Source organism: Frieseomelitta varia, unplaced genomic scaffold (assembly GCF_011392965.1).
Source record: "Frieseomelitta varia isolate USP_RPSP 00005682 unplaced genomic scaffold, Fvar_1.2 scaffold_258, whole genome shotgun sequence".
In the NCBI taxonomy this organism is placed as follows: domain Eukaryota; kingdom Metazoa; phylum Arthropoda; class Insecta; order Hymenoptera; family Apidae; genus Frieseomelitta; species Frieseomelitta varia.
Window position 1 is genome coordinate 286,237 of NW_025109988.1, and position 66,488 is coordinate 352,724.

A 66,488-nucleotide genomic window follows, 5' to 3' on the forward strand; every position below is an offset into this window, starting at 1 on the left:
CGTACGAAGAAATGGATGTGTTTCACGCATTTCTTTCTTTCTTTTCTTTTTTTTTTTTTTTTACAGCCGTTCCCCCGCTAATCTCGTTTATTAAGAAGAGTAGTTGGATTTTGAAACTTCGCGTGACGCGTTTACAAGAAAAGGGACAAATCGCCACCCACCGAGCCCCGATTAATTGAGAACCGGAGCTTGATTAAGTCCGGCGACGACGACGCGTTTCTGTTCCTATCCCCCATAATAGTAACGATCCGCGGTAAAATTCATTTCGTCAGAGTCGAACCACGCTGGACACGCGTTTTTCAGCTGGAAAGGAGAGACCAGAGATCGTGTGTCAATTTTTGTCGGTCTCGCGACTCTCTTTGAATCCAACGCTGATAAAATCGTACGATTGATCGACTTCTGCGAGAATTATACGGATAGAGGCTAGGGTGTATATCCCCGAATATGTTTTAACCCTTTGTACTACATCGAGAATCTTCTGTCCCAAAATTGCAATACTTTCGCAGTTTTAAGTATATTTTATAACGCAGGCAAAGTATAACGCAGGCAAAGTAAATAATAAATTTGTTACTTCTCAATCATTTCTATCCAGTGATATCATGTAATACCGACGAGTTCAAAAAGAAAGCGACGAATTATTGTACACGGTTTGGTCACTCGTTATGATCCGCAATCAGTTGCCAGCGCAAGTGATTAACTTCGTTAATTCCTCGACGGAGATACTCGCAATTAGACTGTGAATTTTAACTTAATAATGTTAAAATTCGATCATTCATCACAGTATTATTAGTAATATTGACGATATGATCAAACAAAATTATCACAATTATATAATATCGTACGTTGCATACCAACCATGTGTAATGTCACACAGATATTGAAATTACTTCAAGTTTCTTAAAATTATAAAATCTAGGTGAAGGATGATTAAACGAATCCTTCGAAAAATCAAATATGAAGAACTGCAAGTGAAATATTACCTTCAACATCCGTCATTAATAGGTTAATAAAAATATCATAGTTGAGGAAAACCTTGATAAAAAATTAAAAAGTCCCACACTTCTGAGAACATTTTATACAATTTCCGGTGTTAGGTTTTTATCCAGTGCAAACTTGCACTTTTCAACTTTTCGTAAATGCATGAAAGCAATCTGCTTTTAATCAACCATTTCCGCAAGTTTCGAGAAACGTTTCAACGTTTCAACATTGACCAGGGAATATCGTAGAAGAATTTTAAATTAATGAAACGTAAATTGCAGCGAATCGTCAAACCACGGATACTCAATTTTGCAATTAAATTACAATGTAAATACTTGATTAAAGTAATTAATAAAGTTAAAATCCTACATTGTAAATAATTGGTAAAGTAAAGTCTTCAATTTTTGCAACAAAAAGGAAGACGAAATGAAGAAGTTTATTACTGAGAAAATTAATTAACCCTCCATGGATATTAGCATATTATCACCCTGTCCATATAGATGCTAAGTTGTTCACACTCACGCCTAACTGTTTTAATATTCTACCCTGCCAAAAAATTTGAATAAAATTTTTTTACCATTTAATGAAGTCTCTGCTATATTATACACACAGTTATCAAGTGAAACCATCGAATGGTTATTTGGAAAAATGAAAATTTTAAACGACTCAAGTTGCCTAGGTTGTAATATCTGCTTCAGGTTAAAATAGCAATTTCAAGTTAATCTTTGTTGATCTGATCGACTTATAAATCGATTTTGATACACACAGCTCTCAAGTCTTAAATCTGGTTATTTTCCTAAGAGATGAAAATTTGAAACGACTCAGATTGCGTATCCATTTCAGGTTAAATTGGTTCTGATGGACTTCAAATTAATCATCGTTGATCCGATCAACTTGTAAATCAATTTTCATAACGTTCTCCAACACTTTGAAACGAAAGAAGACCTAAAACATCCCCTAAAAACATCTCCAAAACAATTTCCACAAAACCCCGAGATTTCCGTGGAAAATCGCTCTTCGAATCTCGTGTGTCACAAACGCTTTAATATCCTCGATTGTGGCAAAAAAAAAAAAAAAAACGCTGTGTTTTGCAAAAGAACGTTTCTTCATACTCCCGCGCAGGGAGGCGAACGAAGCGCAAACGAAAGCAGCTAAAAAAACGCGGCGAAAGTAATTTTTGTCAGCGAGATTCATGCCGCAGTCGTAACTCTGTCTTATCCAGATCCCTTCGAGAATATTCTCGCTGCTTATTACGACATTTTTCAAATCTCTGTGTGTTATATGAAATTTTTCTCGGCGAGGAAACTAGACGCCTTATTTCTCACGGCGATGTGCACTGTAAATAACCTTGCGAAAAAAACAAAGAGAAACGGAGAACGTGTGTAACCAGTGCGACTTGAACTTTTTCTCCGAGATGTAATTTAATGGAAGATACAGATAATAGGCTCGTTTTCGAGGAGCTTCTTCCGTCGCCTGTCACAACGTTTGTGCACTTCGTTTCCACCTGTTGAGCTACGTTGTTACCCGCGCGTACGAAGGCAAGAATGTCGTGCAAATCGAATGGAAAATGACAAATGGACACCTCTTGCATAATAATTCATCCGACGGTATTCGCGAAGCGACGAGATTATTACAAGATGTATCTTAGATTTATAGAGATTGATTACAAGATATATCTTAGATTTAGAAGATTGATTACAAGATGGATCTTATTCATTTGCTATCGAAATAAATTATTACTTCGAATGCGATTTATTGTCAAATATAATTGTCACGTATTTTGGCTTCGTAATATGTAACGATATTGATTATGCAAGAAGGCGTTGAAAATAAAAATACTCCAAAGACAATCAACTAAATATAGAAACCGGCTGAATAACATATCCACCATTATCATTATATTTATATCATTCATCCCCATCGATTGATTTTGTAATTTATTTTCCAATTCCTATAACTGGAGTTTCGTCTATTAAACTGGAGGATTTCTTTAAATTTCATAGTAACAATTTTCATCAAGTCGATCGACTGACGTCTCGTTCGAAAAGAGCTAAAAGGGAAAAGTCGAGGAAATGAGAAGAAACTCGGAAGAAAATATCGAACGAAAGTCTCTGCTGAAAATATCGAGGGGGATCGAAGTTCGATGAAGAGCAGACGAGCACGGCGAGGGGGGGAAATCGCAGGAAAGTTGAATTGAAAGTTCGCGTGAATGAATTGAAATTTGCGAAATTGATGTAAAAAAAAAATCAATGGATCCTCGTTCGGACTGTTTCGCTCACTATCGCGAGATAAAAGGAAGAAGAAGAGAACGCATCCTCGTTAAGTCCTGGTGAAAATTTCGCCTGATTGCAAGCACCATTCGAACGCGCAAAAGCGGAAAATTCCCCGCGTAACTGCGCTAAACGACGAAACGAAAGAAAAAAAAAAAAAAAAAAAAAAAAAAAGTGGAAAAAAAAATAAAAAAAAAAAAAAAAAAANTCCATGGAGATTTTATATATTTTTAAATGCTCGATTTTTTAATAAAAGCTTGTGTCCTTTACTGTAACTATTAACTTTTTCATGTACCTTCCATTTTAATTTTTTTTACTACGAATATTATACTTTAGTTGTCGAAACTAAAACTACCAAAATGGTCAATATGACTAGTTTATAATTTCCCATGAAGATTTTATATATTTTTAGATGCTCGATTTTTTAATAAAATATATCGATAGAAGCTTGTGCCCTTTAACTTTTTCATGTACCTTCCATTTTAATTTTTTTTACTACAAATATTATACTTTAGTCGTCGAAACTAGACCTACCAAAATGGTCAAAATGACTAATTTATATTTTTCCATAGAGATTTTATATATTTTTAAATGCTCGATTTTTTAATAAAAGCTTGTGTCCTTTACTGTAACTATTAACTTTTTCATGTACCTTCCATTTTAATTTTTTTTACTACAAATATTATACTTTAGTCGTCGACACTAAAACTACCAAAATGGTCAAAATGACTAATTTATATTTTTCCATGGAGATTTTATATATTTTTAAATGCTCGATTTTTTAATAAAAGCTTGTGTCCTTTACTGTAACTATTAACTTTTTCTTGTACCTTGCACTTTAATTTTTTTTACTACGAATATTATACTTTAGTTGTCGAAAATAAAACTACCAAAATGGTCAATATGACTAGTTTATAATTTTCCATGAAGATTTTATATATTTTTAGATGCTCGATTTTTTAATAAAACATATCGACAGAAGCTCGTGTCCTTTATTGTACTATTAACTTTCTCTTGTACCTTGTACTTTCATTTTTTTTGCTACAAATATTATGCTTTAGTCGTCGACACTAGAACTACCAAAATGGTCAAAATGACTAGTTTATAACTTTCCATGAAGATTTTATATATTTTTAGATGCTCGATTTTTTTAATAAAATATATCGACAAAAACTTGTGTCCTTTAACTTTTTCTTGTACCTTGCACTTTAATTTTCTTGCTAAGAATACTTAATTCTCGCCGGTAGTTCTAGCGTTAAATTCGAGTCGCTCGATTTTTCCGTCGTTCACGCCGCGATCGACGTTAATTACGAAATAACGTGAAATTTGTATCGTCAATTATCGCTCGCGCGTGGGATTTACGTGTCGTTATGCTTTCCGCTTTCGCGAGCATAGCTACGCTTCCGCGAATTGCTTATGGGAGTACGGCCGATTTCCCCGGGCAATTCGAACGAAATGAAATTCATAATCTAATTCTCTTGAACTGATGGCAAAAAAATCGATCAATCGCCTCTTCATTTCGCACATCCTCGAAAAAGCGAAACGATACGCCCGCGAATTTCTGTTCTTATTTTTCCACGTATTGTACATCTGCAAGCACACAAGTTAGAATTGCAAAATGATCTACTGCACTGCCGCGAGACTTCCACTCCCAACGAGAGGAAATATTCGTCCAATAAATGAATTATTCAAAAATCTTTCCAACTATTTTTCTCAACTGATTCCCACAGCTGTAAATTGAAGTATACATTTTTCCTCTTCGTCGGAAAGCAATTTGAATCGGGAGATGAATATAATGTACGCGACAGATGCACTGTAAATTAAAGAGTACATTTGTAATTCGATATCCAGCGGGAGATGTTACATGTTTTAAACATTAGTTTCCTTTTCGATTAATTTGCAACGTTTAATTACGTCAGAAAGTTAAATTTCAATTAACGTCGTTTCGTCAATTCAATTTATCGCGATAAGTTTTGCATTATAATGTTGTATTTTTGTTGGTAATTTAATTAATTTTCGCAATATTCTGAACAAATATAAATACTCGAAGCATTTCTAACATCGATTTTCTCAAATAAACCCCCCCCCCCTAAAAAAAGAACATTTTACAACACTAACTTGTGTCTCTAGCAAAAGACTGTCATCGTATCTGCATTGCGCGCAATGAAAAATTGTCGTTCGATCCATTTGATCTCATTTTAAAGCGTGAAAGATTAGAGTGAAAAATTCAAGAAACTGTCGTCACGTTGTAAGTTCAATGAAATGATGAAAATATTTGTACAGCGAATTTCAAGGACTCGTTACAAAGAGAAAAATTTTAATCTTCAAGGCGACGACTTGGTGGACTTGGCCGTGAGAATAATTTTCTAACGTTTTTTTACCATTTTTTTGGAAGAAGACAATGTCCTCGCTTTCTCACCGTCTGACGAGACGTAAAGTCATCTTCGAGCGGAATAAACTCACGATCGTTAAAGTAGAAGCCTGACGCTTTAAAACGAGACCAAGCAGAATCGTTTCACCTTCGTCACTTTTTTTTACAAAGTTCTATCATTTTAAATTATCGACAATTTTTCATTGTCGTCGGCGTAGTTATGCTCTTCACTGTGCACGATCATTAAAGCAAGAAATTTTATGTCAACGCTAAATACGCGTCGTCACGAGCTTCCTCTCGATGAACAAACACGCGCGCAATGGAACATTCAAACACCAACGGGATTTTAAAAAAGTTTTAACGATTGCCTCTTCTTTGCAACGCAGTTTGCTCATTCACGTTTGGAACGCACGGTTTTCGAGGAATTAATTTACCGATGTGTTAATGCGCTTTTTTGCAGTCAACTACGAGCGATCGGCCTGCGCACGCGTGCATCAGGATCGAATCGAATTTCCGTAAAAAATTGTTCACGTTGTTTTTATGAAACCTGTAGTCTCGAGTAAACTAGAAGTATAATAAGAGCTCTCGTGGCCAAAAGTTTCTTTCCACCTACTTTTTTTTTCAATAAAACATAAAAATATAAGGAAAAAACTAATTTCGTTAATTTTAAATTAAATTTAAGTTCAAACGTTGATTTTTTCTCTATTATATTTTAAGAATTATTTATTTTAGTAATTTTAGCACATCCTATAACTTCGACAATTCTTTCCAAGAGATCTGATCCTATCGTCGCGGAACGCGATATATAAAAATCCGCGGGGAAATAAACGAGAATGCTTGTAAATTTTCGACGTTTCACCAAAAGCGAGGTTGAAAGCGAGGTTAAATTAAATTTCAATAGAAATGTATCGCTCGTGTGTCCGTGAATTTTCGAACGTCCGGCAAATTCAGGTGAAAACAACAACATACATGTATAGTACAATTATTGTTTTTAAGAAAGTTGACATTTGTCAGCTTGGAATTATCGTATTATTAATAATTCTCGTCGAACGATCCCAAACGTGGACTAAAATATTTAAAGGAAGATCTATCTGAAAAAAGATCGAAGCATTTTTACATTATTTAATACAAGTGAGATTATACTCTCGGCTTGATAACACGCCAATTTCGTTAAGAAGCAATCGCTCATCGTCAGCACTCGTTTCATCTGAATTTTCCAGACATTATTCGGTAACTCACGTATACCCGCGTGTATGAATTAAATGATCGGACAACGAAATCGAATATCGAGGACGGGAAACGTAGCTAATTCGAGTACTCTGCTCGCTGGTTCATCGACAACAACGCTCGGTGTCTCGAGGGCAGTGACACAAAACTCGTCCGTGCAAACACTTGCAAATCGAATCGTTCCCAAGCAAAGTGCCACGCGAGTCGCGCCGGTTTACTTTGGAAAATCAAACAGCTTTTATCTCAATTACCGTGTACGAAACTGTACGCAAACTGGACGCTTCACGTTGGACACCCAGTCAAGGTGGCATCGCGACGCCAGAAGAGGGACTGGAGATCGTTGTCTTTCAGGAAACGACAACTCTGGCGTTTTGTGGCACGAAATCGATCGCTGTTTCTATCCGCCACGTCACTCTAGGTTCCTACGACCCTATCTGTCGTCGAAATAAGATAGAGAAGGGTGTCTACTTTCGATTAAAGCTCTGCTACCATAAGCATCTTCGGAGAGGGTGAGCCGTGTGTACGCGTTCACTCCTCCCCTTTGTCTTAACTTTTAATTACGACTACAAAATACGCCTGTCCTCTTCATCATATAGACGAAATACAAAACTATACTTCCGCGTGCGTGTGCGTACGTACAAATATGCACACGTGTCTCACGGTTATTCTCTAACGAGTATATTAGGCGTGTTAACGTTGCGTTACAGGGGCGGGTGGTCGGATCGCTCGATTTTCATTTCCTAGGAGACCGTAGCGACGGTAGCTCGTATCACCTTGACGCGTCCCGACGCGTAAGTCAATTAAGGGGACACTAATTAGAACGAATAAATTAGAACGACCGTCGCCGATCGTGTTCCCGTGGCAAATTGATCGATCGATCGATCCCGCGGATGACTGGTTGACCGGTAATACACGGGTAGCTCGTTCCCTCCCGACAGACGTCCGGATTGAAATGTCGTTCCCTGGGAAGAGTCGCCAACGTATCGCTGCCCCTCGAGGATCTCTCCAGAGGCACGTTCAACATATATACACACAGGCACGTTCTACGTGTACCGCGGGATAGGTGGCGCCACGCTCGCGCGTGCAACAAACTCCTCAAACGCTCGAACACGATCGCGAGCTTTCCCCTCGAAATCCTCGACACCGCCCTCCGCCGATTCGAATTTGTCGCAGAACGATAACTCGTGTCGTGTCACGTCGTTTGTTCGCTCGCGCGTTCGAGGGAGATCCTGTCGTCCAGCTTGGTCGTCGTCGTCGTCGTCGATCCTCGGATCAACAGCGGTGCGCGACGAGGTGAAATCGCGCGTGAATGAAATCGGGCGTTCTCGCTCTCGGGCGTTTCTCAGGCAAATTCTCTGGTTACTTTTCACGTTTCTCAGCCTAATCCCTCGGATTGATGATACCTTGAAGCCAGCGACGACCAAACCCGAAGATACCTCCGGTCATCGTGGAGGGCACCTGATCGGACGAGTTACGCACGGCCATCAGCCCGTGACGATCTTTCCTTCGTCTTTCCCGAGACGATGGAAACCCTTTTCCCTCCTCGAGTTCCCTTGCCGAAATCACACCGAGGAGACTCTCCAGGAACCTCTCCTCCGAGGAACGCTACGCGCGAAGGACATCGGTTCACGTGCGCGAAACGCGGCGATCTCGTGAGCGACGATGTGATGATGACGACGAGAGGGGAGACAAGCTCGGCTCGGACGACGAGCAACGAGAAGTTCGGGACAGAGGGGGATGGAAGGTAAAACGAACGATCGCGAGAAACGACAAGAAACGCACGAGGTTACGGCGACACGGTGGTTTTTGGGAGCACGACGGCTCGCATCTCAACCGCGCGGCGGCTCGGAATCGACTGGCATCCCGAGGGCTTAGACGCCTCCTGCTGGTCGTTCGGTGGTCCTCTCTCGCACCACCAGGCGCAGACGCCCCAAAACAATCACCCGCCGCGATCTGTTATTCTCGTTTCACATCGCGTTTCACATCTGCTTCACCATCGCTTCCTTCCTTCCTTCCTTCCTTCCTTCCTTCCTTCCTTCCTTCCTTTCGATTTCTTCCTCTTCTCTCTCTCTCTCTCTCTCTCTCTCTTTCTGTTTCTCTCTCTCTGTCCTCCGCTCGCTTCGTCACCATCCTCCCCTCCCATCACTTTTTAATCCGATTCGCGCGCCCGCGATCGTTTCGTTTCGACTTCTTTATCACTCCTTTGGCACGAGGTTTTCTGCCTCTGTACACACACACGTATTCACTTGCGCGTATCAGTGTTCGTTTTTTTCATCTGAATTCTTATCGATCTGTGATCTTTCTTTTTTTCTTTTTTTTTTTTTTTTATGTGCATTATATATTTGATCGTGTCTTAATGACGGAATTTATAAAGTGGATAGAATGAACTGTTGAACGGTGGAATGTTGCGGTATGATAAAATTTGCTCTCAGTTGGTGTTTATGAGTATTAAATATCGTGAACTGGTTGTAAATGTACATTAGAGGAATGAGAAAATAAAAATAAACGAATTCAGGCCCCAGAAACTGTATATCGGTATACAGATGAATAATGATGAAAAATATATTAAATAAATTTTAATAATAAATGTGTGTTAATTGAAGAAAGAAAAAAATATTAAATATCGCGATTAGTTCTAAATGTATATCAGAGGAATGAGAAAATAAAAACTTATAAATTCAGGCCTCAGAAACTGTATATACAGATAAATACAGATAAATAATGATGAAAAATATAACAAATTTTAATAATAAATGTGTGTTAATTGAAGCAAGTAAACAATGCCACTAAAGATTTATCTTTTCATAGTTGTCTGAGTAAAAATTAATTATACGGTGTGGTGGATTTTCACCGAGAAAATCAAAATCTACATTAATTCAGACCTCAGAAACTGTAATATATATACAGGCGTAAATAACGAAAAATGTATTAAATAAATGACGAAAGATATATTAGACAATAGTAAATATATCTTAGTATAAATATATATTAGTAAATATATCTTAGCATAAATATATATTAGTAATATAATAATAAATATATATTAATTAAAAAAAGTATTTTGTACAACGATACTATTTTGTACAAGAAATTTTTCACGGTTGTCTGATTAAAAATTAATATAATAGTAATATAATAGTAAATATATATTAATTAAAGATAAATTTATATAATAATAATATAATAGTAATATTAATATAATAGTAAATATATATTAATTAAAGAAAGTATTTTGTACAACGATACTATTTTATACAAGAAGTTTTTCACGGTTGTCTGATTAAAAATTAATTATTCGCTTGATTTACGAGTCACCGCTCATAAATATAAATGTCAAAATATTCTGAGATAATTTAACGTAATCTCTTGTAACTACGTTAATATAAATGGAAATTGCATTATGAGTGCAGTGTTTGTTTATCAGAATAACGCGCGTTTTTGTTTTAATTTTCATAAAGGAATACTTGTTACACCAGTTGCGAGAAACGTGACTGCGACTGAATGACAAATAACGAATATAACAAATAATGAATATAACATTCTGAATGAAAAGAGAATTTTAACAATGTTGAACCTTGCTTTTCTGACACAAATTCGATAAAATTTATTAATCTGAAAATTGAGCAAAATGTAATTGTGTGAATTATACTAACAAACAATGAGAACTTAATAATTTATATGCTTTCACAAGTGTCAAACATACACAGAATCTTTTAATTACTCACGGTATTTATCGACTGAAATCGCAAGTGTTTAATCTACAGAAACAAAATTAAAATTAAAATAATCTACAAAATTAGAATATTTAAAGTATTTAAAAATATTTCTATAAACAAAGTTAAAATAAAATTATAATGTTCAAAGTATTTAAAAATATTTCTATAAAAAAAAAAGAAAGGAAATTTCATTTTCCGTTTTAAAATCTTCGTCGGTGAATTATTTTTTGTTCCAATCGATAAGTATCGCAGACTCGTGTCTTCGACACTATGCATCTCGATTGACCTTTGAAAATTCGGAATCGAACTGTCGCTCGAAACCGAATTCATTTCGTCACTTCTCACTCTCCCGCCCGTGTAACTTTTATTACCGCATCACCTATGCATGAGTTTTTGCCAGTTTCTCGAATTCCACGTTCATTCGAATCGAAGAAAATCTCGCCAAGAAAATCGCTAATCGATAGAGATAATTCTTTTTTCAAGCATTTGCAATTTATTTCAGTTGTCTAAGCAATTATTTCCACGTACGATATTTGTACAGATAAATCAATATAATAATTTGTGCAATCAATAAACATGTTGCAATCAGAAACAATGATTTCTTTTTTTTTTTATTTTTAAGCATTTGTATTTTATTTCAGTTGTCTAAGCACTTGTTTGTATGTCTAATATTTGTAAACTTTTTCGACGAGTGTGTAAAATTTCCACATTGTCCGAGTTCCCAGAGTTGTTTGAAAAAATTTCAATCCGACAATATTATCATAAATGTATTAATTAATTTAATTCAAACGAGTCAACTCGGCGGGACTTTTTTACGGGATGTCGTTAACGAATCTTTTCAGTCCTGAGAGATTAATTATACCTTCTTTCGTCATCTCTCTCAATTGCTTCATTCGCTTTTAATTCTCAATTTCCGATTCTCATTCATTTCTCATGTCGCTGAGATATCCATTTAGTATCTCGCGTTAATTCTAATAAATAAAATTACCATTTATTACACAACGATCATAAAACTCAACTTGTTCGCGTGATTATCTCCAACGACGTCGACGCGGTAAAACTGATAATGAGGCCTGTTTCTATTCATTTCGTTGCCTCCTACAGCTACTTGATATGTTCGGTGGTACGTTGACGTTTAATTTCGTCTTTGCCGGCACCAAATTAGCAGAAGTTACTTTCTCAATCGGTCTTCGCTCAAGAAACTTTCCGCATCACTTTCTAACTACGTGACCCGCCTCGCTTTCACAATTTTCTCTCTTCGACATCGTCAAATTTTCGTTACATCATTTTCTTCCTTATATACAGCTGCGGCCAAAAATTTGGAATTACTATACGTTCCGAAAATTTAAAATACGTGCAAGTTTCAATTAAAAAAAAAAAAAAGAATCGAAAAAATTCCAATCCATCCTTGAAAAATCATTGAAACAAAGTGCGAATGAACGAATTTTAACAGTGGAGCTTGACAAATCAAATTAAATTTTCAGAAAATAAATTTGTAATATTGACGAGAAGACTGTCTTTAATCAAAAATATTTAGTCATAACACGTTCTAAAAAATATTCGAGTCTTAATACAAGAAATGTGTCTGAAAAAAAATTTTTCAAAGAAATAAAACGCAACGTAACAACTTCAACGGCAGAGTTCAACAAACTTTAAATTATTTCTTTTTAATAGGAATTTTTCTCGATGATCGAGAGTCAATAAAAAAAAAAAAAAAAAATAAGTAATGAAAAGTCGGACATTGTCAAATTTAGGCAAACGACCGATCTAAAGTTCTTTCAGCAATGGCACAATATGTCGTTTCTTATTATTTTCTATATACTGAAGCAATATATGCAGCTTTTATCGGATTATTCGTCTCTGAAGGTCCGTTCATTTTCTCCTATTGTGGAAAATGTATAGAATTCTGTACGGGCACAAAGCATCTTTGAATTCTATTCAAAGCAACCGAAAAGTACGTTCTAATAATTTGATCGAACATCGCTCGTGTGTGTACTTTGTTACGTATATTTATACAAAATTTGTCCGATCGTTCGAACGTGCAGCGCATTTACGTGGGTGGAAAATAAGATTGCGAAATTAAGAGTTCAGAAATCTGGAGGAAAATCTTATTTTCACCGTGATTTTCGTAATAAATTCGTTGTAAACTTCTCATCGACATTTATATAACTCATCAGTATCGTCATTTCTCTCGTCAATTTCCAAATCTTCTTAACTACCGTTAAGAAGATTCTTTTTTGACTACCGTTGGAAAATTTGCGTTTGTGATACCGTAGGCGCTCAAAGGTGCTTTAAAAAATTGCTCTAACGGCACTGAGGCGCTTAACCTACATACTATGATCCGCTGACACGCCCTTTTTGTTAATGTTAAATTTTTCGTATGTGTGCTAACAATACGAATAAATAAATAATATTGGTTTAACGTAGTGGAATTCAGTGTTTTGATTATTTTAATATACTTTCTCAGAAATGCAGAATTCCTACCGTACGGTACGGCACAAAGTCTGCGGTAACCAAGGGATTAACACTCGTCACTCTGTTGACATTCTATCGTCAAAGCGACCTGACAATTTTTAAACATTTCAATTTCGTTTATACTGACTTGTAAATAAATCTGCTAAGTTAAACTGAACACGCAAAGAAGAAGACTTTTTTGTGGGGAAAAAAATCAGGTTTCTATCAATTTTCGTATTTTTCCTATTATTTTATTTTAACTTTAACTTCCTTTCATTTTATTTTTATCCTACTGTTTTATTTTTCAAGATATTTTCGTACGCTCGCGTTCAACGTTTACAGTTTTTGCAAAGATCTTCGAAGCTTTGAATTTTCAACGATAAAAATAATAAATCTGGGATACACATCAACACAGGAACTTTTTGTAATTACCCAGGTATTCAGTATAGTAGCACTGTTGTACATCGATGAAACAGAGGGGAAAAATTTGGTCCGCATTGTTATTGAAAAAGCCGCATGATACAACCCCAGTGATAAAAATACAAAGAAAGAAAAATTCGAACCCACTGACGAGTAAAAAGAACGAAGAGAATTAATTTTTTAAAATCCATATTCTAACACTATATGCGTCGTAATTAATAAATCTGTAACTCGATTTTTACAATCCGACTCTGAAGTCTTAATCGATGAATCTCGAAAATGCTCATCCTACGAAAACCAATTCTCGAGAGGTAGGAAAATTGATAGAGAAATCGGTACCAAACGATTACGTCACGCGATAAATTTAAATTTCAATACACGGCCAAAACTAATAAGCATGAAATTTCTCTTTCATGCGTATTCATTTTTAAAGTAACAAGGCAATGCATATTTATAGATCAACGCGTTGCCATTCATACCTCTCGCGTGCAAGTCCACGGTTAGAGTTCCTCAAAATCATTTCAGGAATACGCGTATTAACTTCCACAAAACAAAAAAGGACCAAAAAGAAAATATGATGATAATTTGTCTCTACAAAAGTATGTACGTCTCTTTGTGGTGGGTGCATGCAAAATTTTGATGAAAATTTCAGAGTGAGAGTACGCCGCTTCAGCAGATTCAAAAATATGTTTCGCGTAAATTACCTAGCTAATACATAGTACGTTAATTATAGATATATAGTCAGCAAAGGGATATTAACTCTCGCAAAAATTCGATATTCACATTTCATTCTAATTAACCTTCGAAATCGCGTATAAAATTACAAATACGCATGCAAAATTGCATTTTTAATTAACTTCGTTTCAATTCGTGCAGTAATTTGAATTATGGCCTGAGTTTTATAAAAAATTTGTCAAAAGTTTGCAAACGAACGACATCGAAAATAATAAAATTTTGACGAACAGTTCTAGTCGAGTAGAACTACTCGACCTCTGAATCTGTTTGAAGAATAAGTTATTTTTTAAATTTTATTATTCATCATGTTGCTTCCATTATAATTAACTTTGCATAACATATTAAATTGTGTAATAAATTCACGTCGTGTGTGATATGCTAGACTGCAGATTTTTATGCATTTAATTAAAAAAACAGCTTAGAATAAGCGTGATGTTAAATGTGCAAAGTACAATGTCTTTTATAATACCTGATACCTAAAATAATTTTCTACCAAAATTTTATTCTTTCTTTTTCTTTTTTTTTTAATTATATTTTTAAAAACACGAGTGTATATAAAAAATTCTTTTATATAAAGAAACTTATATGACGAAGGGAAAACTTGTTGATTTCATTTTTATCATTTTCAATATTATCTCTCGTATGTGTGAAAAAATTCAAGTGTATCAAAAGACTCAAAACGTGTATAATCTTTCAATTTCATATCTTCTAAATATCACCACTGTTATGTGCTAATGAAAACCAGGATAATTCAATTCTATATCTACGTACTGTAATAACTCATAATGAATCAGTCAGTCAGTTCAATATTTAAGATTATAATAACATTTTAAGAACATAATTCTATGCTTAACAGTTACAATCATAATTACAATAATATAATTCTATTTAGTAAATTTCATTTGTAATCTAATAATAAGTTTTATTTAGATAGTAAATAGATAGTAACAGTAAATAGAATTATATTACTATTCTTAGAATATTATTATAATTCTGTGGCAATAAGAATGGTAATTTTCTAGTTAAATATACACAGCCCCAACAAAACGTTATACTTCCCCTCCGAAATAAAAGGAATTTGAAACTTCGTTTCAAAGAAATTCACCCCCTCGTGCTCGTTAGTTCGATTAAATTGTGAACACCATGAGAAGCGTTTCTCTTCTCATAGCAACGTAATTCGTCAACAGACTGTATCGGGGGAGGTGTCATGAAGCAGCGAAATTTGCAAGCTAAAGCCATACATCTCCGAAATAAAATATGCTATACAGGGTGTTTCGTAACATGTGGGATCCAATTCTACGCCTAAAAATAATGAAAAAAAATGACCTATCTGTCTTCATTTATGAGAAATAATGAATTTTATAAACAGAGGAAACTCCAGGGCTCCCAGGGAAAAATATAACAATGTACCAATGACAATGAAAAATTGTCGATGATCGAAACTAATAAAACAGTCCACCCTTTTATAACACGGTTTATTTATTCCATCTTGTATCAAAACGGTACATAGAAATTTAGAATACAGAAACAAGTGTGATGGAAAAATTCGTGCTATGTGAGAATTGTCCAAGTTTATTGAATCGTGTTATGGAAACTGTGTCATCAGAATTTTATCGTTATTTCTAATTATTTATTAACATAAGTTGTGAAAAATGTAACAATGTGCCAGTGACAATGAAAAATTGTCGATGATCGAAACTAATAAAACAGTCAACCCTTTTATAACACGGTTTACTTATTCGATCTTGTATCAAAACGGTACTTAGAAATTTAGAATATAAAAATTCGTGCTATGTGAGAATTATTCAAGTTTATTGAATCGTGTTATGGAAACTGTGTCATCAGAATTTTATCGTTATTTCTAATTATTTATTAACATAAGCTGTGAAAAATGTAACAATGTACCAGTGACAATGAAAAATTGTCGATGATCGAAACTAATAAAACAGTAAACCCTTTTATAACACGGTTTACTTATTCGATCTTGTATCAAAACGGTACTTAGAAATTTAGAATATAAAAATTCGTGCTATGTGAGAATTATTCAAGTTTATTGAATCGTGTTATGGAAACTGTGTCATCAGAATTTTATCGTTATTTCTAATTATTTATTAACATAAGCTGTGAAAAATGTAACAATGTACCAGTGACAATGAAAAATTGTCGATGATCGAAACTAATAAAACAGTAAACCCTTTTATAACACGGTTTACTTATTCGATCTTGTATCAAAACGGTACTTAGAAATTTAGAATATAAAACTTCGTGCTATGTGAGAATTATTCAAGTTTATTGAATCGTGTTATGAAAACTGTGTTATCAGAATTTTATCATTATTTCTTAATTATTTATTAACATGCATAGTGAAAAATGTAATTACCAGTGACAATAAAAACCAATACAGTCAACTCTTCTGTAACATATTCATTTCACGTTGTATCGAAACCATGCTGAGCGAAGTGTGATGAGATTACAAATTCGCGTTACACGAGAAGGGTCCAAGTTTATTAAGGCGTGTTTTCAGAACGCCGTGCTAAAAGAGGGTTGACTGTACGCGAAGATCCCCTGTAATAATTATTCAAACAGCTCTCTCTCTCTCTCTCTCTCTCTCTCTTTCTGTCTCTCCCACGCTCGCGAAACACGCCCTCGTCGCTTTGCATTCGCGCGTGTCGAGGCTGAAAGCAGAGGAAAGCAACCATTCTCTATGCATGAATCATGACCGTGGAATTACTTTCTAAACGTTGTGGCATCTGCGTTTTGACAGCAGACAGCAGCCAGTAATTATTGCTTTCGGCCACAAAGGATAATGGACGAGTTATCACGCGGGCAGACGGAATGATTTGATGTGTAACGAACAGCGAGACAAATGACGACGTGAACAACACTGACATCTCAACCCGAAGACACGTCTGTTGATTATTGGAAAAAATGTAGATCGCGCGAGAGAGAAGGTGAAGAACTTAAGAGCCACAATGTACGTACGTGCACAGTTGAAACCTTTTCTGATCTTGCGCGAATGCATTATGCAACATATAGTGTTTCATTCACCACAACGGTGAACGCTCGTACTTTTCTGCTCGTGATACTATTAAACGGTATTGTGAATATTTTGCTCGACAATACGTACAGCAGCGAGAGATAAAAGACATCTTTTGTAATCGACTTTTTTTTTTTTTTTTTTTTATAATTGAGTCCCGGTTCTCTTTGATTTATTCATGCCTCGTTTAGTAAATTTCATAAATACGAAAGATACGAGGCAGAAGGAGATAAGAAATCGTTTATGTTGATAGGTAGATTGTGCATGAAATATTTATGAAAAACTTAGAAACAGTTCGCATTGGAGAAAACTGTACAAAGTATCGAAGATGCAGTTGCTGTTTGTGCTATTTGGACAAACATAGTCTATCGACAAACTGAAATTTTTATCATTCTATCGTTATTATTTCCATGAAAAAAAGAAAAAAAAACGCGCAAGTTCAATATCACTTTGACAAACGTGGTCTATCGATATGTTTTTTGTCGAAATAATTTTTCGTTTCAATTTTTCACGAAAACAAGGTTCTATTTAAACGAGACCTTGATACAGCGGTGGAGTATAAAAATATAAATTCTATGATTTAAAAAACAATACACGATCGTCGAATAAAATGATAAATGAAAAGAAAAACGTTGAATTATTTAAACCACGAAAAGGAAATAGATGAGGTGTTTCGCGAAACAAAAATTTGCTTTTATATCTTTTGCTTTTTCTGCAAAAACACCGTATTCTGGCCCGTGACAAAACTTTGGAATTACCTTCGAAAGTTTCCTCTAGTCTTTAGGGTATCAAAAACCCCTTTTAGTAAACTTCTATAAAAGTAAGATCGAGAAGAATGAATGATCATTTATCATTCACTCTGTTGTCCTACACATTCAAATAGATGGTTTCTACATCTCCTTGAATATAATCTACAAAGATGCTCAACATTGAAATTTCGTGTTGGAAATCATTCTAGAAAATTCTGAAAATAATTTTGTGAATTATAGATCTTTTTATAGAAAATCGTAACACCAACTAATTTTGATTTTACTTGGCTAATCAATTTTGTAGCCAGATCATCGTGTCACTTTTGTCACATTCGTGCAAGAAAATTTAAAAAAATTTAATATTTAATATTTAAAAAAGAAAACGACTTTCCTAAACACTGAGGAAAATTTCGTTCTCTATTATCGCTAAGATGAATTTCTCTTTTAAGAATAAACGTGATAGTACAATGACACGTACTCAAGTTTTGGAAAATATATTTTTTAAATGGAGAACATAGTACCAATTATAATTATAACTATTGTTAGCAAAACTAAAAAAGTAAATTTTTTAAACGACATTTCTCTCGCGCTCGAAATACTTCAATTCCGACACTTTACCTTGAATATTTATTTAATATATTATTATTACTTTCTGTTTCGTAGATTTCGTAGTTCATTTCCCAGAAACGCGTAATTACCCTATTTATTCCACGCGCTGTGAAAGGAGACTTATTTACAATTAGTTCAAATCGAAGCTCAGTTTAACCCCTTGCGCTGGCAACTGATTGCGGACCATAACGAGTGACCGAACCGTACACAACAATTCGTCGCTTTCTTTTCCTTTTGAACTCGTCGGTACGATATCGTTGGATAGAAATTATTAAGAAGCAGTAAACCAATTATAGAAATAATAAACTTACTATTATATAATAATAATAAACAACAATGTAATAATATGTTATATATAACAATAAACTACTTGTTATAGAAATAATAAACTTATCATTTGTTTTGCCTGGGTTACATTTAAATATACTTAAAACTGAGATGTTTTGTTGCAATTTCGGACAAAAAATGCGTGGCACGTCATTCGAGCGCAAGAAGTTGAAGCAACCAACAACGTTCCAAGCGGTATCAGAGCAAATTCGATCGAAACCAAAGAGCACCGGAAAGCAAAACCGAGACGAATGCACACCGACGATTTCTCCGTAAAGTTCGCTTCGAATCTGTCAAGCAAGCGTAATTGGAAATTTTCGTTCTTCGGCTGAATCGCGGCATTAAATGGCGGAAGTTCCACAACCAGCGTATTCGGCAAATTAAGTCCTGATGGAGGTAAACCGAACTTCATGTGTCACCAATAGTAACGCGTATACGAACTTCCGAATACTGTGCTGTCACTGATTTCGAAATTAAGGCACGCCGAGGGATTTCGACCGATTGACTACACGCTAAGACGTCTCCACTTAATTAGAGCGGGGGCGGACTTCGGATCAATCGAGACGAGGAGAGCTTGCGAGAATATTTCTTTTTTTTTTTTTTGTTTCTCACCTTGAGAACAATCTTAATTCCCTTTCCTTTGACGTTTGCTTCTCGAAATCGCGCGTCCACCTTATTTTTTTTCTCGCGGATTCAATTAAACGACGACGGGGGAGTTTTAACGACTGCTTTGAAGCGAAATCGTACGTACACAAAGTACGTAATATTAATGCGGCGCGGTGACTCGAGGTAACAGCAATTAAAACGGTGAACTTTAATTAAATGTTATTAAATTAAATATTAAATATCAGTTAAATTAATAGGTTGAACGTGCGCAAAAACTTGTGACTGTAATGTTAAATGTTGAACCGGCGTCGAAGGAGTGGAAACGAGAGAAGGAAGAACAGATTTTCCTTATTTTTCAATAAACGAGTCAAGAATATTGTAGAAATCATACGTACACGAGGTGGTACGTGATATTAAAGCGACGAAATCGAAGCAACTAAATTTAAAACTTTAATTCAACGCGAATTATTAAATGAACGATTAAATGTCAGTCATTAAACTAAGTTGAACTTTGCAACAAACTTGTGTGTTGAATGTCAAGTATTAAACTTGCGTCAAAGAAATCCACACGAGAGGGGGAAAACACAGATTTTCCTTAACTTAATGTATATTTTCAATAAATAAGTCGTTGCTCTGATGATTCTTTTGTTAATATTTATCGAAGTGCAAGGTGTTCCACGTCAAATAATTTCAAACGTGGATTACTTCTATTTGTTGTTTCAGTAATAACGAACATCAAATGCTTCGCCAAGTAAGGATTTCTTAATTTCCCCATTCAGTTCTTCCACTTTCAGTTCCCCCAACGAACTGAACGCCCATAAATGACATTTCTGTACGTATGAAAAATTTCCAAGCAACGGAAAGGAGCAACCAGAGCGAAGGAGTTGAACAGAATAAAATGAAGGAAGTACGAGCTAGAGATATAAAAGAGGATAAACAGAGAAGAGTCTCGTTTAGCCCATTTGTCATCCAGCGGATTCTTTGTTCCCTACAACGAGTGCAAACACACGATGGAGCAAAAAGGATCCGCCAAGGGGAAACCAGAAAGCGAGAAATGGAACTTATCTTTCCGTCTGCCTTCGACTAACTTTCACAGTTGCACAAAGCCAACAAAGAGCATGGATCTTGGTTCTCATTTCCCCAGTTATATCCGGCGGGTACAAGCTGCTTGGAGACGCGGTGCTCGACAATTCCGAACAAACTCTTACGACTGACAAGATCGGTCCTGCGCTTTCATTACCATCTCGCAAAAGCACGTTACACACTCTGCATGCGACGAAGAAACTTCTCTCTCACCGCCATTAACAAGTAAAGAGTAAATTGAACGGCACATTTTCAAATTCGACATCCATTCACGACGACAAACTCGCAACACTCGGTTGCTACTTGTTTCAAGCAGCTGTGTAAAATGAAATTTTAGTTGTGCGAAAATTTTATATTTCATATTTTCATACAATTTACACGTCATATAAAATATTCATATTGCGCAAGAAATTTAATTTTGTAGCTGTCGAGTTATAAATTGTTTGAATTTTAATGTTTAAATTTGAACTTTAATGTTTGAACTTTAGAAATTTGGATTTTATATAACTTTAAATATAGTTTTTGCAACTACAACTTTGTAAAGTGGAGCTTTATAATTTTAATGTTTGAACGTTGTAGCTTTCAATATTGATGCAACGTTTATGTAGCATTCTTTGAATTGAGCTTCAACAGAGTAGATATTTTTATAACTTAGCCCTGAGAATTCGACTATCAAATGCCTTTATCAAATTAATCAAAGTTAATGTTTGAAGTCATCACCGAGGCGAAAAATTAATTTCTGCGTCTGTTCATCGCAGTGCTAATTATTTAATTCAGTTAAATAATTAAAATTTAGAAATTACGAGCATTGACTTGTATTTATTCAAAATATTATTTTTTCACCAAAAATATCTGTAACTTTCTGACAATCGTTAAAAGATTTGAGCAAACGTTGAAGTGATCTCGCATTGAAATATAATAATCAATTAAAATCGCGATTAAAAGATATTTCACGATATATATAAGATATGAAACAATACACCATCATCTGGAACAAGTATTTTTCAAAATTATTACCTTTATGAAAGACTAAATAAATATTCCAAGAAATTGTCGTACGGATTGTTCGCTACAGTGAAAAATTTTTATACGGTTAAAAAACGAAATCATCAAGTGTATCATTCGAGAAGGGATCAAATATTCTGCAACAGGAGAATCTAAATTTACCTCACGCTGTTCGAAGGATACAGAAATCCAATATCAATTAAAATACGATTGATGGACGAAAAAGTCACGGCAGTAACTAATAAGTGTCGGTATCAATGAAATGAAATCGACAGTCGAGTATCATACGAACAAAGAATTGGAATCGATCCACAAAAAACTTCAACGCTCTTACTTCATATTCCCTCGATACTTCGATTCATTTTCCAATTTCCATTCTAGTATTTATTTCGAATGTATCACATTATTATATTTATACGCTTATATTATTTGTATATTTATATTACTGTTAAAATAGTCATGTCACAGTGTGAGTATCTATGAAATAATGTGTATAAATACGTCGCAAATGAATATATGTATTTATGATCACAAATCGGAAAATGGATGTAAAATATATTTTTACGAAATGGAATATCCTGTTTCCAGAAATATCCTGTTTTTTTTTTTTTTTTTACAGAAATTTATAATTCATTTTACTTGCTATGTTGCACTGCTGGCTTTCTGTATGCTCTAAATCTAAAAGATGAAAATATAATGAACATAATTTGAAACTGAAATCATTGTCAAATATACGAATCGCAGCAACTTTGAAATCACAATCTTGCTATCAATCTACACGAAAAATATTAAATTCATTTTATTAACCGTATTAATTAATTCGAATGAAATATACATATTGTGCGTTTTTGGATCAATCACACCATTTTAATACAATTCTTCGTCTCCGATTGTTAAATTAAAAGATAGAATCCATTAACTATAAAATTAAATAATAACATTAACACTTAATGAACACTACTATTTATAATTTTATCAACATCAGTTATTTCGTTAAAAACATTCAAACATTTTTTAGTACTCTAATTGAGACGTATCTTTAACTGTGATATGTTATCGTAGTGAGAAATTTTACACGTAGGACAATTTCATTATTATAAAAATGTTGGTCGTAAGTATTCGCGCAAGTTGGCTTCATTGAATCGCAGAATTTGCATTTATATTGAGGCTCCGTTTCAAAAACAAGATCTTGGATAAAACAACGATCTATCATTGTTCTCTGCCCCAAATGTACGTCCATATATTCTAATTTTCCTGTTAAAATTTCAGCTCAAAGTAAAAAGGCAAACGAGGACTCTGCGCGCTTTAGAATTCATGCCGTGAAATAAATCTGGATTTAATTCGAACGATGGGAAAAGTGATTGATGTGTATGTTTCGAGCAGGACAAAAATTCCTAGCGCGCGTACACGCTTTAGCTCTCGGCGAAACGAAATCGCGAGATGATCAGTGTCATCGTATCTCGCTCTTATTACTCGGGATCTTAGCGAAGTGAACATTCAAGATTTTCATAATCCCTCTCCGGGATAAGTAGGGTTCGCTACACTGAGAGCCCCACTTTCGTCAAAATAGGAGGATAAGAAACTTGGAACTAGATAGAGCGGAGAGCCATCATCGCGATACAGAAGAGGGGTGGCAACCGCTGATAACAACCTCAGCCAAGTTATATATCACACTCGAAATAGCCTGATTACTGGCCCCATCAATTGTTGTTTATCTTCTATTCTGTTTGAAATGGAAGATAAATAACAAAGGGCTGAGCGAAGTTTAAAATTGAATACGTCTGAGAGAGCGCAGAAATTAATTTTGACGCTCATCTGATAAAAAACGATCATTTTACTCTCTCGATACTTCGTCGGACAATTTTGTTTCGAAGAAGACGCGAAAAGATCTCTATTTCAAATTAATTTCAAATTACTTGAAATTATTAAATTTCAGATTATTTAAAATTATTAAATTAGTTCGAAAATTATTTGAAATCATCACAGTTTAAATTACTTGAAATTTGAATTTCAAAAATTACGACTAAACGAGGGTAGTTTACTGAATTTACTGAATAATATTTGGATTATGCTATATTTCGAAATAATCGGAGAAAAAAATATTGTAAGAATAGTGTAAGAATTTACGAACAATGTAAATTAATAATTATCAATGTTAGATTTTGAACGATACTCAAGGTTTCGTATAAAAATTTTCTAGAGCCCAAGTAGGTTGCGCCAGGTGACCGGAAGTTCATTCTCAGCGAGCTTGAAAACTACTGGTAAGGTAGGATATCAAAAGTCAGAGTTGTACCGAGTACGAGCTGGCAAAAGCTCCCTAGATATCTACCTTACCAACAGCGATAAGGCTTCTTCTTGCAAGATACCAAGAAACGAACCGGAGAACAGGAAATGGCTTTCCCTTCCAACGGTTGATAAATCACTTCCGTTTGATACAAAAAAAAAAAAAAAAAAAAACTGACACTATTCCTGCTATCGTCAAACAACAGCAAGTATTATCAGAAACGATATCACACGTGATAAATGAAATAAACGAAAGACGTACACATGTGTACGTACAATGATTGAGCATTATTTGCCGAGAGGAAAAAAAAGCACTTGGAAGAATTGCGCATTCTGATTGATCTAGGCCATAGAAACAGGCCAAAGTGATTTCACATCGGCAAACACAATAATACATACAACGCTATATAACAATGAGTGAAGCATCGCAATTTTTTAACTGTATCATGTTGAAATTCTCGTTGATCACCAAGCTTATTTAACTATCTCCGATTAAAATATTCGCTAAAGAAGGCAAGAGATAAAATGAATTAAAAATCTCACTCCTTTCTCGTCAACCTTAATTCTCCAAATCCTTCTTTTAAATAAAAATCCTCCTTCTCAGCCATCGAGCTAAAAAGTATTTTCAACATGAAGCAATTAAAACAAGAAAGAACTAGCCTTTTGAAAATTGATATATAAATCCTTCTTTGTCGCCACTTTCTAAACGATGAACGATCGCATTGTCGATCAGCGGCTCGTCTGATGAATGAGAAGCTGCATGATAATAAACAATAAGTTTCGCCGTATCATCCTTGGAAAAACCAGACTAGTTAATTAGCCTTTTCTGCCGCGACGATCGATATCCTTCCACGCTTTTTATACCGGGAGGGGGGAAGGGGATTCTTTTTTCTGGGTCGCGTGCTTCTTTGTGCCACGTGGAAACGCTGTTTGTGTTGTTTAAGAACGCGCGCATTCATCGAAGAGCAATCGACTAAATATAAGCACCCATTACGGCTGAATCGCGGCTTATCAAGCGCCACGAAGGTAACGATGTTATGGCAACAAACTGCTGAAAGGTGTCGCGCAAATAGATGTCACGCGAATTCTTCGAGCGTATTTACGTCACGGAACTTCCGTCGTGCACTTGGACTTGGCATTTACATAACACTCGTACTTTCACGTTGCGTATTTACCTTTCTGAACGTCAAGTTTACGACTGCGTTCATCGCTAAACCATCTCGTCATATTTCATTCGAAAGCTTCCCAAAATACACAATCATATTTTATGCGAGATCTTTCCCCATTGTACGCATGGACGAGTATGTATATAAAAGCAATAATTGAATATTTAATATGGAAATTTCTTACGAATACGTTAAGTTGTGTTTGTGAGACGAAATTAATAATTAAATGTTAAATAATTTTTAAAAATATCAAATATTTTTAAATATTAAATATTTTTAAACATTAAAAACTTTTTTAAATGTTAAAAAGTTCTAAATATTAAAAATTTAATAATTAAATAATTAAAACGTAACTATCGTTATTATTTATCTTACGTCTTAAATTATCTTTATCAATTTATTAAAAATTACCCGGTGATATCATTATTATAAAAATCGTGTGTCACTAATTAGTGAAAAGGTAATTTTATCCTGTGATTTCTGGCGGCATTGTTCGCATTTTGTACGAAGCGTAATCGATAAACGGGGCAGTAATAATAATTTAATTGCTACACTTCAAATGAATGAGAATTATTTTGAGAACATCAAACATCACGAAAAATGAATTTGGCTTTTATAATTGTTCAAATTATCTTCTGTAAATTCTACAAAATATATTTGCAATAAATGTCTTGTATCTTTTTTACCTCCTAAATTTGATGAACAACAACCATGATGGTTGTACAAAATTTCAAAAAATTCCGTACAACACGATATATATTCGTAAAAGATTTCTATAACTGTTCGAACATTTTCGTGAACCACCGTATGCACAAAATTCTACCATTTTCTTTGTCTTTTGTACTTCAATTTTTAAACGGGAGCGTTTCGCGAGTTTAAAAATTTCCTGGTTTTTCCATCAAAATTTAATTTAAACATCACGAAAAGGAATGGAAGGTAGTGTTTTTCGTTTAACGTTTACTGCCTGCATACTGTAGTGAAATGAAACAAGAGAGGGCCTGTTGCGTAACTAGATTCGTTTATCGATTCCCATGTAGTTAAATGTGAACGACATTATATGCTATCGCTGTTTGACATTGACAGTAACTCAACTTTGACAGAAACTACCGCGAACTCGTTTGCGCAATCTGGGATCTCGTTGAACCGTGAAAGCCGGCTTATAGTATATAATTCAGTGCCTCCCACGTATCTAGTTTACTCATTTAGGAGACCAAAATTGGTAACAAGTGGAACTATTAATGCAATTATCGAACGTATCGTTGAGTCTCTTTAAAAGTGTTTGCTAATTGGAACGTACAACAATAGCCAACAGTTGAAATCTAATTATTCAAACCGATTACGACAACTTTTTATGTTATTACTGTATTGGTTTGAAAGCTGATACAGCAGAATTTATTAAACGCTGTTGCGAGAGAGAAATAATTGAATAAGTTATATAACTGGATGAACACTGAAGATAGATAGGCAGATTTTAGAAAATTTGAAGACGCAAATATTTATACTTGATACTGCAAATTTTGCATCTTCTATTGGAGTATGTAGTTGTCACAATTAGATATTTAAATATTTATTATACACATATTTATTTAGTAACTTTCTCTTCATTTTAATATCAAATGTAATATTTAATTTAATATTCAATTAATTTTATTTTGATATTCATTTTAATATTGTTTCATATTTTAATATTTATTTTGTTTCTTTCATTTGTTAAATATTCGTAATTTCTGCGCGAGTTTCATTCCTTTGACTGAAAGTACAAAGTTTGACAAAATATGTAATTCTGCAGCTTGAAGGCAGAAGTTTATCAGAGTTAAATCGTAATGGAGATATTCCTTTTTAAATTGGAGATTTAAAAAGCTGCGCTTCAAAACGGTGGTCCCAAGGGAAATCGGTTTACACAGCTTCCATGTCATTACAGTAAAACTCGAACAACGCAAACGAAGGTTGCAGCCGCAAACACGAAAGTATCGTAATGAAACCAACATTTCGCGCGTTGATAATACAAATCCAGATAATGGGATGCATGAAGATATAATCTCACTGCCAGCGTGTAATAAAACGCGCAAGGCAATAAAAAGTTGTAAACTGATAGTTCAAATGGCATAACTTTCATCGCACGTGGCATGTAGCCCTTTACGAGATCTATTTGGTTGTCTCAGCGCGGGCTATTAAATTTGATAGTAAATTATTATATAATCTCCGGAGTTTATTACTAATTTTGTCATATAAAATTTATCTATGAATTTAATCGGTCACATTAGCATCATAATACAGACTATGTTATGATAAACGTATCAAGCTGTTAAAAACGCAATAATATAATGCAATAGCGAAATAATCGATTACGCGGGAAAAAGTTCAAATTCACTGGATGGAGTTGCCACGATAAATTGAACGTGGAATTTTGAATTTTAATTCAATGTTAATGTTGAATTTTAAATTTCGAGGTTCGATAGACAGTGAGCGTGGCAGCGTGATTAATGAAAATTAAGCTTCAATGAAAGCAGGTAATTAAAAGTGATCGACCTCCACTTAATATTTATATTAAAAATTTAACCACCCATTGGTTATGAAAGAAATAGCTTAATTTCACCTTTTACCCGGTCTCATATTATTATAATCGAAGTTTATCGACATTCGTTTTCGAGGCGGGTAATTGCTTCTCACGTTCTACTGAAACTGTATTTTTACGTGGAATTATCCAATCCACGTGATTTTAATAAATCGTCGCTGTACACATTAAAATTCAGTTACTCACTCGACAGAGAAGACAGATCCCTTGAATTGTCACTTACCTGAAACAAACAATTAAACGCAATTAACAATATTTAATCATAACAACTGTTTCTTATTATACCAAACAAACAGCAAATGTAATTTAACCGTACCGTAATTGTAAATTAAACGTAGAGAAACTTTGTATCAAATGTATGTGATAAAGGTAAAAAGAAAATGTAAAGATAAGTATAGAAATTACGTTTATGTAAATTCTTTTCGAAAATTGCGGACGTCTTAAACGTCTCAAACTTTGCTTCAGGATATTAAGGAAAATTTCATTTTAAGTTTCAAAGAAATAATAATACGATACAGGTAATCAAAACAGAAGAACAGTGTACAAGAGAAATATTTTCTCTTATCTCTTTTCTTGTCTTTTCGAGAAAGGAATTAACCTACAAAAATCTTCGGGGACAGAAACCATTATCAGTAATCTTCAGCTAACTACAAAGCATCATGCAATCGTAACTAGGTTGGATTCAAAAGAATGAAACAAATATTGACTTTAAGCGAAAAACAGACGCAGAATATTGTGAGAATTCTGGGCCAATTCCGCAAAAATGCTGCATCGACCTTTCAAAGTACTAGGAATATACGCACGAGCGTTTGTTCTATTATTATATAATGTATGAGACATTATATCAGATAAACAGAGATCTAAAATAATGCATAATCATAGATTGTATGGTTGTATTGAACAATACATACCAATAGAATTAAATTAATTAATATTTATGATAAAATGTAATTAGTAATTAGTAAATTATATTAGTACTAATATAATTAATAAAATATCTATGATATAATTAGTAAATATAATATTAGTAATAAATATAATTAATAAAATATAACATCTATGATATAATATAATTAATAAATATAATATTAGTACTAATATAATTAATGAAATATAATATTTATAATATAATATAATTAGAAAGTACAAATGCTTTAGATTAGGCCAACGTTTTATGGAAATATAATATACACAAATAACGTATACAATAAAATTAAATATTTATAATATAATTAGAAAATATAATTGTTTTAGGAAAATCCCTTAAGTTGAGAGATTTTCAACGTTTCGTGAAAATATAATATTAGCAATTGTTGTGTGTACAACTTTTATAAAAAAAAAAGTGGAAAGACAATGGCATCACCAATGTCTGACTCTGAGCCTGACCAATGCACGATCTACTCTACTTCAGCCGTAGATATCAATTCACGTTCGCTTCCACACGTTCGCCTACGAGTTCTGTTAATTTATTTACCTACGAATTTTATTCAATTTCCAAATAATATCACTGGATCGGGAAACAAATGTCGTCAAATAATAATTGTGTCAAATAATAATGGAAATTCAAGATAATTGGCTTTCACATTGCACTTTATACTCTCCGCGATAGAGATGAGCAACAAAATTCAATTAAATCAAAGGATTCTAATTCCAAATTCTTATTATTATTGCCAATGGTCCAGTCAAGAGTTAAAAGTTCCAAATTATTTGGGAATTATGAATCCACGCGTCTACATTTAAAAATCTAAAAATCTACATCCGCCAAATCTCGAAACATTTGTTTCCCGATCTCTTCACTCGTATACACCCAAACTCGTTCTGAAAATCGTCGTTCCGTCTTTCAGCGATCCTTAAACCACACATTCGCGAATTCATCAGAACGATTTAACCGCTGTCGTTTTTCTGCTCGCGTTGGTTTAGAAGAAGCAGTGTCAACACGGCTCTCGCAGATGCTTTCGCGCGGGAGCGAAATAACGCCGAGAATAATGACTGCAGTCGTTAATCGTAATAGCGGCGCATTGAAGTCCGTTGAATGGGGTATAAAAGAAAGAAAGAAAAAAAAGGAAAGAAAGAGTGGAGAATCTAGATGGAGGATTAACGTGAAAGAACCACCGGAATAGAATACGGCCATCATTTTTTCAGGCTGCGATAGTGATTATCACTGCTGACCTTGTACTCGACCAAGGTAAATGGTTATCATGCAAGAATAACAGGCTCGATCTCGTTGGATCGTCTGCAATACGTAGCTACTAATTTACATTTCGAAACCTGGAATAAGCTGAAGTATAATACTTCATACGGAAGCTGAAACATAAAATTGCGACGTACGGCCGATAAGAGCTAATAATTTTGTAAATCTGCGGCTTTGTCACGGAGAACAGGCAAATGTGTTTAAAAAGTGTTCCAAAAATTTAGTACTTTTAACTCAGCGCCTATGCAAATTCATATTTTAGTGTGTATGATTAAAAAGGATTAAATAGAATTTGTTTATCGGTGAGAGTTTATATATTTTTAATTCTTATGTGTGTGTTTGTGAGATTCCTAAAAATGTCTAATAATACAAATTTTTAACACTGGAACCACCGACGACTTAAAATATAACATTTGTGGTAAAAAAAATTAAAGTGCAGAGTACAAAAGGAAAATCAACAATACAACAAAGAACACGAGCTTCTATTAATATATTTTTATTAAAAATCACTCAAGTGTCTAAAAGTGTATTGTTGCAAATACGTAAAATTTCCATAGAAAATTGTGAATTGATCACTTTGATCACTTTGGTAGTTCTAGTGTCAAAAAGTGGAATGTATGTAGGAATTATCACTCGTTTACTATCACAACGAATGTTTTACTTTCTGAGCATTGTTGTACTTCAAATTGAAATTTTCCTGATATGTATAAACGTTCAAAATCTGCTGATTGAGGTAACTACTTTCGTAAAGCTTTAGAGCATAAATTCCAAGAGTTCTGATATAGAATATCTAAGTTCTTAAGCCCCAAAACTCTGAATTGACATTCAGATTTATAGAGTGAAGAAGCCCAATTTACATATCAAAAATCTGTTAGATCCACTGTGTGTCTCAAGCTGGTAACTCGATTTCCCATGAACAGATGTATGGCATAGATTCAAATCTAGTTATTTATGATAGTGTTCGAACATTTAGAACGGAGAAACGTGTGTATTATTCATGTGCTAAAACCACATCAGATTCATATATTGATAAAAATTTATAATTTCATAATTCGTACAGATGCATTTCTAATAGAGTTCAAACACTTTCACGAACAACCATGTCATTTTCAAAATTTTTTCCAAATTTCATCAGCGTAATCACGTTGATAACAATAAAACGTTGCTAATAATAAAATTTATAGCTAACAAATGAATAATAATAAAATTTCGAAATGATCCATATAACACTCGTATTATACAAAATTTATATTTATACAAAATTTCTGAAAGTGTTGGAATACTAGTCACAAGCACTTGCGTTACTCAAATTCAAAAATTCGAACCACTTAGTATATGAATTCTCACGATTTGAAAGTTCATTCGTACTTATTCGTGGATTCATTTCGCCGCGTTTGGTATTAGAATTTTAATTGTTTAGGTAGCTTTTTAGTTCTATTTTAATAGTTTAGAGCTTTAATTGTTAAATTGTTCAAGTGGAGAAAACGTGTCAACTCATCACTTGAAACGCTAATCCATATCATATTTAGGCTACTAACTTAAATTACTGAAATCGATCTGAGGTATTAACTTGTTCTCATTAGTTTTTAATTCCACAATTACAGGAGTTTTTAATTAAATTACGTTCCAATTAACAGAGTAAAGAAATTAGTAGGTCATGTCGGAAATTCAGACGAGAAATCTTACAAGCACACTGAATTAAAAAATGGTAACCGTAATTAAAAGGTGATTTGTATAATATTTATTGACTAAATACTCTTTCATATATCATACTGATTAATTTCCACATATGTTTACGATAGTTCTTGCGTAAAAATTTCGTATAAACGCCACGCGTGTTATATGGTTCTTAAAATTTTATTATTTGCTGATATTTAGTACTTTTTATCGTTCTCACAAATTTCTGTGCATTCACAAGTTGCTTAAAGACGTGAAATAAAGACACAAAGCTATAAGATAAAATATTCAGAATAAATGTAACCTAACGAAATTAAATGTAAGATAAAATATTGAAAAGAATAATCGTTAATAATTATCAATGCCCTAAGATGAAATAACGGAATAAATATCTCTGCTCAAGCGAGCGTAGCATTTCTTTCGTGAAAGTTGCCCAATTTGCCCAAATGGAAATTCGTAACTAGTAAATACATAATTTTTTATGACTCGAAGTGTACCTGTATCAAACAGTTTACGATACGGTACGATGCAGTATACTTCAACGACGTCCATCAAAATGGTAGTTTTAAATATGTTGGCCATTATACGTTGTCAGGGGCGCATTAAAGGACACAATGGCAAATTGGGACACTCGCGGCTTTGCATTTGTCCGGACGTCAAGCTGAACCCTCCTGTTGAATCCGCTCACTGTACAGGTGATCCGAGCGAGGCAGGGTCGCAGTGTCAAAGTAAACATGACCTTTACACGTGAATGGCTTCAGATTCCAGAAGAAATGGCTCGGCAGGCACGTATATTCAAATCGGGCGGCCTTACTTGCTCGAATTAATTTCAACTTGGCAGGTGCTTGTGACTTAACAAGTATGACACGCTCGTCGAGTCTCGTTTTAAACATACGCCAGCGTGAAACAACGGCCAAGTGTAAGTAATAAATTGGTAGTGACGAATTTTAAAAAGTTTCGCGTTACTGTGTAGAAATTCTCATTTTAGGAAACGAAGGAAACTTTGTTCAATGAATTTCAAATGTCGCGACGTAAAGTTCAATCGAGAAATTCGCTCGCGTTAACGAAAATTTGCATATTTCAAAGTTCGAAGAAACATCCGAGATATTATTCTTCAAATGCAAGCGAGCATCGAAGTATCTCTTTCGTAAATTATAATAATTCGTGTTCCTCCGTTGAGAAATTCGTGTTCCACGTTTACCTCTCGTCGATAAGTTCAAACGATTTCGTGACAAAATGCATTTTGTCGTACACGTGCAGAAAATTGTCACGAGTATACAGCTGGCGTTGCATAATTATTTCACGCAGATACATCGCCGATATATCGTTCTAACTTACTTTGACCTTTGCCAATGCATGTTGAATCGCACAGTCCACGAACGCGGACTCGAAGTCGTACATTCGACCGCAGAATTACTAAACCACGAGATACACTAATGACCAAAGATGGATTCGTCTAGCAGTGGCCAACACGTAAAACCGCGATGTCCCGTTTGAAATTTCCTTTGTAAAACAATTTGCAAACCACGATCCGCGGAAACGTATTACGAAAATCTTTTACAGTAGGATACAGAGACAGTAGCTTTCAAATATGTACAGCGTAACGCCTAGATAAGAACGGATGTTTGATTAAAAATTACACGGGTGTACACAGAGTCTAGTGTTCTAACGTGTTTCCCTGGATATTTTTCATCGACACTTCGCTGCAGCTTCCAGCAGCAAGAGAAGTCGCGTTCAAGCGTATTTATAGCGGAATTTATAATTATAACATTCCCCCGATTCGCCAGTGAATTATAATTAGCACGTGATTAAATTATATTTTATACGGCTTTCGATCAATATCGCGCGAACGTGATAGAAGATCGAAGGAGAAGGAAGTACGAAAAGTACTTCGTAAAAGGAAAGAAAGATAGAGAAAAGAGAGATAATTAGTAAATTAGTTTATACACTAATTATCTAGTAATAGGTGATTGGTAGATTAATTCAAAATTTCGATTGGACAAATTTTTTATATAATAACTCAATCTATAATTATATAATATTTTTTTATTTTCGTTCTTTAAAATTTTATATTAATACGAAGAAGAAGTATCTGAATCTTCTATAATCTCCCCTTTAATTTCAAGGATGTATTTCAATCAAACTTTTCTCTTGGCACCACTTTCTTACAATAAGTAAGTAAAGTTTGATGTAAAACTGTAGAATACAATGTGCTTGTACCTCAGTTACAAACGCCCAATGTAGTTTTCTTGCCAATAATTTCTCAAAACGTAATTTTAAAACCTCTCATCCACATCTTTCTACAAACACTCTCGGAAAGATTAATTTTAATAGACGAATCCCTGCATTGATGTTTCAACTCATTTATTTCATGGTTCAACTATCAGCTTAGATTCCTGAAATCTGTACCATAGTAAAAGATAGACCGAAAACCAAATAAACCTGTACGCCAAAATAATTATATTTATAATTATCAGGAGCATTTCAGTCATTGTATATCAAACTATTGGATTGAAAAAGTAATTGCCTTTTTTTTCTAACAGATGGACGTATATGTATATCTTAAAATAACTAACTTCAATTTCAGCCGCAAATTCATTGTATAATCTGACATCTGATTGTTCAAGCTTGTTCCAGAAAAAAAGAAATGCACGATCTCGTTAACAATTGTTTGTTGTAGTGTCCATTTCAAAATGGAAAGGGATATTTTCGTATTTTATTATACTACTCTTCCGGGGCGGGGGGGAAAAAAAAAGAAACGCTGTGCAAACTTGTAAAAAATTATCTGATGTGTAGAAACCATAATCGTCCGACTTTCAGCCAATTTTGGCGCGGACAGGAGAGAAGATCGGAGAAGAGGAAAGGCTGCAATTACGGACGTGAAACGCTCCGGAAAAGTATGTACTTCGTGAAAGAAAGAAAAAAGAGAAACGTATCGCTTTGGCAGCGATCGTTATCGACGTTACGACAGTTTGGCTGGTACAAAGAGCGTTGGACAAAGTGGACAACCAAGCCAAAAGGCTTGGGCAAAAAGGCAGAGCCGTTAATGTTTCATTCTGCGGAAATATCAAAGCGCAATTTCCAAATAGACACGCTTTTCGTGACGCATATCAACTCGAGAGATGTAAAAGTTCCGAGAGCGTGGGAGTATGTAACGTGCATGCACATACGTGCAGAAATACGGAAAGCATCGGCGACCTGAACTTCGAGTAGATTTTTGTTAAAAATCACCTTTTTAAGGGTGAGAGTAGTCGGGCGGGGACTGAGAAATAGATTGGCCTCCGGATAGAAAGGTTAGTAAAAGTTATGGCTGTCAGACGCGACAAAATTTAAAGACATGACACGTAGGATTTTTCTAGGATTCTTCAAGTTCTTCTAGGAGAATTCGAACTTGTGAAAATTTCTTCCTCGCGATTCTAGATTATTCTTAATTTATTTAACACAATTGTATAATTGTAACATAATATATAAATTATAATTGTATAATATAACGTGATATAATTTATATAACAATATAATAATAATAATGTAACATAATATAATAATTTATAAACAATTTATAACATTGTACGCTTTCTTGAAGTGGCAAAAATTTAGAAACACTGGAATTGAATGACATTTGAATTGAAAGTGTCCGATTAATATCTAAATTACAAAATCATCGCACCGTTCAATGTCGATTTAGGTTGAATGTTTTGTTTTGTGAAATTTGACGTTTTGTGAAACTTGATGTTATTTCACTCCAGAAAGAGTAAAAGTTTCTTTCAGAAACAGATATTAACTTTTATAATGCACAGTTTCAGTATATTTAATCTATACTCCAAACTTCCCTCTTGAATCTAACATTTTTACCTTACGTACGATAAAATTCTAAATAAATATCGTGTTAGTAACTTTAGAGTGCGCACAACACAGTTTATATATTGCTCGTGAGCGTTTAAGAACGTTCGCAACGTTTCATGAAAATAAATGTATATATTTACCTTCACTCGCGATGAAAGTTTAACGAATACGATGCTATATAAAGAAAAGTGGGAAACAACACGATACGCAGTATCCTTTGAATTACCTTAAAAACGATAATGATATAACGTGTTGTTTAAGAAAAATTTGAAAAAAAAAATACCTCAGAACATGTCTCTTGCGCAAGAAAATATTTTTTTATATCGTTCAATTTTTAATTAATTGTACGAGTACATTTCAATAATCGTGATACAATCAGCGCGAAGGAAATCAGGAGAAGATAGAAAGATTGAATTGAAAAATTTATTTACACCTAAACTTTGCGATTACGCTTGATCGAATATACGAGCAGATATTTATTCAGAGATTACGTACGGAGGCAAGGCAAAAATGCAGGATGAAATGTTTCTGTCTAGGAGCTCGTGTTTGCTTGATAAATCTTCCATTTTCTCAGATACTGTAGAAAGTCCACGTAATTGTAATATCCTCGTTTTTCAAAGAAATAATTCCAAAGTATATACGTCTACGATGCCTGAATAGTGACGATAAAAATGGAAATTCACGGTATGAAAGGAAATGTACACCGAGAGAGGTCCCAGGCGACTTATGACTGTACGATAAATTACGTTTAAAAACTCCGACGTTAAGGTATTCCGTCGAATCGCGGGCCTTTTTATAGCGTGCTTGGTGAAACCTTCGAAATCCCTAATTACGATTTCTCGATATTACCGGACCCGGGTCGCTATTGGTTTTCGATGCGTTGACAGTAGAACACGCTTGGCTTATCTCCACAACGTCCGCTAATAATTAAAGACCGAAGCCTAGCAAACGTGTACGATGAGATATCGACCGGCTTATTTTCGTTCGTACAATATTTAAAAAAAAAAAAAAAACATGCCTAAAGATGTCGATAAACGGAAAATCTTTTGTTCTTTATTTTTCGAGAAATGACAAGGACGATCCGCGAAACTGATTCCGCTACGAGGAAATGTTTCGAGCCTGAGTTTAATGGTATTATTGAAAATGTATCGCGTTGTTTGAAAAGTTTGCACAATTTTTATCATGTTTATCATTAGATGATGGAACGTTAAAAACATAAGAAATTTGTTAATAAAGATGTTGAACCTTACGTATGTATGTAAAATTAGAAAGCAAGACTGTTCGTTGACTGTAGAAGAGAAAGAAATTTAATAATGTGGTGACATTTGTTATTTCAATTATCTGACGATAAAAAATAATATAATTTGTAATCAACGATCGTCGTCAGTTATATGAAAACACATTCATTTCCCTGGAAACATTAGTATTTATTAACACAAGTTTTAGGTAGTAAGCAAATTTGACAGATAATTAAAATGATGCATGTTGCTACGTCGTTTCATCTTGCGGCGTAGTATGCAAATACGGAAAGTAAAATATATCTTGTTTTTTATAAAAAAAATATATAACTTTTTGAATATCAAATCTTCATTTGATCTGGAATATTTGTTTCTTTCTTATTAAACTGAATTTGTTCAGAATCAACGCGAATACACGAGAGCCAGTATGCGAGTTCGTGCAACGAAAAAGATAATAAATGGAGAGATCAATAATATCTTTTGGTGCCCGGTGATAAATAAGTTTGCCGGTTTTGCCTCAGTTTTGGAGAATGTCAGCGAAAAATACGCACGCCGGACGGGACATAAAAGAATAAAAGATAACAGAGATATTTCAATGGATCGCCCTGTGCGCAATATAAAGAAATATGGCGTCGTGTACAGATGCAGCAACCCAAATTAAGGGAAATTAGATGAGACGCGTGTTACAACACTACGCTAATGAAACGAGATAATTTTGTTGCCAAATTTCTCATTACGTTGCATTTTTCATCCTCTTTCCACTCTCTGTTTATCTTCCACATTACAATTTTCTTCTATTCCGTGCCGTAGTTTTTCGTCCGCGCGAAATTGTCAAATAAATGGCTTGTCAGGGGAAATTAAAAATTGCCAGAACGGCACGTGTAATTTAATTTCCTATTTGTGCGTATCTCCCGTGTGGAAATAATCCAGACAAAATCTGTATACTTTTGCAATAATATGTACGTTGTAATGACATTCAAGTATTTAATATAACTGCACTTTACGTTTCAGGAATTTGTTGAAGTTTCTTTTCATTTATTATACTTCGGATGGCTGGTTTTATTGCACAATGAAACATCAGAGCACCGATTAACGAAACGATTGATTATCGGTACGTCGTGAATGGAAATTTTGAAGATGGTTCTTTGTGAAAAAAAAGATAAGAGTTGCACTTCTGTTCAAAAGATTTTCTATCTGTTTAATATTGATATCTGTAGATTAGAATAGTTCGAAATAATTCTTTTGCATTAAAATAAAATGTTTAAATTTATATTTCTACGAATAGAATAGAATCCAGTTAAGTTAAGATTTATTGCTTTTGTTTTTTTTTTTTTGTTTTTGAAATAACATGTCACGTGTAATATATACAATTTTTCACAACTTTCCACGTACGTATAAAAATTTGCGATCTAGTCAACTGACTCAAACAACCAAGTGTCAACTGTATGTCATCTCATATAAATATCAGTTTAATTTCCTTTTCTTTCTTCGTCACGTCCTCGCCATCTTGATATAATGTCGTTGATTATAACGATATTGACACAACTAGGCAATTTATCTAGATACGTTGAAAGTAGGTTAAACAAGAATAGCTTATTTTACTAGAGAACAGTGAGCACAAAAGAGCATTATTCATTTACTTTTGTCTATTTTTCTTATTTCCATTTGCGTCGATATTGATTTTGTTATTAATAAATGATATTAATATTAACATAGTTGCACACACACTATGGTTACAGAGGACATTAGTAATAGTCTAGTTTATTCAAAGGAAAGTATCAAATATTTATATCAAGAAACTATATTGTAAAAGTATAGTTACTATATCTATAAAAAATATAGAAATACAGGCAGATATAGGAAAAAAGCTATGGGAAATGAAAGGTTCGTCAGTCTCTAAGTTTTCGAAACAAACAAAAGTTTCAAAAGTGCGAAATAATAGGGAAAAAGTATCAGATATTGAATTCCAAACTTTTTGTTCTATAGTGTACGTAGCGTGCCTTTCACAGAGTGAAAAAGTCGTACGTTTTCAGCAAGTTACTCGATTCCCTTTGCACAGGGGAATTTTAAATGCGAGTTTCCTTACACCATAAATCACGGTATACGTAGGATCGAGATCAGAAGAAAATTGTGTATTTGCCGCTAGCAATGTCCCTAACTTTCTAACCACTATCAAAACTGGGATTTGCTATGTAGAAAAATTTTGAGCTTAATACTGGACACGTATGCATATTAAATATAGGAAAAATCTTAAAAGACAGAGTTTTTAAAGATCTATACGGACTAAAATCTAAAGATTTAGTTTGTATTGGACAAATTTTTTTTATACATATAATAACTTAACTTATAATTATGTAATATTTTTTATTTTCGTTCTTTAAAATTTTATATTAATCAAAATACGAAAAATAAGTATCTGAATCTTCTATAATCTCCCCTTTAATTTCAAGGATGTATTTCAATCAAACTTTTCTCTTGGCACCACTTTCTTACAATAAGTAAGTAAAGTTTGATGTAAAACTGTAGAATACAATGTGCTTGTACCTCAGTTACAAACGCCCAATGTAGTTTTCTTGCCAATAATTTCTCAAAACGTAATTTTAAAACCTCTCATCCACATCTTTCTACAAACACTCTCGGAATACCAACGGTACCGTAGTAAAAGATAAACCGAAAACCAAATAAACCTGTACGCCAAAATAATTATATTTATAATTATCAGAAGCATTTCAGTCATTGTATATCAAACTATTGGATTGAAAAAGTAATTGCCTTTTTTTTCTAACAAATGGACGTATATGTTTATCTTAAAATAACTAACTTCAATTTAAAACGCAAATTCTTTGTATAATCTGACATCTGATTGTTGAAGCTTGTTCCAGAAGCTTTGTTGTAGTATCGATTTCAAAATAGAAAGAGATATTTTCGTATTTTATTATATTACTCTTCCGGAAAAAATGCTGTGCGAATTTATAAAAAATTATCTGATACGTATGGTGAAGAAATCATTCTTCAAACTATGACAGTGTCAGATAGTTCACTGAATTTCACTACTGACGAGGATAAATCGTTTTTTGTCGAAAAAAGTTAGAATTTCCTCGAACGCTTCAATCATGAAGTTCCTTGAAAAATCGCGGAAATCAAACGGAATACTACGTATTAATCAAGTCAAAAGTTTTTTGTTTCTCATGAAAAATTCGCTTTTCATTTGCACACGAAAAGAAAACGCAGTCACTTTTAGACCAATCTAATACATACATCAGAAACCTCTCTACGAATCTTCCACCTGCAAACATTCTCAGAACCAATTCCAACAAACCAGTTCAACTTATCATACTGATGTACTTTCATTCAACTTTTTCACTCACTTGCTCCATGTTTCAACTACCAACGACCTGCCTCTCATCGAGTTTGAATGAGTATCTCGACAAATCATCCCACGTACAAGTTTTATTCGTAAAGTTACTTGAGAGGTCGCAAAAAGTAATCAAACAGAATGTCAATGCATTGATCAAGTTTCTATTTCTCGTGAAAAATTCGTCTTTCATTTGCGCTCCAAAAGAAAGCGCAGTCACTTTTTGACCAACCTAACAGAGACACCAAAAATCTCTTGTAAACATTCTCAAAACCAATCCCAACAGACCAGTCCTATAGTCATTCAAATTCTCAACTCATATACTCCATGCTTCATTCACCAACGACCTATCTCTCATCAAGTTTGAAAAAGTATCTCAACAAAACGATCCACATGTGATACACCAAATATCTCTTTCAAACGTTATGAAAACCAATTCCAACAGACCAGTCCTATAGTCATTCAAATTCTCAACTCATATACTCCATGCTTCATTCACCAACGACCTATCTCTCATCAAGTTTGAAAAAGTATCTCAACAAAACGATCCACATGTGATACACCAAATATCTCTTTCAAACGTTATGAAAACCAATTCCAACAGACTAGTCCTACAGTCATTCAACTTCCCAATTCACATATTCCATGGTTCAACTACCAACGACCTACTTCTCATCAAGTTTGAAAAAGTATCTCAACAAAACGATCCACATGTGATACACCAAATATCTCTTTCAAACGTTATGAAAATCAATTCCAACAGACTAGTCCTACAGTCATTCAACTTCCCAATTCACATATTCCATGGTTCAACTACCAACGACCTACCTCTCATCAAGTTTGAAAAAGTATCTCAACAAAACGATCCACTGTGATACACCAAATATCTGTTTCAAACGTTATGAAAACCAATTCCAACAGACCAGTCCTATAGTCATTCAAATTCTCAACTCATATACTCCATGCTTCATTCACCAACGACCTATCTCTCATCAAGTTTGAAAAAGTATCTCAACAAAACGATCCACATGTGATACACCAAATATCTCTTTCAAACGTTATGAAAACCAATTCCAACAGACCAGTCCTATAGTCATTCAAATTCTCAACTCATATACTCCATGCTTCATTCACCAACGACCTATCTCTCATCAAGTTTGAAAAAGTATCTCAACAAAACGATCCACATGTGATGCACCAAATATCTGTTTCAAACGTTATGAAAACAAATTCCAACAGACTAGTCCTACAGCCATTCAACTTCTCAACTCACATGGTTCAACCATCTACCTCTCATCAAGTTTGAAAGAGTATTTCAATGAAACGTGTGATACACCAAGAATCTCTTGCAAACGTTCTCAAAACCAATTCCAGCAGACCTACTCATTCAACTTCTCGCATCCTCCATGGTTCAACCATCAACGACCTACCTCTCATCGAGTTTGAACGAGGATCTCGACAGGTCGCCCCATGCGCTCATGCTTCTGCTGCGTCTCCTGTAGGAGGATTGGGGCGCGAACAACCTCGAGCTGCTCCGTCTCCTGGTGGAGGCCAAATTCTCCGGCTGGAAGTATACCCTCGGCGAGTGCATCTTCTGTTGTGCATTCGGCGGCGTGGAGGTCGGCGTGACGGCAGCCGAGGTATGAAGTTCCGGCAGTGCCTCGTAGTCCCATGCCCTGGCGCCCATTTCGAGCAGGGGGACCGACGAGGCAGCGTTTTGGCCTCGAAGAGGATCCCGAGGCTTACGCTGGTGAAACAGGGCGAACAGTTGACGGAACGCCGACTCGTTCGCCCGATGTTCCCTCTTTCCCGGTGGGAGCTTCACTTTGTTGCGCGTGATCGTTCAACCGGCGAACGAATCGATCTACGGTGTCCCTCCGATATCGTCATCTCCTCTTTGCCACTATCACATCGCGGATTACGTGACGCGGTGCGTCCAAACGTCGTGTTTCAACAGATCGCGGATCACTTCCGAGCGATCGAACCGATCGCACAACTTGAAACATTTCCCCACCATGATTGCTATGACAGATCGATCCGGTCGCAGCGTACAGTCGAAGATTTGATTATTCTTCCTCCTCGCTTTTCGCTTCTCCCCGTTCGTCGACGTGATTAAGGTTTTGATCTTTTAATCTCGTTCTACCTTCGCTTTCTTTTTTTTTTTTTTTTCTCTGAGGATATATTTATTGTAACGTTTGTTTGATTCTTTACTTTCGTTCCTCAGAACGACTCGTTAAATAGGATTTGATTGATTAAATTTCACTTTTAGTTTCCTTTTGATTTCTTCGCTTGCCGAGAATGATTTCTTCTCGTGAATGGGATACGTAAGCAGAGAACGATCTTCCAACGACGACAAATTAACTTAATCGCTTCGAGAGCAATTTGTACTCGCTTCGAGATGTCAGTAATTTCTAATCGATAAACTCGACGCATCAAACTCCACGGTTGACTCTTTTGATCGTACATATGTGTATATATATTAATTCTCGGCAAACTTTCTTCGTAAGTAGTTGACGAGAACTGAAATTACCCCTCGAAAAAGAAAAAAAAAAAAGAAACAGGACAAACAAATTGTTTTCGGATCGCGAAAGTTTGTCCTCGTCCCAACTACGATTCAACTTCTACGTAGTTATTTACTATCAATTAATTAAGAATAAAACGTCGGCGACTAAGCGTGCGAAATCAATAGCTATTCAATCTTGAAGTTTGTTCGCTCGCGACGGATTGCGAATTCTTCGTTTAAAATTTTCGAAATTTCTCAAGTGAGCTAGTGACCCCGGTTAACAAGTGCAACTTCGGTTCTTACTTTCGGACCGAAATTGTTACAACGTTTCGATATATAACTGTGTATATACTTGCGATATATATATATATATGTATATGTATATGTATCAATCGTAAGGAAAATTCTTTCAAAATTACGCGTCTCGCGCAAAATTGCTGGAACAATGGAAAACAGTGGAACAGCTATTAATCTAGCGTTAACTATCAAACGTGAGCAGCTTCAACAATAATCTCAAAAGTGAACCTCTATGAACGTACAACACGTCTATCGTCTATGTTTAACAATAATCCTCAAAAATCGGACGCGCTTGGGGCATAAAAAGTCCGTTGGAGAACGGCGTTATCGATCTTCCGACCGACGTGAAATAACGTTGAATCAGCCTCGCGATCGGAGCCATCGTTTATCGTCGATAACAAACATCATCGTGCTTCGTTGAGGCCCGACGCGCCGAAGGTATGCACTGTATTCGACAAACGCATCCTCGTTACCCTCGTTATCCACGGTGCTAATTGCAGGAAGTCCAAACGATCGTTGTTTCCCGTCCGACGCATTATCGCAACACCGTTCGAGCCATGTGTGCAAACGTTTGTACCAGTGTTTCTGCCATTGTGACTGTTGGCTCGTATCGAGTCGGACGTATCATAAACGAATCGTAATTAAACGAATCGTTTCTCCCAGCGGGCGACTTAATTGATTGCCTGTGGTTTCAATCGGCCGATATTTCAGCCGTCGTCGACGACAGCAGCTCCTTGCCACGACAGATGTCTAATTGATCTAAACGATGTCACGTGACGACATGGAAGGTCATGAACATTGCAACGTTAGTTCGTCAGCGCTCGTTAAACACCGGTATGTCGCTGATGGTGTGAACGTTTCGTTAGGAACAAGTTTGCGACAAGTTGCGAAGCGATCAATCGATTCTGCTTTTTCTTTTTTCCATTACAGCCGCTTACTTTCTAGAAAGGACGTCGTTAAGGCTTGCTCTGTGCGTGTTTCGAGGTTATTCCCGATGTTACCTTCAGATTTCTTCCATGGTATAAATCTTTCAGCGCGAAACGTCAGATGCCTCGCCGATAAACAACTCGGTATCGTACACTTGAAATCAGCACACAATACGGTGTCCCTTTTCTACGTGAACGATTGTCAATTCGACGAGCGTGCACTGAAACGACAACGTTATTGTCCATTTCATCCTCGTCGGTTTCGGTGTTCATTGTTCGGCGAACGAGCCACGCATCGTTCGACTTGATCGATACGAGGTCGTAAGTGTAAGAAAAAAAACGTCTACGAAACGTTCTCGACAGAGCCCGGTTTAACGAGGTAGTAAAACGTAACCACCGACAAGCGTGTCGAATCGACGATCAACGTCGGTGGTGATGGTCGTCGTCGTCGTTAACAGTTGTCACAGCCTCGATTACCATCGGTGACGAAACGGGGAATCAGCTGATCGGGGCTTCCGAAGAAACTGCTCGCAACGTTCAACCGCCCGGTGCGCTCAATATCGTGGCGATGCAACGAATCTCTCTCCCGAGAAATCCGGGGACGATCGTCGAAGATCGAAATATCGCGGTCGAACCAGCGACGAGACGTGTCGACATGGTACATACTGCATCGGCCTTGACATGACACAATAGCTAGAACATCTCCATCGGATTCCCTCAAATTACATCAGACACCGACACACGCGACAGGGATGTTCCCTCTTTCTTCTACGAACATCGAAACGACTCGTCTCTCAGGGTGGCGTGCGATAACTTTGATTGTCCTTGAGCCGATGACCAGCATTCGACAGTGATGACATGAAATATCACATGATCGTGGCGGTGGGAAACGAGACGCGCGAGGATCTCTCTCGCTGAGTAGAAATGGCGGATGAGAGAAAAGCAGGGTTGAACAAAATCTGGATCAGTTTCGATAACGTGTCACTGTGTGGGCTCTGTCAGCTTGCGTCCTCCAGCTCACTGGTTTTTCACTGTCGAGGAGCCAACTCGCAGCTCACCACTCCGTACTGCGGTACATCGTAGCAGTTTTCTCTCGCGCTCACAACCATCCCCTTCCTTACTCACTCCCTCTCTCTCTCTCTCTCTCTCTCTCTCCGATCACCAACACTCGGCCCTCCCCACTCTTTCTCTCCTACCACCCTGTCCAACCCTTCTCTCTCGCTCTCCCTCTCCCTCGTTCGCCCCGCTTCTGTCTCGCTTCGTCCACGCGGCTCGCTCGCCTCTTCCTGCTCGATGGCTTCCTCGCCATCTCGCTTCCGACAAAACGGCATACACGCACGTGGCGCCGCCGTTGTCAAGACGACTGCGCTGCACGGGATGCTCCTCTGTATCATCACCGTCGTATACTCGGAGCTGATCCTTCCTGTCGACCGCTTGTCAATCGACTTGTCGTGATCACTTGCCGATAAACAATCACGGTCTCAGGTTAAACGAGCCGGATGTATCCGCGGATCGATGCTCCTCGAGTAAGTTTGAGGAAGAGTATCGTAAAGACGTTGTGTATAATTCATGGTTTTCACAAGATCCTGGATGGCACGAACCCTGATCCAGGATTCCTCTGATCCTCGAGGTGGATCAACTTCGCTTCCTGTGGTAATTCGACGTTACTTCACGTTACGTTGTGGCTCTTTGATCATTTCCTTCCGGATCTCTGTTACCTTCCGCATTTTCCTAGGATATCCTTCCTGTTCTTTCTGAAAAATCGATCTGGAGCGAAACGTGTTGTCAACGTGATTGGCGTTGGATTAAATTTCGCGGTTGTACGACGGCGAGATTACTTCAGAACAACGGAGCGAAGGGATGTGAATGGATAGCTGGAGTACAGCATCGATTCGCGCCGGGAGAAGCTAAACTTGCGTGTCGGGCTTGCGCTCTGGATGGCGAACGCAGCGTGGAAAGCTCGTGAAAAACTCGCTTTCAATACGCCACGTGGTGTTCACGTCTCGATGATACTACTTGTCTCGCGCGTGTCTCAAAATAAAGTTGCAAAAGTATGTCTGTAAAAACTTGGTTTAATAATACGCGTAGGTACTTTATGCGACGCGGGGGAAATATAAGTTTGTCCTCGAGATAAAATCACTGCACCAGAAGTTTGGTATTACACACTGGAAGGTTAGGATGAATATTACACGACTATATCTTTGGAACTTCTTGCACGATGAACTAGAAAATTATTTTATAACCTTTTTTACATTATATAGGTCTGTATTTATATTGTATAAGTTTATATTTGTTTCATATCGTATAAGTTTTCGTTAAATAAATTAATCTAGATGTAATATGGGTTCAGTCAAACTACAAAACGAACTTCTTTTCTGTCTGTCTACACAGTTTCCCTGATGTTTTTTTCTAAAGGAAAGATAATACTATGAAATTAAGAGCAATTTCTCTGAATTTGTCTAAATAAATTATAATTACCTACTTGTGGTAAAGCAAGAGTAGCTTTCGTTAGAAGCAATGCATAAGCACTTTTCTAAATGTTGCTTCTTTAAACAACATGACTAAAAAAAAAATAAGAGAAAAATCCGAAAATTGCCAAGATCTCTGTCTTACGAAACGTAGATTGGCAACGTCAAGTAGCGCACTCTAGACAACAGCGTTACAACGTTGGTCAGATAATATAAAGCTCGCAAGCTCGAAAGCTTCGTAAACTCTGTGAAATCAGTCGATAAGGTAGAAAGGTGGCGTCTCTCTTCACAGGCACATTCGATTCGACACGACGTGTACCTCGTTGACCTATAAAAATTCTTCTTCGAGAAACAATCGTCCGCGAGAACAGAAGAGAAATGAGTAATTCCAGGAAATAAGTTACAAGTTGCCTCGAAGCAGAGAAAGAAAGGAGTGTGTTCCTCGAGAGCAAGGAAATGAGTCAAGTAAAAAGTTTCAGCGAGGTGCTTCTTAAAGGAGATCAAACACACTTTCTACTTTATCAACGCGAGAGCCAATAATGAGTTCAGATAATAATTTCAAAAATTCCTTCGAAAACTGAAGGAATCTTATTCTTATTTTTCATAACAGTTACAAATAAACAGTTAAATTAATTGGCGTTTAATTTCGAAAACTCAGAATTTCATTATATAAAGACCACGAAGTCTATCGTTGTACGTCTTTTTTTTATCAGAAAGTTCATTAGACGGAAAATTAATTGTGCGTTATCTAAGCTGTCTCCTTTTAATTCATGAATATACGAGAAATAATAACTGAGAATGTTATAATCTTACTTCCTTCGTTGATTTTATACACAATTTTTTGGACTTACCACTTATTTTTAGAAGAAAGTGTACGCTTTCGTATGACGGATCGTTATACTTTTCAATGATAGTCATGATAAAACACCATTAAAAGAATCAACAAGTAAATGCTTATTATATCTTTCTCACGATAATACGTTAAAATCCAAGAGTTTACAACAACGGCACTCGAGTCGGATTTGTTTGGGCAATTCATCGAATCTGTTTGCCCAAATGATTAGATCTCCATTAATTCCGCTTATTTTCGAGTACACTTGTGCAATAAGGGTATTGCATCCTTCATGCTAGATATTGCATCGTTCACAGAATTGAGCATACGTAGAAATGAATAGATTTTGTACTTGCAATAGATAAACAGAAAATGTATAATACCGATGCAGAATATCAGCAATTTAATGATAAAATATTAAATTCTTGTAGCTTTGACTTTCATCTCAGCAGAGAAAGAAATAACGGGTATAAATACGTGACGAAAATAATTCATCTGCTGAACGTTAAAAATTACCAATATGGTTCAATCGGTGGATTTCAACTGATGAATTTTTAATTGGCGAACGTTAAGAGATGAGTTTAAACAGCATAAATTTAAATTTGGAAAGGTTTCAATATGCATTTGATAGTCTTTAATTAACTGATCAGGATTGAGACAAAATATATATGTGTGTCCTACATACGAGGATTTTTTGAATGGGGGAAAAAAAAAGGGTAAAGCAATTTTGCTAAGTACCCTTTCACCTGCGCCGAAAGGACTCTAATAATTATAGTAACAAAGAGGTTCTCACTTTGGTCTGCTACGTTCATGATCTATTCTCTATGAAGCTAATTTTATAAAATGGCTGAAATGAAAATGGCAAATTGGTTCATCAACGATGTAGCAATTACGTTTCCTATTTTAATTAACCCTGGCGCCTGACATAGTTCGGATTAATGCAACGTGAGGAAGCTCGCAGTATCGATGCTACTTTTTAACTTTTAATTGCTGATTTCAATTACCTCCGAACAATGGGCCTCGATACTTTCGTCGTTTCATTTTTATTTAACCTCGAACATTTGCAAACTCCGTTGATAAGTGTCCTTCGCTAGCTAGAAACAAATTTTGCTTCATCAGCCGAGAATGAGCGTATTCTCGTAGGAAAAGTAACTGTAAAATACTTGACGAACTTAGATCACGCCAGAATTCAGAGTAATAACACGTGCGCGATATGCGATCACGTGAATTGTTAATTTTCTTCGCTTCTTTGCAAACTTCCATTGCCACTTCTTACACAGTGTGCGATTAATTGCGTTTAAGCGACTATCGGACGTAAGTTTCGTAGAATATTGATCAGTAAAAATATCGTAACGTCGAGAATTTTTGGGAATTTTTGGGACAGCCGTTGATAGGATTAAATAATTATTCTTTTATATACAAAAAAGAAAAATGTGATATTAAAATTTCGCGGCTAGGCTCTACGTTCTTTTAATATTGGAAGTAACATCACAGTAATATATTTTATATATTCATCTCGAATTTCTGCCGTACAGTGAAGAAAATACACATTCCCAGTCACGATCAATAAATGCCACGGCACATTGTCTTTCTTATTACCTACTATGTTTACTTTTCAATATTCAATTGCTGTTGATTTTCAATCGAATAATCTTCCCTACACAATATTCTTCTTTCCTCTTTTTTTTTTTTTTAAATGTAAAATGAAAATAACACATTTCACACGTTTCCACATAAATCTTTCATACACGTATAATTTATTTAAGTCACGAAAGCGTATAATTATTAATTGCCTGATCCAAGAATATCTCGTAACAGTATACAACGAATAAACATATCCCCTTCACTACAGAGAATAGCTATTCATAATTCATAAACGAGATCTCAACTACCGATATAGCAACTGTATACAAACATGTAACTTGTACATTCCGATGCCGAATGCTGAAACATGTCCCGAACGCACATTGTCGCTTCATACTTCATTTGCATCCACTGGGGGATTGCAAAATGCAAACACCAGAGAGTATATACGCATCAGCGACGCGAGCTGCGATTTTCAATGTCTCTCTGCAAGGGAGTGACAACGATAATTTCAAATATCAATTTCCACAAAGGCAGGTGAGGAAAATCTGTCGATCTTTCGACACGGTTTTTAAACACGGTTGAAACACGACGTATGAGCAAATACAGAGGGCGTTCTCAATTTCCTGCCAACCGGAGATGCGCGAAAGGCAATTGCCACTACGAAAGGTTGACCATTTAAGCGAGGAGATGCCTTGTTTCCAGCCATCTCCTTTAATCGCGAATATTTCCCTGGCGGAGAATCGAGACGAAAAGGGAAGAAATTAAAAAGCACGCTCGGTAATGAAGAGCTCGTTCATTCGGCACGTGCACGTGTAATTTTCAAAACACGCGTGACACAAAGGGAATTGCAGCTTCGAGGAAGCGAGCAGGAACGAGACCTTAAATCATAACCGATTAAACGATTAAACGTAAGAACGCGTCCTGTTGTAAGGCAGCCGCCGGTTGAAATTAGCAATTTCACTCGTTGTTATGCTCCTAATTGAAAATTTTCGTCCGACGACAGATTTGCCACGAGTTTACGAGAGCTAAACTCCTACAGAGAGATGCTGTTCTTTTCGAATGTAACGGCGTATGAAATAAAATCGACGATTTCAACGGCAATTGTAAATTTATGAATAAACTCGTCGCCTATTTTGTAATATAATATATAATATCGTGTTATATAATTACACTTTGTGATATAGCGTTTTATAATAGTTATAAATTCGTAGATTTTCAAATTCTATTGTGAAATTGGAAATTAAACGAACAGTGAACGAGATTGAACTATTTTCTTTGTAACAACTTTTTAAATACAGTGCCGACATCTGCGAATAAAAAATGTGAATTTTCAGTATACACAAGTAACAGTGGAAACATTCTTATTCTCGTTTCGAATTTTTTTCATCGGGTCATTAAATTTTTTGCGCGTCGATTCAATGTCGGTAGCTGCGTGGGAAATTCGTGAGATTGAAGAATCTGTGTTTATTTTGAAAAAGCAATTTGTCGGTAATTTCAAAATATTTTAGAAATCGACGAATTCTTCCCTCCAATTTTTTCGTCTCACGAAAGGATATCTACGTTACTAAAATGATCGCACCGATTATTATACACTAGCTACCACGTAACTAGCTCACGACTGTAACTCCATTTGCAGATGAATATTTAAAAGCACTTTGCTGTTAATGTTGCCTTGTATCGAGGATAGAGAGACAAGGATAATATAGAACGCGGATATTTAACACACCTGAAAATTACAGTTTTGTGAGCTATGTCAACGAAACAAATCATCCAAGGCACATAGTCATTATTATTTATTTCGGTCGAGCTTGCGTTAAAGCTGATATACTCGCCCACTCGAAACTGATACTTCCTACATGATACAGTCGCAGCAAGTTAGTGCAACTGAAATTATTTCACTTATACGTTTGGACATTCAGAGGAAACTGAAATGTACGAAATCAGATGGAAAGTCCATGGTATATAAAAATAGAAAAAAAATATTCAAAGTGAAATTGTCGTTGCAATATTTATAAATTCCAATTCACACTCTACGTTGCATTCGGTCAAGATGTGTTCAGACGAGTGCAAATTTGCACAAACATCCGCGGCGTATTTGCAAAAAATATTGTTGATAATTTGGCATGATTTGAATTTACGTTCTGCTTTAAGTATTATTTGGGACAGGCGTTCGTGCCTACACGTGCACAAGAATACGCTTTGTGACAATGCTCTAATGAATGCAAGAAAATCACGTGTATTTCATAACTGGTTTAGCATGAATTTCCTGCAATCGCTGCAATGACATCGTCCGAGATTACCAACAAGAACATTTAATACAATTAAACGTTGGCAAAGCATTTGAACACAGTAAGGAATGGAACGATTTTCATTTAATAAACAGAGATTCAACTATCACTTCGATATCTACATCGAGGTTTGAAACACTGGTAGCCAAAATTTCGTATCAATACGTATACCATGAAACTAAAGAATTTCAGGAAAATTAGATTGAGAAGTTTCAGAAGAATTGCCTTTCGTTCAAGCTTTCTCATTAGAAACCTATTTCTTAAATGAAGAAAAAAAGTTACCATCTCAGATCATTCGAATGGAAGCCACAATTTTCATTGCGAGGTCATCGGTTGGAAATTTTGTTTCAGATAGATTAGAAACGACTATTTCGAAATATGACTACTAATCAAAATTGTTAGGGAAACCAGTATGACTATGTAGGAAATTCATTCGTTAAAGATCTACCGAAACAATTGCCACCATTTCCCTGCCCAAGGAAGAAGATTCGCTGCAAGTTTTCTGGGCGTTTCGTGTAACAATTCTTCTGACTTCTCCGCAAGAATTAAATTTTATGGCCTTCATGGAATTCTCCGTTGAGTCCTCCACGTCGAAGTGCAGCAGAATGCGAACGAAACTCTTTGCGAGAAGCGACATCGAAATTCGTCCGGGGAGAACTTTGTCCGACACTTTGTTACGCTTTTGAAATCGTGCACGTGCACACAGCAGACGAGCATACGAAACCCGTATCGACAGAAGACAGACGAAAATGCACGACGTGGTTGACCAAATGAGAGAAAGGACAGCGGAATATAACAAAAATAGAAAGACCGGTCGATATTAATTGTGTCAAGTGTGGTTCTTAGCCGCGGCGTCAGCCTCGGCGCTAAGTAAGACAATGCTTCCTTCCGTCGATCCTCGAATCGGTTTCAGTTCGATGCATCGATATAGACGCGCAAGTATATTTGTCACTGTAAGTACGTGTTTCGTCGCGAGTCTGCCGGCAGGACTATCCGTGGCTATCTCATCTTGTGGAGGATTCTCGTCGTCGGCGCTGATCTCGCATACATTTGCATGCGATGAATCTAAAATCGCGTTAACTGCCGGCTTGATGGTTGACACGAGACCGCGAGGAAGACGAAAATGCACTGTCACGAAAACGGCGAGCCTTGAATGATCAATTTGCGTATAGCTCGGCACTTTTTTTCTTTTCCGCTGAAGTTTCGTAGAACATCATAGTTTGGCGTATATTTGCATCGACGAGTCCAAAATTAAATCTATGGAAAGAAATATCGTACAATTTCACGAGATTCGAATTTTCGAAAAGTATCATTGCGTCTTCGAGAAGTCTGTCATTCTGGTACATGCTCTTTTCGTACAGAGAAGAAGATAAAACATTGTGTGGGATATTGTGTAGATAATTTTCCGATTAGATCTTATTGTACTTGCCAACTAAGAAATGAATTTGAAGGACGAAGAAATTAGCATGTAAAGCATCAAAGAACAAATTTTAGTGGACAGCTACAGTGACGCAATAAAGCTGGGATCGTGTTAACCGTGGTTGCATGCTCTACTTGCGTGCAAAAAAGATAAAAGTGCAGCGTCACGAAGACACTAAACCTTCCTTTTACGTTATCAACGCGACTGTATCGCGGCATGAACCTTAATAAAACACATTTTTGGCGTGCCTTTGGCTCTAACGGTTCCCACGGATGTAAAAATTCGATAAAACGGCTACGTGAATAAAGTCTATAGTGGATGAAGTGAGACGAGGGTTGATTTCATTGCGAGTAAAAATTTCATTATGGCAACGAAATTCTTCTCGAATGCTCGCGAGGTGAGAGTTTGCGCGCTAAGGAGGATAGAAGAAATAACAAATATTATGCGTATTATATATGAGAATGAATATAATAAAGAAAAAAAAAAAAAAACTTTCAAACGAAACTTTCGAAAATAGTTTTCGTCGTATGAAATTGTGAAGGGCACCCGCTGTTGAATTCAACTCGCACTCATCATTGTGAATTCGACCAATACTTTTTTTTATTTCATACACGCTTCTGACCGACTTTCTTGCAAAAGGCGAGAAGGTATTGGGGCGTAAAAAACTAGGCTCTCCGCTCAAAGAAACGATTCAACGACGAATGCCAGCGTCTCTCCTAACAAAATTGTTTGCGCTTTTTATCTCAAGAAATTCATAGCTTGACGAACCTCAAACTGGCCCGCAATGAGATTTACAACGTGTGATGTTGATTTTGTACCACCACCACCATTTAATTAAATGATATATTTAAATAATTTGATTTGATTCAATTTAAGTAAAATTTAACAATTTTATTAAAATCAGTATGTACTTTGAATTGTAAGAATTTGAAATTATCTCTGAGAAGTTCTCTTTTATCACGCGACTGTGCAATAAAAATATTTCCGAGATACATTAACATATGTTGAATATTAAAATCTTTGCTGCAAGATATTCTGTTTTTCTTTTTGCATACAAAAGCATATTTACATGCAACAATTCTACTTATATGGCAAGTCGTTTTGAAGAGGCTTCTTTTGAAAGTTTTGTCATTTCAAATTTTAATTTTGTCAATAAAATACAAACGTTGTGACGAAACAAACTTCTGAAGCGAGATTAATTTCAAGACACTTTAAACACTCGTAATATTGCAATATAACATGAAACCCTTACAAGGAGACACCACTTTTCCTCGGAGTTTCAGTCGTAGAAACGCTTGATGTCTTCTCGAACTTCGATCGAATACGTCCGATCAGATATTAAAGTTCGAATGTTGTTTAATAAACATGAATATCGTCGTGTAATGAAATATTTGATTCTGCGCTTTACAAAAACCATGGGCTCACTAATGAAATTTTAGGTAAATAAATACGCTCACGTAACAGAAATAAGCAAGATTAAGCGAGTAAAATTTTATAAACGACAAGCTTAATTGTATTTCTTCTTTTTGACGAAAAAAAATTATGGTCAATCGATAAATATTAGCTCAAATAGTTAAAACTGTTGACTTTTCATTTTCGACGGTTGTCGCAAGGCTCTAAAGTTACTTTTCATTAACCAGTTCTAACGTTTAATTTTAAATAAGTTTACTAAATGGTCGAACAAGTCGGATTCACGTTAGTATAATTGAAACGAGGGTTGGTAAGCTGATCGAAGATGTCAAGCAGCACATTTCAAATTAGTAAACAGTATGAGACTGTCCTGGTGGAGAGAGTCACGTAACATGGGAACATGGCACACGATAAAATATAGAATAATTAGCCTTTATGGACTGACGCTCCTACGAACACGACATCGATCTCTGCTACGATATTTTCGACTTAATGCGTCTCCCCAAATGAAAAAAAGAAAGAAAAGCAAAGAGAAAACGAATATTTGAATTCCAAGATTTGTAGGTATTTTATTTGTAGATTAATTCTCTGTGTTATAAAAAAAAAAAGAGAAGAAAAAATGTTCATGGACAAATATTCGTCAAATAAAATTTGTAAACTTCAATAAATAAAAAAAAAACAGTAACTTGCAAAGTCCTCATTATTTTGCATTTATTGCCAGAAAATTGGTAGGTGTGCAGAGATTCAAAGTGAAAACTTTTCTCCCGCTGAGTTCTTGTTAAGGTATTTTTAATCCAATCGATCTTCCTTGAAAAGAACATGTTCTTTCTGTGAAATTCCAATACGAGTTATGAAAAACGCAATATGATAACATATTATTTGAAGATAGAAGCCTTTTGTAGAATCTCTTACGAACCAAAAGGAGAAAATATTAGATAAAGTATCAGTCAATATCTGAAGGATAAATTGTTTCATGGTTTTTAAAAGAAACTTTCCCTCTAGAATCACAAAACGATCAGCCAATATAAAACTTGTATCGAAGAGATCGAAGTGAAGGAAACAAACGAACGGAACGAGAGACGCAGACAGAAACAAATAAAATATAAGCTGAACGAGGTTGTACTATTTTTATAAAAAATTACGATCACTTTAACTAGTACAACACTACACAAAAACTATTGGAACGTATAAGAGAACGTGAATTAATTTAGTTCCTATTTTCTAAAATTCTCTGTACTAGATAATTTTCATCGTAATTTATGAATTATACTGAAAGACATCGTAAAAAGAGCAATGTAAGATGATTCTTCAATAGAAAATTTACTATGCTATTTAGCCTAAATCCTGTGCTATTTCTGGTTCTCTTTCATAACCATCTCATCATTTGAAATTCCAATATGACTATATAATGGACATGGATCCATTCTCCATACCACTAGCGCTATTAAGTCTGAATTACTAAAGGAACCTAGACGCACATTCGATACTGAGAAGTCAAATTAAAAATGACATTTAAAAAAGACATACGATCTAATAAAACAGGATATTTACACTATTTGATAGACACGTGTAACATTCAATACAATCATACGTCTTATACAATAATTTATAATTTTTCGTCTAATAAGATAATAGAATGATTACTTTTTATTTGTGAAATTTGATTCAGTCACCAAACTTATTGTTTTTACTTGAGAAAATTCGTTGATATTAATTTTATAGTACTATACAATTTCATTAATATCAATTCCACAGTGCAAAAAAAGACTCGAACCCGAAAATTCCCGTGGAAATAACGAATAAGATATTACAGTTCAGGCAGAAAGTCGATCTCAAACGCAGAATCATTTCTTTTTTCACCCTAAATCTCCCCTTTACGAAAGGAGCCCACAATTTAATTTGTTTTCTTCGAACCTTCTTTTCCCTTTCCCGAAACGAATTATTTTTCCCTGTTGATTTGATAGGTACAAGGTCACGCGCTACCACACTTTCACGACCATTTTGTATATTTATTTTGCATATGAAATTTGTTTTTCGAGCTAACATTTGTGTCGCATGTCGTAACTGCAAGAGTAACAACGACAAATTTAGAAAAATTGGACGTAGACGTGGCATAACAAACACAATTATTTATAATACAAAAAAGACCCTATTGCTAAAGATTGAGCAATAATTTGTCATAGTGTTATACATAAATACTTCAATTGCCTTAAGTTTCATAAAATTTAGGTGAAAGGAACGGTGAGGAAAAAATATGAAGTGAATTCTTGGAATTTCCTCTCATACCTCCGATATTAAAAAATAGAATTCGACGATATAAATTAATTGAAAAAAATTGCGAATGAAGTGTTACGTTAATGTAACGTTGTTCCTCAATGAATTAATTTTATACTTTCAACTTTTATGAGAAAACTTTAACGAAACGTGATATAATTTTTTTATAGAAAAAGAGAAATATTCTAAACGTGCTATATAATTAGGCAGATATCTTTCTTCTACTTCAGAAAAACGTTATTTAATCACAATTATTTAATTATATTTTTATAGACGTGACTTTATAGACAAATAGAGCCCTTTCATCTATTGAATATAATTATATTATATTATTGATATATAAAAATATCTTTCATCTATTACAAAATTTTGAATATTTAATATTTAAATTTATAATATAACAAAATGCATGAAACTTGAAAGTATTAATTCATTATAGTTGCTTCAAAATTCTACCATATTGACAACTAATAAATATTGATAACTAATAATATTGATAACTAATAAACTTTATTAAAGATAAAGCGTGTTCTATCTAACAATAAGTATGTTTTCTTTTATTCTGAACAAAGATCCACTCACCGTTCCCCGTCATCGTTGAAAGCATAATCCCCCAGGATGAGATCACGAAGTCTGTATCTCGGTGGTAGAATCAATGGTAGACAAGGATCCGGTTCATTCATTGTGCACGATACTTTATCGAAATTAGGAACTTCTTTAGACGTTACTTTCGCGTACTCCTCGATCGTGTCGAGGGTACCACGAAAACTACTGTTCACAACGGCCACTGTTACACTCGCGAGTTTCGTAACCATATAATCACCGCATCACGATCTGCAACAAAAACATAATAACAACCTAAGCAAAAATCGTAATCGTGCATTTGGATTTAACTTAGATTGGGATTTTTCATCATCTGTTGATATATCTCGTGGCATAGTTTTATTATAGCTTATTATGGTTTATCACGGTTCATCTATTTATATTTAATTACAAAACACATTTATGATGCAGTGTAAATTCGTTGTGGAAGACTCGGTACTTATGATGTGCTCGGTACTTGCACGTGATATCAATTCGCGACCAATTAACCGAACGTGCCGAACAACTGATGAAGGTGACCCATTATTAGAATATCGCGATGAGGCTAAACGAGATTCAGATAGCTGCGGCTGACAGAATTTTAATATTATTGACAGATGTCAACGTCATTTAACGTCAGCTTTTCTGAAGGATTGACGACGAAATATTTAAAAAATGCATATCAAACATACGCGTTTATTAACATAAAATGTTAATTCATTAAAACTAAACGCATTCTCGTTCAGACGTCCTACTTGAACAAGCGTTAGAATATATATATATTTTTTAAATTTTCAATAATTTTCAACAATCATTATTTTGGCGTCTTTAATCGACATTGCTTGAATTCACTTAGCAAGCAAAGTTTCATTTTTGTTGAAAGATATTTTAAACATTTGTTCTCAAAATTGTTTATACAATATTATTAAATTGCAATAAGCGTTCTAGGATTTTTGAAGATTTTTCGCAAGTCTGAAGCAATGTAAAGAGCGGACAGGGATCTGCCGTGGACTATTGACTTAAATATAGAATATAAATATACAGTAGAACCTGGATTATCAAACCAGCAATTAACGGAACGATCGATTATCGGAATAAAGGGGAAATTCGAGGATAATCCTTTGTAAAAAAGATTGGAAAACAAAAATAAATGCTGGAGAAAAGTTTTCGTGATATTAATATTTATAGAGAAATTTAAATCAACTCTCGTATGAAATCAAATTCATTCAATTATCTGAACAATTATGTCACGATTAATTCGAATAATCAAGATTCCACTGCAATATATAATTGATTTTCGATGCTTGAACAAAGATATGTTTAATTGAAGCGATATAAATTTCAATTTGAATGAAATTGAACTTATATCGTAAGACTGAACTCAGTGCAGAGTTATCAGAGCAGCTGTCACAGTAATAAATAAGACTGAGTGTTACATTCAGATCGCGATGCTAACTGAATTAGATTAATTTATCAAATCACTATCGAAATGTTCATCTGACACATTAGAAACATTACGTTGCCGGATATTCCCAAATCGAAAATCTATGAAACTAAATTTAGAGTGACGCCTACGTTGAGGATTTTCTCCGAAATAACCTCGTTTATATTATATTATCGTGGGATTTAGTGAAAAATGTCGAATTGTATTTAGATCCCGGAAACCACAGCAACGAAAATACAAATCTAAATAGAGATCTATTCCATTTAAAGTGTCGCTAATAATTTTATTGCTAATTAATTAAAATAAACAAACGTCTAATGAAATAATTGAACGTAAATTATAATGTACGTAACAGATGTCGAGATTATAGATTATTTCTATTCTTATCGGATAAATGTCGATTTCATGTTCCAATATCACATGTCTGGTGCAAGTTCGTACAGTTCAGAGTAAATAAGACATGAAAGAAGAGCTCCCGATCGAAACTTGTTAGTGATTAGCAGCGAGATTTCAGTAGTAGAAATAACATTGTTTTGCAATTACGCTTTGTTTCACATAACAAAATGTATTAAGTCTGCACTCTATTGAAATGCTAATTGACGATAGATAATTTTCACCGAACAATTTTTTTAAATATAATATCCTTCTCTTATCAAGTAACTGTAAATCCTCACCTATGTCCTTCATTTTGATTCATAAATTTTTATTCTTATTTGATATTGTGATTATTATAAACTTTTGTATTTTAATAAAGACAGAAGTGAAGCACAAAAGTGAAGCAAATGCATAAATTAAAGAGCAGAAGTAATTGAAACTTCTTTCTGCTCTTTATAAAGGACATGGTCAATGTTTTCAATTGCTTGTAAGAGAAATGAGAAATTTTTAATGAAATTCTTTTCATTCGTTACTTGTAACGAAGTAGAACGGGCGAGTCTTCTCATATTGAATGTTTAACAAAATTTGTCACTGGAAAACAATTTTACTTGCTTTAGTTCATTCTTCGCGTATGATTTCTTATTTGTCAACGTATTCAAACCAGTCTGATCTAATGCATATAAAACAGGTCAGAGTTCAATGAAAGACTCTTACGTCCTCTTTAATCAAAAAATTAACGTAAGGATTAAAAATAGGCGTAAAATTTACATAAGAAAGACGAGATCTATTAATCTGAAAAATAGAAAAGAAAATTTTATTTTTATTGATAAATTTGTATCATCTGCGAAGATATATCTTTCACCTACTAACTACTCTTTGAAACATAAATAGAGTGAATCAAATCATTTAATATTTCGATATTTTGTTAAATAACAATTTAATTTTCTAATAACGAAAAATATTCGCAATTATTAGAAATTTAAATATATTTCACTCTTTTAAAGAATTTAAACAAGGAATTAAAGCAATTGCTTGTCTATAATAATTATTCAAACAAATACATGAAATCGTTTTAACAACAAAAGTAGTCGTTTCTGCTGTATTTAACATTCTTTCGTCTGATATTCTTTTGATAAGTTTTGAGTAAATCTTGACATATTATGAATAATCTTGACATATATATGAATATTAGAATACAAAAATATGATAAATATAACTTTGACAATTTTCTAATTTTACTATCACATTTTGTTTAAAAAATAATATTTTTATGTAAAAATAAGAAGACCTGTTAACTCCAAAGACGTAGTTTCACCAAAACGAACATATAAATCTTGAGACGAATAGTACTTCAACATTTCCTTTAATATACTTCAATATCATAGCATAGGTTTGGTATATTTCTCCATTTATCAAAGAGGTGACAAAATGTGTGTTTAATCCCAAAATCAAATAATTTGGAAGCACGAACATACTGAATTTGAAAATCACTTCCCTGTAAAAAATAGAAAATGCGATTTGTATTCTCCTGCATAATCTTCATATAATTAACAATCTGTTTCTTCAAGAGACATGTCCATTATCGGTTATGTATACTTACGTAATTCGAATCCGTCTCTCCTAACAGCTTTTCCATTCTTTTCTGTCGGATCACACCACGACCGTCGTCAATGTTCATTTCTCTCGAGGAATCATACGTCAACTGAATCTTCATTGTGTTTCGCACATTGACACGAATTTTCTCGATCTACAATTCCATTCTATTGATCGTCAATATAAACGTTATTCGTAACAGTTACCATGTCGTGCATAAGGTTGTTAAACAATTTAAGAAAATTCTATCCCATCGATTGGTCAAGAGAAATGCTTTCAGCGAGTATCGACACATTCCCACACGAGCTGTACGTATCAGACATTAATCAAATTCATCGGGATGTATCCTTCGAAATCGAATCCTTCCATTTCAAAAATAGAAATAGGACGACCGCGTCCCTTCGCGGTATCGACTGAAATCAACCTCCTATATATCACTAATCACTTAATTTCGTTGTCAAATTCACCATTATTGTCTATCATTGCACAATTATTACATATTTTTTATCGATCGTGCCTTTACAATTGATCATTTTTTAAAAATAACACACCAGAAACGTACACGGCGTCGAGACATTTTCAATACTTCAACGAAACTATTTGCCGAACTCGCTACTCAAAACCGTGTTTAAATTATTCGCGTGAAATGCATTTATCGAATTTCAAATTACTTAATTATTACAATCTTATCGAATTAAAAATCGAAACAAGTTTAATGCCGACTAACACAATGAGAATTTTTGTTTAATTTTATTAAAAGCGCGGAAAAATTTCTTAAATATGACACGAACTTGAATTACGTAGTATACAACTGTCAGTGCGTGCAATAGGACGGTGTCAAATGCGCGGCACGTGCGACGCTCGAATTCCAAACGAACGACAGTTGAATTATTCGAAGCGCGCGCCTTCGACGCTCACTCGACGACGTCTCGCGCTCCAATGATGACGCATCCTCGTCGCGACGTCGACGACGCGCTCCCAACGACGCCCACCGACGATCTATTCGACCAACCATCCAAACACCTGCTGAGATAAAAGGGGACGAAAATTGTCAGATTCGACTGTGTCAAAGAAGTGACGTGTACGAAATCTCGATGATGTATGGAGCTTTTTATGAATCTTTTCACGATGAAAAAGACATTGTGCTCCGTCGGACGTATAACAGGTACGTAATGCTTGTGCTCGCAGTTTTGTTGCCATTAATCGTATTTGTTGTCATTTCTCTCGTACGTGAAATAATAATCAAAAAGGTTATGTCATTATGCATGCCGAATGTTAAAAGATTTTACGAATTTATGACTAACTTTGTCGTTGTACATTAGGTAGTTCCTGCCGGAGAAAATGATTGGGAATGCTACGAAGAAAAGTAAATGACATGTGTCGTGCTATTTTGAGGGTAACAAGTGAAGATAATTCAGACTAGCGTATAAAGAAATCATTGCTTGAATATTTTAAACGTTGGGCTATAGAACTATAGGCGGGAATAGAACCACTAGTAATGCAGCGCTAGCGCCATCGGACGAAAGCAATTGTCATTATTATTTCAATTTTAAATCGTATTCACTTATAAATTCAGGCGGTTTCAGAAGGTTTCGTTTTTATCTGCATTCATTATCCGAACATTCACAATTGCACAATACTTTCCGTTTCATTATTCTTAAACTGTATTCACATATTCAGCAACTTAAATGCTTAGATAAAGATCGATATCGACTTCGATCAGAGATCAAAGAATGATATGATTTTACCCAAAGATGGAATATATTTAACACACAGACAAAGTATGTAAGTGTTTATAAGTATCACCTATGATACGTATGCATATATAAGTACTTATTCAATAATTTGATTCTGTTTCACATTATTTAATTTCATTCTATACATACAATTGTGTAGATAGCGTAAACAATATCGAAAATTTCACGTAACATCATTCAAGTATCATTTGCATATTCATTTTTTTGTTGAACCTAACCTATCATTCACACTAACAAAAATGTGATCTATGCGTAATTTTCCCGGTAATTGTGTCTCTTTGAAGAATTATTGAATATGTACAGAATATTAATGGAGGTTTAATATGTCAATTGTGTTAATATCTAAGGTACAATCCGGAATACGTTCTTGCAAGCTTGTTAACAGTTGACCTAGTTTATTGGATAAAATTATATTATATTCACCATTTGACATTATCTCCAATTACAGACGCAACGATGTACAAATAGTAATTTTACATATTCCAGTTACAAAATGCGCATCCAACATTCGTTATAGTACAGAGAAAAGAAAATTATTATCAATCATAAATATATTGGAATTTCTTGAATCCTTTTGCACAGACAAGCTCTTCTTATATAATAATTTACTGATTAATAACATTACAGAATTGACAAATTACAAATTATTATTTTTAAAAATTCATTTAGTTTATTACATAATACTGTAAGAAAATGTATCAATATTAAAAGTTTTTACTTGTAATGCTTCAGTAATAATATTATATTGATTTAATTATGTTAAGATATTACTCCAGATAGTTAATTACGAATTAGGTAGAACTAAATTGAATCGAAAAAAATAGTCGAAGACAATTACATTTCATAAATTTGAAATGACCAGTATCAGGTTTCGTAGTGTCGAAATTTTTTATCTCAAGTTTCACGAATTTGTGGTTGCCGATAAAGTCTCGTATATCGAAGAAAAATGTCAATGTAGATCTCACAAATACTAGTATAGTTTTTATCTTTTCTTACAACGGTCATCAATCTATAGTTTAATGATTACTGTGAACGAGTAACATTGTATGAATAAACATTATCTTCCCTATACTCTAACAATTTATTTAAATTTTTAATTATACGTAAGCATACATTTCTATCTTTTTGTCTTCTGTTGTTTCCTTTAGATCATTTTTACTCTCAGTTTTGTAAATCTTTATTATTTTATAATTACAAAATATGATAATATTTTGATCCCCTTTACTATTTCACATCCTACTATTGAATTTTTACAATCATCAGAAAAAAAGTACTCTTATTTTTACACTTGCATGATTTGAAAATAAACATCTTTGAACAAAACAAACTCAAGATTCTTAAAATGGAGATTTTAATTTTTAAAATAAAATCGAGTTAATCGTTCTACAATTTTTTTCACGAAATTATAGAAGTTTAAAATTTTGACAATTTTTCATCTAGTGTACGAATATTTTCATTTTTTTTTCTTTTTTTTTTTAAAGAATTTTTCATGAATTTTGTGTATTTAATCTAGACCAGAATTTTTTATTTTTTTATTTCAAGTTATCATTTTGTGCGAAACGAGCGACTACAACGCCACAACGACAGAATACGTAATACATTTCCTACGATTCTCGAACTCGAAATCGATATTTTTCATGATCGATTTTTAAGTGGGAAGTAGGGATAAGGCGGTTAAAAATGGCGGAGAGAAGCACATCTTATCTATAAAGGAGGAAGTATTATCAGAAAAATCATCCAGAAAGAAGTATTATCCAAAAATTGAAGTCGATAGTTGAAGTATCAGACAAAAATTCAAGTCGATAGTTATTAGACGTGTATTTCTGTTGTGAATTATTAAGATAAAACGTGCATTTTTGGCTTCAACTCAAGGTAAAATTTAACCAAATAACTATTACGTATCATTTTCAACGGTTAAAGAAATAATGACATATAAACATTTAAACAGAACCATGCTAAAAGTTATTTATAATTTTATACCAAAATTTAATTTGAATTCTAACCTTGTAATTGACTAACTCATTATATATATATATATACACGTATTTTATTCTTGCACACACACTTCTATTATAACATTTTCTACTTATTTGTTGATTCTTCAACTTCATACTGCGTAATTCTTAATAATTCTAATACTAAATTCAATAATGATTTATTAATAATGTATATTTAGTAGTTAAAATGATAATTTTACTGCGTAATATAATAAAATTTTTCATTTCTCAAATAGAGTAAGGCGTAGAAGGCCTTGAAATTTGGCAAATTTTATTCATTTTAGGAAACATTTGATATATAATTCACATTTAATATATACAATTTACACAATTAATATCTTTAATATATATTCATGTTTCTTTATAACCATGTTCTAGAAAAATGGCAGTATTTTTTAAATAAACATATCCTTTGTCCTCCCCCTATTAATCAGCTTTATTTTCAGAAAATTTCTGTGACCGCGTGCAATGCGGTCGGTAGAGTCAGTGTTTGTTGCTCAGTATTTTAATATTTTTCTGAATGAAATGGTTCTCATTAAATTAGATTATCAATTCATTCAAATTATAATTCGCGACAGTAGAGTCAGTGAGTCCGCCGTTTATTACTCAAATGCACGCGTTGATAGTTTTTTATTTTTCTTTTTTTGTATTTTTTCTTGCTCAATATTCGTTTTCGACATTAGAGTCAGTGCTCAAGAGGATAAGGCCTCTCCAGGAGATCAAGATCGTAAGTAGTTCTATATATTGTACTTCAATTTATTCAATTTTTCAACTTTAACAAAAAAGTATAATGTTTGATGTTTGTTACAGACGCTTCACAACATCAATTGTTTTGCATTTTTGGGGGAAAATCCAATGGTGGTTCTAAAGCCAAGAATGTAAGAGTCTTTCATTATCTCCAATTTAAGATTTTGCTTTGCTTTTAAATATAAATTTTTGTCATTATTAAGATATAAATGTTCACAAATAACATTGTGTCTTTATGCTTTTTAAGAAATTTTTCACGGCATTCACTTCCACCATCTACTTGATGAGAGTCTTCATGATAACTTTCCCTGTGCAGCATCAATGAACAACGTTCTTTCCATCTATTGCGTGAGTCGCATGCATTTACGTTCCTCCGGTCACTCAATCATGTCGTAGGACGAAAGGTCCGAATCGGCACGGGTAACTGGTTGTATACGTAGAATTTTTGACAAGCATAGTGACCGCGGGTATTTTTTATACCCGTGAGTAGTAACATTTTTTCTGGTTCTTTTATGTATCAGATCAGGCTAGAACTCCTTGCACATTTTAACAATTAATTTCAATATATATGTTTATAGTAATTACTTATAAAACCAAAGTGTATTCAATATAATTGTTTGCGAAAATAAAATGTGTATATGAATAGATAAATTATAAATATTTATAAATTATTATAAAATGATTTTGTTTGGACATGTCATAGTAGAGAAGACGGATTCCCTCCGACTTCATCGCTATAAAAGATGTAGTTATTTATTAATATTGAATATATATTTTGTTATAATAATAAATAATTAATAGTTGTTATAATAATTAATAATTCTCAACTTCATCTTCCCTTTTATAGTATTAATAATTCTCAACTTCATCTTCCCTTTTAATAGTATTGAATGATTGAATTGATTGAATTTTATAATTATGAACTTCAATACAATTTGAAATATTGTATAATAGATTAGAAATTCTTTCCATCGAAAAATGTATGAAATTTCATGTGCAAGAAGATAGGCGCGACAGGCAGATTTTTGAATCAAAGCAACAAGCTTGAACATTCCATATTTTCGAAAATATGCTTTGATGAAGAATTCGCCTGAGGTTATTATTTAATTTAGAGTCAATTGTTTGATTTTGATTTCGAGTCAATTATTCGAGTCAATCTTTTTTGATAAATTCAATTTTTGCTCATTGTTCTCATTCTTTCGCAATTACAATAATTTCTGAAAAAGTTTGAAATAAAATAATGCAATAGTTCGTTAAATACAAATTACACAAACTAATCATTTTTTTAGTTCAGGATTTTCAGGTTTAACCCTTTCCGTGTTCATTGTCAGGATCTCACTCACGTGCCCAGGTGCTACTTGGGTGGGTGAAAGACATTGGGCACGATGACCATAGTTTGTAATTTTATAAAAAATTTTTCAGCGACTGACAGTGTGTTAGTGTATCGTGCACGACGTATTTTCCGCATATGTGTGTATGGTTAGGATGTGGAATTGCGTCGTTTCTATTGTCCCATTCATTATAAATATTTAAAATATTTGAAATACGAGTTTATTACAATAAACAAATACACTACCATTGTATTATTAATTATACTATCAATTATATAATATGATACAATATAATAATTACAAGTTAACTTGTAATTTCCATAGAAATTATATATATTTTTTCTCAGTTATTAATCTTACATAGAATCGTAAATATAAACGTGTTTTAATCACGTTTCACGCAATGTTCGCTAGCCGTTGTCAGTCGATTTCAGGAAAATGGTACGTAAATTAGAGTGTGAAAGTTGTATGCTAAGCTCGGGTGTCGGAGGCGTCCCGGGACGTCCTCTCTAGTTTAGGTCTCTGCGCCCGAGTGGTATGTGTGAGAACCGTGGAGTGAGTGTGTTGGTGTGCCTGTCTTTTGCCATTTTTTAAATATAGGACGATTCGTTAGGATAGGTAGCTTACTTTCTGGTATGCCTGTGTTTAATTATAAGTAGGAAGGGCCGGGCAGGTTGGCACAGTCTCTGGTCGCGTGTCCCCTTTTCGCGTGTCCAACCTGTTTCAGGAAATCTAATTTGAA

At 34.6% G+C, this 66,488-nt stretch overlaps 1 protein-coding gene across 3 annotated transcripts; it reads right to left on the minus strand.

Annotated features, from left to right (window-relative positions):
• Nucleotides 1-27,638: 27,638 nt before the first annotated feature.
• Nucleotides 27,639-60,704, minus strand: LOC122528776. Of its 3 annotated transcripts, XM_043654270.1 has the most exons (3): nucleotides 59,922-60,704; nucleotides 56,503-56,754; nucleotides 27,639-27,834 (listed from the first exon to the last, which is right to left on the minus strand). In XM_043654270.1, the coding sequence occupies exons 2-3, from the start codon at nucleotides 56,733-56,735 to the stop codon at nucleotides 27,831-27,833; spliced, it is 237 nt and encodes a 78-aa protein (XP_043510205.1). In that variant the 5' UTR covers nucleotides 56,736-56,754; nucleotides 59,922-60,704; the 3' UTR covers nucleotides 27,639-27,830. The 3 variants fall into 3 exon arrangements, with proteins under 3 accessions (XP_043510205.1, XP_043510203.1, XP_043510204.1); XM_043654268.1 differs by lacking the exons at nucleotides 56,503-56,754; nucleotides 59,922-60,704 and adding an exon at nucleotides 41,346-44,752; XM_043654269.1 differs by lacking the exons at nucleotides 27,639-27,834; nucleotides 56,503-56,754 and adding an exon at nucleotides 59,615-59,816.
• Between the last annotated feature and the right edge of the window lie 5,784 nt (nucleotides 60,705-66,488).

Bases quoted from the DNA above. Each gene is read 5' to 3' on its own strand.
- LOC122528776 (XM_043654268.1), bottom strand. From the start codon at position 41,602: ATGGGCGCCAGGGCATGGGACTACGAGGCACTGCCGGAACTTCATACC.